Genomic DNA, 70107 nt, shown 5'->3' with positions numbered 1-70107 from the left:
ATGCACTGAAAATGTATTCCAAAATGTGTGAGGCCCTGGGTTCAATCCCCGCCATCTTCAGGATTGATAATGAAGCACAGGAAGTACTTATCTTGTGCAACACTCTGATCTCTCAATTATCCACTTAGCTTGGAGCAATTTATCCTGTGTAGTCATCCTACCAAATTACCAAAGTGAACACTCACTCATCACTGTGCTGGAAGAAATCAAGTTTCGAGAGGTTGCATGTAGCCAGTATGGGGCTTGAACCCACGAACTTGGCGTTAACCGAATATAACTGGCCAGTTACCAGGGTCATGGACAGGCCAACCACTGTCCATGACTTGTTCTTAGAATGTGTTAAACAATGTGTGTGAGTGTTGTTGTGGGTGTGTATCTACTGTAACAGAATGACTGTAGCTGAATAGATAGAACGGTTTCATCCTCCTCCTGGTCTGTAGACCAGTTGGGCACCATTGGCATGAGATCTAAAGGATCTCAAGTTAAATTGTAGACACACAGTTAAACTACAATGGCCGGGAATCAAATCCGGGTCAACTGCTTGGAAAGCAGCTATGCTCACCACTATACCACCATTGCATGCAAAATGATGAGCATCCACTCCGAATGGACGTGAAATGGTACCGTTTGTTTGTGCTGTAAAAATTCTTATTTGTGCTGCTGCGGTTTTATCGGTGTTAGACATTTTAATTTCTGGTGATGAAGTCACACAGCCCCCCATGTTCTCCGAATAGACCCAAAGTGCAGTTGTCACCAAATTTATCAAACAGTAATGTCAGATGTCAGATGTCAGTAATGTAAGATGTTCAATCTTAAATAATTACATGGCCTATCGTAGCTCAACGCTTTTGATCCAGTGAGACATTTATAAGCAGTTAGTTCCATTAGGCCACTGGGACAGATATTTAATATCTCCAAGAAGCGAGAATAGGTTAGGAAGGATACTAAATGTTGTAGTGTATGATCAATGCTCAGAAAACGTTTGACTACATTTTAAATTAGAACCTTTGTGACATCACACCCGAAGCGAGAATCATACCCCTAGACCAACGAGCCATTAACTGCAACAACTTAAAGGTCCTGGATCTGATGGAGCCACAGGGAGCACACAGGCTTTAGTGTTTTAAGTCCTAACTCCTTCATTATGAAACAGTCAAATTCCCATTTTATGTGCCTTTTCAACATTGCATAGTGCATGAATGAGTGCAACATTGAATTGTTTAATTAAATCTAAAACTGATGTTAGACTGAAGATCTAAAGGTCCCTGGTTTGATCCCGGGTTTCAGCATCAGAGGTGGACCTTGTTTTGACCTACATTTCCAATATTCTGCCTCGTCTTTCAACCACACCACAACCACATGAAATATTGTGAGGTTGAATGCTGCACGCTGACTAGTTGTGTGTCCAAATGGCTTCAAAGACATCTTTCTGCCATTCACTCCTCCAAACCTTTGAAAATGACAGGAGGGTTAAAGAGCTGTCACAGAACATCCAGCAGAAATGGAGCCATCCAGCCGAAATAGCTCAGTTGGGAGAGCGTTAGACCCTGGTCCCTGGTTCAATCCTGGGTTTCGGCATCAAAGGTGGTACCTGAGTGAGATTCAAGCTCTGTTTTTTTTTTTTTTACCTACATTTCCAATATTCTCCCTCCTCTTTCAACCACACCATGAAATATTGTGAGGGTGGATGTGTCAGGCTGACTGGTTGTGTGTCCAAAAGGCTGTCAAAGACGCCATTTTCTCGTGGAAGATCGCAGAATTTTTCAGATGTGGTCCTTTTGGCACCATCAGCCTGAGATCTACAGGGTTCATTGGATCGTCCACAAAAATGGCTGCATGAACATTAGAATGCTGAGATGCTTGGTTGCATCTCCCATATGGTCTAGCGGTCAGGATTCCTGGTTTTCACCCAGGTGGCCCGGGTTCGACTCCCGGTATGGGAAATTCCTTTACAACAATGGACGTACCACTCGCAGGCCCCATGTTGGGCAATAACTACTTTCTTGGAAGCCCAACAATGAGTTGGAGAAATCTTCAGTTCACAGTTGAAACATTTATTAAGGTCACAGGTAAAGTAAGGCAGCGCTGGGCTTGAAGTGACAGAGCTCCCCCAGGATCTCTGCCAGAAAGAGCCCCGATATCTGGAAAAGTTTCACATTTATCTTCTTGAGCTGGGTCTGTCCCGAACAGAGGTTGGACTTTCACACAACCAAATATAACTGTCAGTCAGATGTACAAAGATGTCATTTACAAACAGTTTGTACTAACAGTTAATTGAGGAATCAGTTGAATTAGGACAGATGTGACTTAAAGCACAACAAAGATCTTTCCCAGAAGGCCCTCAGACAAAGAAGCTGGGTAACAGCACAGACTGTCAGGAGTGGTATTTCAACCCTCAATTCCAGAGGAGACCGTCACCTGATCACAGCACCCTCTACAGCTACTGTCAAAAGGTTTGTTGGGGAAATCCATTCATGGTTTTAATGTAGGACTATTCATCTACCTGTGTCTACCTGAGCTTCATTAACAGTGTGCACTCGATGGTAATTGAGGGATCAGAGTGTTGGAGAGCAGAACTCTTTCCTGTGCTTCAGATACACTGTTTGGTTCTGAGCTGATCATTAATAATCAATGAATGATCAATAATCTTCACAGCTGTTCTGAATGGTGACAGTGAGGCAGCCTTTGTGTTTACATCTGAATCACATGTGATTTTGGAAATTCTTCAAAGCAGCTTCAAAGGATGAGTTTCATTCTGTGAGTACTGTGACATCATCCACAAAAAAAGAAAGAATTTTTGCGCTGTAAGAAGATACCACCTTTCTTCAAATAGCTCAGCCAGCTGCTCCAGGTGAGGCTTGAACTCACAACCTCAGCATCACTCTGCAGGTTACTGTCATATAAGAACCACACACTGGCTGATTGTGCCACGCACAACACACATCACAGGAGCACATCCAGCAGTAGAAGGTTCAGGTTTGAACCAGCTCGAGGGATCTACTTTCCTGTAGCTTACTTCCTATCCAGCAGGACTGACAGCTTCATGTGGGATTCTCACAGAGATGATTCATACCTGATCATAGTGATCAGTATGGATATACAGTATGTTTGCTGTCAGTGGAGGAAACTCTCAGACAGGACTAATAGTCATGTTTGGGATGTTCCTGGATTTGAGTTGAATGAGTGTAAATTCTCTCTGGTTTTAACACACGTTAACGTCATGGACCAACATGGCTCGTTGGTCAGATTATGAGACTGACACGCTGCCTATGAGGCCTGGAACCCAGAGTAAGTAAAAGAGGGAGATGGAGGAGAGCTGTCAGAGTTTCAGTATAAACATACATCATACAGCCCTGACCACTGTTGTATCCAGGCAGAGCTGACTGACTGACAATGGGACATTACCAAGGCCCAGTGACCACGTGGCCTAATGGACAAGGCGTTTGACTTGACTGAGGGTTCGAGTCCCTTCGTGGTTGGTCAGCTGTGTGAAGGTGAACAGACTAAACTGTGTCCATTTTACAGAAATCAGTGAGGTTTTTATTTCCTCCACAGAAGGTGGATCTGATCTCAGGTCATGGCCAACACTGACCTCTGCTGCTTGATGCTGCCTTCATCCTGATGAATGTTGAAGCAATGAAATATGACAAGAACAGACACTAAACTGACAACAGGACATTAAAATGGGCCACACTCAGACCCCACACGGCCCAAAGGACATGGTGTTTGACTTTAGATCAGAAGACCGAGGTAAAGATTTATGTTCACAGAGATCACAGAGAGTCTCTTGAACGGCTCTTTAATATGAATGATGGGAACCAAGTCACAGCCCCCCCCCCCCCCCCGCCATTTTTCTCTTTGTGCCTCTGTGCCATCAAATAAAATTTTGTGAAGGATAACAAAAGAAAGACACAAAAGGTGAACTGTGATGGCCAGTAATCAAGGTGTGAACACAGTCTGGCAGCTCTTCAGGGAAATACACAGAACAGTCTGTCTTTTCTGGACATGTTTGGTGTTTCTAACACAACACAGCTGCTTGTTAACTTTCTACATAAATGCTTCTCTTTGGGGTTGTCCTGCTCAGAAATTCAGTAAAAAAAATGATGATTTGCTATTTTAAATAGATTTCTTGAGATCAGCTCCAACAACACAACCCTAATCCCTAATCACTGCAGTTAACAGTCCTCTCATCATATGCTAACGGTCCTCATGAATTTAAGAGGATTGTTGTCTGATCATTCTGTTCTTCAAACTGTTACCAAGCCCACAGAAACTTCCTGCTGAAGGAGGACAACACATTTATTCAACAAACTGGAAAAAAGTCCAGAGTCACAATTAATTATCCAACGTGTTTGTTGACTTGATTCACTTGGATTCAGGAAATGCTGCTTGTTGGGGCAGCGTTAACTGACAAAGACAATAAAGAAGTAAAGAATCAATGTCTTCTAACTCAGATCACATCAGTCAGAGACACTGTTGATTCCTTTCTGCATGAGCGTTTCTCTTTGGGGTTGTCCTGTTTGCAATTTGGACAGAATGTTTTATTTATTTATATTTATTTTTTGAAATCAGCCAAAGTCATGAATTTGTCATAAACATTTCCCGAACATGATTCATGATGATTCATGAGTCACGCTGCTGTGTCCTGGTATGAAGCACAGTGGTTCTGTCAATGTGTCCTTTCTTTCTTCTTATCTTATGTTACCTTAACTGTTAAATTCAGTAATAGCTACTTTTTGTTTTTTTACTTTTTTATTTATTTCCACCGTTATCTACAGTCATGCTAATTCTCAACTGTACATATATTCTTACTGGCTTCTTTTGTAAATATATTTTTGTATATATATTTTTTCCTTCATCTTTTATCTTTCTTATTTTATAATTATATTCAGTACCACAGAGTTGTCTAAAGTTTGTTATACGTTGTGTATGATGGCAATAAAAACATTCTAATTCTAATTCTTTGAGGTTGCTCTGGTGGAAATTTGACCCGTTTTTAATGATTTCTTGAGATCAGCTAAATCTATGAATTTGTCATCAACATTTCTGCAACTGAAGAACAGACTTGTGTTTTCAGAGCAGTAAGTGCTATTTGTTGGGGCAGAGTTGGTGATTTCAAAAGTTCATTACGTCCAAGCATTAATCAGGCCAGGGAGTTTATTCAACAATTTGGTAGGAGAAAAGTTTTGGTTGGAATAAAAACAACAACAAAGATGGCCATTTTGAAAAGATTTGTTCAGATCAGCTGCAGCAACATTTATCCCCAGAGTTAGCTGTCCTCTCACCATATGCTAACGGTCCTCATGAATTTAAGAGGATCGTTGTCTGTTCCTGATGGACTAAATGTGTTCTTCATTACAAACCATTACCAAGACCATTGAAACCGCCCAAACAAAGCAGCCAGGCAGCTGTGGGAGTGGTTTCATTCAGGTATAAGATGGGCAAAAGCCTGAAAGGGAGTCCATTGGAACTGCAACACAACTGGGAAGTGGCTGCAAAGACTCTTTGGAGGAGATCATGTGAGGTAAAAATGAGAGGTTAATGTGACTTATATTCTCTTTGCTCCTTTTCCCCTTTCAGTGTTAATTTACAAAAACAGCATTAATTCTTGGAGCCATGTTTTCTTCAGATCTAACTCGGATCACTCCAATCAGAGACACTGATGAAGTCTTTGTGCATAAGTGCTTCTCTTTGGGGTTGTCCTGGTTGGAATTTGACAAAACATTGCTAAATTGATTCATTGTGATCAGTTAAATTCACAACTTTGTCTTTCCCCTTTTTATTTCCCCAACTGAAGCACAGACTTGTGTTCTGAGAGCAGTAAGTGCTATTATTTGGGGTAATGTTGGTGATTTCAGAAGTTTTCCTTCCTTTACCCATTTCCCATTAGACTCTTCTTAGAATCTAACTCAGATCACCTCAATCAGAAACGCTGATGAATTATTTGTGCACAAGTGCTTCTCTTTGGGGTTGTCCTGGTTAGAATTTCAACAAATTGATGAAGATTCCCATTTTGAACAGATTTCTCCTGATCAATTGAAACAACACTATCCTAATCAGTAATCACCAGAGTTAGGTCAGAATTAAAGCTTAATGTGACTTAGCCAATTCAATGAGAGACATTGATGGCTATTTTCTGCATGAATGTTTCTATTCTCGTTGCTCTCTTTTTCTACTTTCATTGTTAAATGGCAAAAACAGCATTAATTCTTGGAGCCATGTTTTCTTCAGATCTTACCCGGATCACTCCAATCGGAGACACTGATGAAGTCTTTGTGCATAAGTGCTTCTCTTTGGGGTTGTCCTGGTTGGAAATTGGACAAAAAAGATGAGGAATGCCATTCCTTCTTTTCTCCCATCACCAGTACAGCAGGTATTATCAGTGATGTGGGGGATGGGGGTTAAGAAAGTCACAAATGTTACCTTAACTTGAGCACTGACTTGACTGTTGAATTCAGTAAGTGCTACTTGTTGGGGCAGTGCTGACTGACAAACACAACAACATCTTCTTAGAATACAATACTGACCATTTCAATTACACAGACGACTTCCTTTTGTGCAAATGCTTTTCTATGTGGTTGTCCTGGATGGTATTAAAACCAGTTTTTATAGATTTCTTCAGATCAGCTGAGTGAGTGAATTTGTCCTCAACATTTCCCCAACTGAAGCACAGACTTGTATTCTGAGAGCAGTGCTTTTTGTTGGGGTAGTGTTGGTGATTTCAGAAGTCAATCACAAGTTTTATCAGTTTTTGGGGCGTGGGGGTTAAGAACATCTGAAGTAGTTTGAAAGTCACAAATGTTACCTTAACTTGAGCACTAACTTGACTTGAATTCAGTAAGTGCTACTTGTTGGGGCAGTGCTGACAAAGACAGCAGCAGGTTTGGTGGGAGCCATGACTCCCAACACAAATGCAGATATCTTTATCTAGAGACTAAGTCTTGGTTGGAATATAAAAAAAACGTTGTCATCAACATTTCCTGAATTGAAACACCTTCTCACCTTTAGAGCTGCAAGATTTTGTAACTAGGGACCACCCTAAGGAAATAAAAAGGGGGAGAACAGAAGAGATACTCCAGAGCGGGTAGAGAGTGTCACTGAGCACATCTCTGTCTGTTCTCCTTGCAAGTAAAATGAGCGCTGTTGTCCTTTGTCTTTCTTCCCTGTGTGTTTAATAATGTTCTAGGTGGTTTAAACCTGACGTATGGACATAAAGCAGTAAATGCTGTTTGTTGGTGCTGTGTCATGCTAATGGTCCTCATGAATTTAAGAGGATCGTTGCTGATGGACTAAATGTGTTTTTCATTACATTCCATTATCAAGACCATTGAAACTGCCTGAACAAAGTAGAAGATGTAAGATGGGTAAAAGCCTGAATGGGAGTCCATTGGAACTGCGACACAACAAGGAAGTAGCTGCAAAGACTCTTTGGAGGAGATCATATGTGCAGTAAAAAATTTTAGCTGAATGTGACTTTCTTTGCTCTCTTTTTCCCCTTTCAGTGTTAATTTACAAAAACAACATCTCAAAGTCACAAATGTTACCTTAACTTGAGCACTGACTTGACTGTTGAATTCAGTAAGTGCTACTTGTTGGGGCAGCGCTGACTGACAAAGACAACAGCAGGTTTGGTGGGAGCCATAACTGCCACCATGAATAGAAATCTTCCAACTGAAGCACACACTTTTGTTCTGAGAGCAGTAAGTGCTATTAGTTGGGGTAGTGTTGGTGATGAAGTTGTTCCTTCAACCTATAATCACGACAGAGTTCATTCAGCAAAGAAAAGTCAACATTTACTTGAGTTTGAATTTGATAGTAGCCTAGTAGTGTTAACAACCAAACACAACAAGTCATGTAACTGATGTCTTCTTCGACGTTAGATGACTTCAATTACAGAATCTATTGATTCACTCCAATCAGAGACACTGATGAATTCTTTATTTCTCTTTGGTCCTGGTTGGAATTTGGACAAAAAAGATGAGGAATGCCAATCCCTGATTAGTGATTGTCTTTACATTTTGTACCTTTACCTCGGACAGACAGCTTCGGACAGACAATGTCTGAGTTCTTCATCATCTGGAAACAGACAGCATTGTTTTCTTCAGCTGGAGCTCTTTGTTCAAATCTACATTGAGATTCAGAGCCAAATGTTTTTCCTTTCCTGGATTTACTTCATCATTTCAGTGACTCTGTGGATTCAGTTGACAAACGTAGAATACAACCAATGATGATGTGTTGAAACAAAAAAAATGATTGATTCAGTCTGGTCAGCAGACGATTGATGACGACTGACACACTTCTGTGTGTGCTCCTGAGAAAGAGGCTCATGTGCTGCCCTGAACAGCTGCCACAGGAAGGACTAACTGTATCACTCCTGCTGGTTTGATAACCTGAGGTGGCAGAAACAGTCCTGATGCTGGGGGTGGAGCAAGCACCTGCCTGGTCACCGGCCCGGGACGTGGGCGCTGAGTAGAAGCTGTCTGCCTCCGCTGTGCCTGGCCTGCTGTTCCTCTTTTGGCTGCCTGGGTTCATCAGGAAATACTCTTGCCTCCTTTGCCTGCTGTTGTACCACTGGACCACTGTTTTGATTTACTTCAAACAGCTGAATGTCTGATGTAAGATTATAATCACAAGATTATATCAGGATCTGACCTTTTCCTGTTCCATCAGTAACCATCAAAGGAGATGCTGATTCTGTGATGTCACAAAGGTTCTAATGACATCACAGAGATCAAAGACTCCTCCCATTTTTTCTCATGACCTCCACAGTAGAGTGCACTCTGTTAATGAAGCTCAAAAGACAATCATGGTCCTGCCAGATACCTTTGAGTTCTGCAGACAGAAGCAACAACAAAACAGGAACTATTTTTCACTGCTATGCAGACGATCCGTGACTCCTGCCATCTATTGACATTATAACAGGTGGATTCTGTAGTTTGCAACTTTGACCCACATCAAACCGGAGACCTCAGGTGAGAACCCTCCCATACTATTCTGAGGGTGCTCATCCTAAATTGTTGTGGAAGACATCTGCGTAGGTTCTCAGTCATTCTGTTCTAATATGTCTGAGGCAACCAGACGTAGTCCTAGATTTTTGAAGACATTTCACCTCTCATCCATGAGGCGTCATCAGACAGATCGGTGTTTTACCTGTCGCAGTATCTTAGAAGTCCTGTGGTCGGCCAAAGCCAACCCATTGAGCATGTGATGTAGTTCAGTGGTAGAGCCCACGCTTAGCATGTATGAGGTCCTGGGTTAATTCCTGGCATCTTCAGCATGTTTAATAAAGAACAGGAAAGAGTTCTGCTCTCCAACACTCTGATCCCTCAGTTACTGCTCCGTGTTGTCCTGCTTAGTCACTCAACCCCTGACTAAACATATATACAAGCAAAGCTCTCAGAATGCATCTTGTTCTGGACACATTGTTCACACTTATTAACACATTTTCTGCCATGCTGATGATCCCCTTCCTGTCATTGACCTTTTTAAAATCTTGAATTCAGAAGTCCATCTCCAAGACTTCCCTCTCCTTTGTACAAGATAAACCTCAAATTTGTGATGGTGACAAGATACTTTGAGATTGTGTTGTGTTGCCTTTGTGCAAAAAAAATTCCCCACCAAGTCATGACTCCTGCCAAATCCTTTCTTCTGTGACCAGCTGTGCATCATGAAATTTTCTTCCCCAAATACAGTACAACCTGCAAAAATTTTGGTCCACCTTTGACCGCCCACGCTTTTAAAAGACCATTCCATTCACATCTGCATGAAAGCACACCAGCAGGGTTCCATGGTGTAATGGTTAGCGCTCTGAATCCAGCGATCCGAGTTCAAATCTCGGTGGAACCTGAATCTTACCAGTGAAACACTAGTGTTTCAAACGATCTTATAAGGCAGTCTTTGCGTGTTGTGTACTCACTTGTGGGATAATTTTTCAGCATCTGTCGTCAGAATGGCCGAGCGGGTTCAGGTTCAGGTGACACATGTTCTCACCCTCTCCAGCTCCTCGTTAGTATAGTGGACAGTATCTCTGCCTGTCACGCGGAAGACCGGGGTTTGATTCCCCGACAGGGAGAACACAGTGCGTCCTTTTTAAAATAGCTCATTAACCAGCGTGATTGAAGTTTACTCTCTCTGGATCTGACCAGTCAGATTTGTCGCGCTCGCAGGCAGGCAGACAGACAACAAGGGGGGAGCCTTGTGTTCATTGCGCATCTTGCAACACTTGCATATTTTTACAGCTGTTTCATATCGCCTGCTGTTCACCCGCTGGTGTGAGAGAGCAGGAGAGCTGAAGTTGAGGACAAATGTTCTCCTTCTGAGTGAAGTGAGTTCCTGCTGGGGACACCTCAGAGCAGCAAGGTGCCTTTATGCATTGTTTGGTGGGAGGTGATAGCCAACTATCGGTCCTGGATGATAGTTGTTGATACCACCTGAATTCAGAGTCCCTTTGTGGGGGTTTTATGTAAATGATCCTTTTCCTGTGGGGGAGTAAGGCTGATGTAGGTTTCTTGAGCCAACCGTAAATTACTCTGGCATCTTTAGTGATAGTTGCAATGAGCTCTCTTTGGTAGCAGAGCATCCCTGTGACCTTACTGTGACCATTTCTGCCAGCCCGAGTCTGCTACATGTGAAAATATCATACCATGCTAAAATATGAAAACATTAATGGAATATATAGAAAATAGGATCAGCAAGTCACAAATATTTTTCAGAAATTTATAGCAAAGTATATCACAGTAAGTAGAAAATATGTTAAAAGATTGACAGCATAGGTCTCATATTGAGCGAAAATAGAAAATACACAAATAGAATTCATTTTCACAAAACTATAATGGTTTACAGTTTAGTTCTGATGATTAATAAAGTGAGTAACTTAAGAAGGATTAATTGCTATTTCAATTCATATCAAATTATGTTCATGTCACACCATATGACGATTTTAGGCACTAATACAACAAACTGTCACATAAATTCTGATTCCGATGACAAATCTAAAAACATGTGTTTCTATAAACTTGAGGTAGTAGAACAAAAGTCAACCTTTTTTATGCCTCTTATTTGGATTTTTTGACAAAACCCATTTTTTCTGGTATATATGCTACAAAAAAAATTAGTAAGGACAAAAAAACAACAAAGCAAAAGTTAAAAAAACTATCAAACATGTTCCAGTTTTTTGGTCAACCAGTAAAGATCCTGCAGTGAGCCTCTTTCGTCTTTTTCTTTACAATCGTCACAACCAAATGGTTTCTCTTCTCTATGGACCTTCATGTGCGGTTTAATGTTTTTCTTTAGTTTAAATCTTTTCCCACAAACATCACAGCTGAAGGGTTTCTCTTCTGCATGGACTTTCATGTGTCTGCTAAGGATTCCCTTTAGTTTACATCTTTTCCCGCAAACATCACAGCTGAAAGGGTTCTCTTCTGTGTGGACTACCATGTGTGATTTAAGGTTGATCTTTTGTTTAAATCTGTTCCCACAAACATCACAGCTGAAGGGTTTCTCTTCTGTGTGGACCTTCATGTGCCTTTTAAGGATTCCCTTTAGTTTAAATCTTTTCCCGCAAACATCACAGCTGAAGGGGTTCTCTTCTGTGTGGACTACCATGTGTGTTTTAAGGTTGTTCTTGACTTTAAATCTTTTCCCACAAACATCACAACCGAAGGGTTTATCTTCTGAATGGACCTTCATGTGTTTACTAAGGATTCCCTTTAGTTTAAAACTTTTCCCGCAAACATCACAGCTGAAGGGTTTCTCTTCTGTGTGGACTACCATATGTGATTCAAGATTATCTTGCTGCTTAAATCTTTTGCCACAAAATGAGCAGCCAAACGGTCTCTCCTCTGAGTGAACTTCCATGTGCTGTTTCTTCAACTTCTTTTTAAATGTTTCCCCACGCTCTGGGCAGCTGCTGGGTTTCTCATTGCTGTCACATTTTCTAATATTTACATCACCTTCATCTATTTTCACATCTGACTGGGCCACTCTGGTTTCATTAGAATCATTCTCACTGATTTCAGTATCAGAGGAGTCTGAGACCTCTTCCTCTGGATCTGGATCTGTTTGAAGAGGACTCTGTGGATCACAGCTCCTGGCCGGTTCATTCATCTCTTCATCCTCACTCTTCACCTGAAACGGCCTCACAGGGTTCCTGGTCTCCTCCAGTCCTGGTACCTGGTCCTCCTCCTGTTCCTGTTTAAGGACTGGACTCTCTGAATCCTCCGGATCCGGACTGGAGGTGAACTCAGTAGGAACCTCTTTTGTCACCATCAGCTGCTGAACATCTGGAGGAAACGATTCAATAATGAATCCTCTTTATTAGCTACAATATGAACACAGTTATTCCTCCAGCTGCTTCATTCTACATCTGCCAAATACAGTCCTCAGCCTTTCTCACTCATAAAAACAACCGACCCGTTTTGTGGATCAGGACTCGGAGCTGCAGCAGCTCCAGCTGGCTCCTCTGCCGGTCGATCGCCTGCCTGAAGCCCGAAGCCTCCTCCTCATATTCGGCTACCATTCTGTCCACGGCCGCTAAGATCTCCCGGCAGGCGGCGGCGAGTCTGTCGGTGATAAAACCCCGCAGGACTTCTGCTGTGGACATTTTAGCTCCTTCACTTTCCAGCTGAGGGACAAAAGACCGCCAGTCCCGTTTCCGGTTCCCCTTTGAAGATCCACGTTAGCTGACTCCGCCCATAGGACCAACCTTCTACGGAAAGCGAAGTGGTCCTAAATGATTGAGGATCTGCGTGAGATTGCAGCGAAAACGACATTTCTCGAATTGTGCCATCTGGTATTGTTTTTAACGAAAGAGTTAATTGAAAATTCGTCATTCCTTAGCTCCGAGTTCAGGCCTGTTGATTAATTTCTAAATTTGAATGAATAAATAAATACCACGCTTTGTTGTTCAATTGTTATTGCGTCTATGCAACAGTTGAACTTGTTGATCTTCACAGTGACAATAATGTCGGCCTACAGCCTATTTTATGGGCATGTGGTGCAACAGATAACAGATAATGGGTAGGCTTTCAGGAAAACATTGCCCAAGTTTTCAGTGAATGGATTATTGATTTCCTTATAAATCATGCACCTACTCGGAATTTAAATATGGCGTAACTTAATTTCCAATCCAGTTTCTTAAGGGCACAAAGTTGATAAATTCGGGTGGCCAGGATGTGTGTTTGTCATGTGAATGTATGTTTATGTCGGATAAAACGGACAAACTAACGTTCAATGAGCTCCTGAATTATAAATAAAAAAATGGACGCTATCCGGTGGGTGTTTCTGAGGAGCAGAAATGTGTCATTCCGAAGTGCTCCGTCCGTTTCCAAATGAACGGTAAGCTATAGTGACATTATACGTCAAAAATAATGTCTTCAGTTCGTCAGTCGAGCATGCTAACCAGTTAGCCAGCAGCCCATTTTGAATGGACTAACTAGTGTCAGTGATCCGGCATTGAGGTTTACTTAACGTGAGCTGCTCTCCCACAGCTAGGCTAGCTGGCATCCATTTACACAAAGATTAACAATGAATGGTCTAACAAATGCGTTCTCCATTTCTTGTTTTAATAATAATAATAAGTAACATATCAGTAACATACACGTTGTATTGTCCCCTTTAGCTTTCCGTACAATCAGCTGTGTCTCTATTTGCGTTTCTTCCTTCAGTACGTACGGTAACATGGAAACTACGTACGGCTCAGCGGCAAATCAGCGTAAAGGGGAACCAGGCAGTCCCAGGAAGGACACCACCAGCTCATCCCATTTTGAAACCGTCCATCAGTCTGTTTTTTTTCCCGGTCAGGTTCGTCATTGTAATTTCACATTTATTTCTTCTTATATATCTGCAGGCAATGAGTCCTCCACACAGCTCTCTGATGCATTTCATCAGTCCCATCGTCATCATCCGTCTTCTCCGTTCAGCTTGATGTGCAGAGTCAGTTCTTTTTCATAACTTGTTTTCTTGTCCGTTATTTCGGTTTTCTCTCTGCCGGTTTTTCTGTTTTTCAGTCCGTTTTCCATGCTCGTTGTAATCACTCTCTCTGTCCTGCTTCCTCTCTGTGTCTCTCTTTGGCGTCTCACCGGCTCTGTACATGCGCAATGCGCGTTCAGGGTGGTTTGGCTGTAAGAGACAAAACATCTTTATACATGATGGCACCCATGAGTTTATTTCAACAAGGCTTTATTTCCATCTGCTTTGGTTCTGTATTACTTTCAAGTGACTTGCTACCTTCTTCAGTATGTTCAGTCACTCATTTGTCTTTCTTTAAACTGTATTTCCTCTTTGTTTTCTCTCACATTGTCAAATTTATACGATAGCAGAAGGTAATTTCAGTTTTTGATGTGATCAGTACTGTGTCCAAAAGTCCAAACATGCTCAAAATAAATGATAAAATGTTGTTTTGGTTTGTCACATTAGAGCAGCACTGTCATCTAAGTGAAAAATCTTAAAGCACACTAAATATTTAAAATTATTTAGACACTCAACAGATCCCCCGGTGAGCAAGCACTTGGTGCCAGTGGCAAGGAAAAACTTCCTTTAAGAGGCAGAAACCTCGGGCAGAACCAGGCTCAGGGGGGGCGGCCATCTGCCTCGACCGGTTGGTTTGAAAGAGGGAGAGAGAGAGCTGACACTGTCCTACCAAAGCTGGCATTAACTTTTCTGTTTCCTCAGCGGAGACTGGCAGCTGGACACACGTGTCAGGATGGCTCAGTGGTCTGAGGTGCCAGACTCAAGATCTTTCCTGCACAAATGGGCCTTGAACATGAAAGACTCATGGTTTCATTATTTCATAGATCAGTGTCACCTGTCACTGCTGTGGAGTCTATAATGTGAACCACTAAAGGGAAGAAGCTGCATCGCCTGAACAGGGACTTGAACCCTGGACCCTCAGATTAAAAGTCTGATGCTCTATGACTGAGCTACTCAGGCTTCTAATGGGTGCATTATTCAGATGAAATTAAATTAATTATTTCAACTTGACTCGTTGAACAAACAGCCCTGTCCCAGCCAGGGGTTGATCCTGCAGGTCATCTCTCTCTCTCTGTGTTTCCTGAAGGCCTCTCTGCCATTTACTAATTAAAATATATTCATAAAAAAACCAACATATTTCTATCATATGATGATGAAATCAAAAGGCTCTCTGATCATCACATTGAGAAGTTCATCTGGTTTGTGATATTTCTTCATATGATAGTGAGGTAAAATGTGTTCAGTGGGATGTGTGTGTATCCAGCAGGACTGACAGCTTCATGTGGGATTCTCACAGAGATGATTCAAACCTGATCACAGTGATCAGTATGGATATACAGTATGTTTGCTGTCAGTGGAGGAAACTCTCAGACAGGACTAATAGTCATGTTTGGGATGTTCCTGGATTTGAGTTGAATGAGTGTAAATTCTCTCTGATTTTAACACACGTTCACACATCCACCTCTATTCAGACATGGAGTTTACATATTGTTTGGAATTCTAATGTGAATGTCACAAGCAGCATTTTTTTATTATTAATGTTAAGACCCAGAAAGCAGCATATTTGATTGATTGTTGCACCAACCTGAAGATGATCAGTGTTTATAGCTCATAACCTGATCACAGATCAATAATCAGCCATTGGAAGGCGCTCTGAAACTTTCTTCTGCAGTCAGAACTCATCCACCTTCAGACTGGACATCTTCTGACTGTAGAACTGGAGCTTTTTATACATCTCACTGCAGCACAATAAAGTCCTCTGTGAGTATTGTGTGTCCCACAGTGTACATGACATCTGAGCAGCAATACTTCCACCTGCTGGAGATTTATTGTTACTACAGCTGTAAAATAAATCTATCAGAACATGAACTCAGTCTGTAGAATCCAGAAGATTAATGACACACTTTGTCCTGCTGTTATGGAATAAAATCCTACTTTAGGTTTTCTATATATTAAACTCATGAGCACTGTTGGGGATCAAACAGAAAAGGACAGAGGTGTGAAACAAGATTTTTCTTTTCTTTTAATTAACAGAAAAAATGTCACAACAAAGAACAATTTATGTCATTCTGAAATATAACTCCAAAAAATGGACAAAAACAGTCCCTGTTTAAGAAACGTTAACTAAGCATAAGGAGACTGAAGCTTAAACATTAATAAACAGAACATACTGACTCATAAATGGCACACTGTAATGTACAACATTTCCTGTAATAGAATATGCACAACTTGGGTCATGGGCTGATCAATCGTGCGCGTTGTATAATGCCCAGCTCTGCTCTGGATCCAGCCTGTGTACAAAATCAGGTGAATGTGATGGCTGATGATGACTGAGCTCTTAGTGTAACACATCATGGATTCTAGGTCTCCCTCATGAATGCCTTTTATAGTGGAACTAAGAATGTTCACGTACATAAAAAAGAATGTTCTTGTATATAAAAAGAAAGAATGTTCAGGTACATAAAAAGGAAAGAATGTTCATGTATGTAAAACAAGAATGTTCATGTCAATAAAAAAAAAGAAAGAATGTTCATGTCCATAAAAAAGAAAGAATGTTCATGTATGTAAAACAAGAATGTTCATGTCAATAAAAAAAAAAGAAAGAATGTTCGCGTACATAAAAAGGAAAGAATGTTGATGTCCATAAAAAAGAAAGAATGTTCACATACATAAAAAGGAAAGAATGTTCACATACATAAAAAGGAAAGAATGTTCATGTCCATAAAAAAGAAAGAATGTTCACATACATAAAAAGGAAAGAATGTTCATGTCCATAAAAAAAGAAAGAATGTTCGGGTACATAAAAAAGAATGTTCTTGTATATAAAAAGAAAGAATGTTCACGTACATAAGAAGGAAAGAATGTTCATGTCCATAAAAAAAGAAAGAATGTTCGGGTATATAAAAGAAGAATGTTGATGTCCATAAAAAAAAAAGAAAGAATGTTCATGTCCATGAGAAAGAAAGAATGTTTGTTTACATAAAAAAAGAAAGAATGTTCGGGTACATAAAAAGGAAAGAATGTTGATGTCCATAAAAAAGGAAGAATGTTCGCATTAATAAAAAAAAATGTTCTTATATATAAAAGGAAAGGGTGTTCTTATATATAAAAGGAAAGAATGTTCTTATATATAAAAGGAAAGAATGTTCATGTCCATGAGAAAGAAAGAAAGAATCACTCTGCAGGTTACTGTCATATAAGAACCGCGCGCTGGCCAATTGTGCCACTGGAGCCTGTGATGTGTTTCTGCTAACACACGTCACAGGAGCACATCCAGCAGTAGAAGGTTCAGGTTTGAACCAGCTCGAGGGATCTACTTTCCTGTAGCTTACTTCCTGTGTTTAGTTCCAATGTTTACTGTGAGATCACTTCCCCCTGAATCCTGCGATTCACAGCTTCCACCAAATGGAGCCAAATAAGACACAAAACTTATTGTGATGTGAGTCTGAAGAGCTGCTGTCTTTGATACGTCGCCTGATGATGTCATCTGATGATGTCATCTGATGATGTCATCTGATGATGTCACAGTACTCACAGAATGAAACTTCTCCTTTGAAGCTGCTTTGAAAAATTTCCAAAATCACATGTGATTCAGATGTAAACACAAAGGCTGCCCCACTGTCACCATTCAGAGCAGCTGAGAAGATTATTGATCATTGATTGATTATTAATGATCAGCTCAGAACCAAGCAGTGTATCTGAACCACAGGAAAGAGTTCTGCTCTCCAACACTCTGATCCCTCAAACACCGCTCCATATTATCCTGCTTAGTCACTCGTCACTCAGTCTTGTCTAACACTCTGATATTTCACGCTGACTGGTTGTGTGTCCAAAAGGCTTCAAAGACATCTTTCTGCCATTCTCTCCTCCAAACCTTTGGTCACAGCATCCAGGTTTCTCATAATGTGACATGGGTGTTATTACCGTGAAGGTGGTAGTTTGGCCAAGCAGTCCAAGGTGCTGCATTCATTCTGCGGTCTCTTCAAAGCGTCGGTTTGAATCCCATCGCTACTAATTACCTCTATTCCTCTGAATGTAACCTGTTTACATTTTGACCAACTTGGTCAATGAAAACAACCAATCATTGTTGGCAGGATTTGAACCTCTTGCCATCTATTCACATTATAACAGGTGGATTCTGTAGTCTGCAATTTTTAACCCACATCAAACCGGAGACCTCAGGTGAGAACCCTCCCATACTATTCTGAGGGTGCTCATCCTAAATTGTTGTGGAAGACGTCTGCGTAGGTTTTCAGTCATCCTGTTCTAATATGTCGAAGGAAGTTGAGGTAGTATCTGAGTGAGGTTCAAGCTCAGGTTTTTTTTACCTACATTTCCAATATTCTCCATCCTCTTTCAACCACACCATGAAATATTGTGAGGTTGAATGAGTCAGAGTGTATTGAAATCATATGGGGGAAGCGGAGAGCCGCGATTTTCACCCTGATAGAATTAAACATCTTCATGCACTCATACAACGAGTTTGAACATGTTTTCACGGGGAGACAATTAGCCGATTAGTTTTCATTGACAAAAAAAAAAAAACTGGCAGCGGTGGGATTCGAACCCGCGCCTCCGAAGAGACTGGAGCCTTAATCCAGCGCCTTGGACCGCTCGGCCACACTGTGGCCTATCAGCTGGTGATATCAAGGCCGGTGATAGGGACACACCTTTAGTTCCACTTCCAGGTCATGGAAGCAATAATGAGAAGTCATTTCTACTGTGCGCTGTGCTGAAATAGCTCGTTTGGGAGAGCGTTAGATTGAAGATTTAAAGATCCCTGTTTCAGTCCCAGGTTTCAGCAGCTGTTGTTGGTCCTTTTAAAGACATTCCCTGAGCTTTGTTTTTTAATTATGGAGTTAAAGTCACTGAGTGTAACACATCACAGATTCTATGTCTTCTACATGAACGCCTTTTATACCAGGCATTGTTTCTTAAGTTAAAGCCGAAATGAGAGATAAAAAGATATTTAGTAAATTTCAAATTGTTTATTCCCTTCACCTGTAATACACCTCTGACCAACCACAAAGTGACTCCAACCCACAGCCTTCTGATCCAAAGGCAGACTACTCATCCTTTAGGCCACGTGGTCTCTGAGTGTGGCTGATTTTAATGTCCTGTTGTCAGTTTATCGTCTGTTCCATCGTCTCTACCAGCACTTGACTGGATCCATCTTGATCACTGAGCTACATCCCCTGCATGGTGTGGCAGCTTTAGCTTCTGAGATCCTGCGACAGGTAAAACTTTTGAGTGCATAAATAACAAAAAAAAGTGTTTTTGTCTTGTATGATAAATGCAATGTGCATTTGTGCTCCTTAGTTTTGGGGTTTGCTTCTCACTCTGGGTGCCATGATTTTTTCTCCCCTCATGGATTGTTGGACTTACAAATGAAATGATCAATCTGCAGTCTTTGCTCTGATCATTGTAACTTTGTGTTATTGTTGTATCTGATAAGTTAAGCAGCACCTCTAATGACCACCAGGGGGCAGTTCCACTGGTTGGAAAAAGACTTCAAATTGCTTTGAAGTATATGGAGAGAACAACATCAAGTTCCAAGATGCTGCTTGTGGCCAGTATGGGGATCGAACCCATGACCTTGGCATTATTAGCACCACGCTCTTACCAGCTGAGCTAACCAGCCTGTGTGAAAGTGTCGTTTTGGCTTATTTTTACAAATCAAACTTAAATAATTACATAGCCTATCGTAGCTCAAAGCTTTTGATCCAGTGAGACATTTATAAGCAGTTAGAGCACATTGAACAGAACCTGTTGAAGTCAGAGAAGCCTTCCTGAATTCATGTTGTCTAACTTACTGACACTTGAATAGTGGAACTGCAGACAGTGGACACATCATATGAGGGACTCCTCTGGGATTTACACACAGAACCTCTTGCACCCAAAGTCAGAATCATACCCCTCGATCAGGGGTCTGCAACCTTTATTTATTTAACCTTTATTGCCATTATTTACTTTGATATTGATTAAGAAAAACCAATAACATCCAACCACCACCCAAAACAGAGGTTCATGATGACCCTGTAGTTGGCACACACCCTCTGGTCCCTCTTCTTGAAGGGCTGTTCATCATTATTTTGTTTGTGTGTAGCTGTTCTGTTCTTAATGTTGGATCTTTCTTGTCAATAAAGAATGCTTGAATAAAGATCAGAATGAAAAGTAAAATTTTTTCAATAATTTAAAAAGCCTTATCAAGGGTTTGTTGGTCTAGGGGTATGATTCTCGCTTTGGGTGCGAGAGGTCCCAGGTTCATATCCCAGACGAGCCCTTCATATGATGTGTCCAATGATCTGCCCCCCTTCTGCTGTGGACATTTTACCTCCTTCACTTTCCAGCAAAACATTTCCAATATTATTTTATTAAACATTGATTCAATGTTGTCCTTAACCTGCAATATGCCCTTTAAGGTAACATTTGTGACTTTCTAACTACTTTCGAAACCCTCCACCCTCCATATCATTGATAAAACTTGCTGACTTTTGGGTTTTGTTTTGTTTTTTTTATATTGTTCAAAATAAACTGAAATAAAATCAAATGGTGATGTGTGTCCATCTAAAATAATGAGAAATAGCGATGTGAAATGTGATGTGAAGAAATTAAATGGATTATCAGAAAAACACAGTATGTGTTTGCTCACAAACAGAGTGTGTGAGCATTTACCAAAAGTGCAAACGCTCACAAACAGAGTATGTGAGCATTTACCAAAAGTGCAAACAGATGATCTGACCCTGACTTGAGTTGAACACGCAACCTTCTGAGCTGGAGTCAGACGCACTACCATTGCACCACAGAGTCTCAACAGCGGGTGCTGCCGTGAGCCCCGTCCCAAAGCCCTCACCTATTCAATCTATTTATGAAACATTTCAGAAGCCAAGCGGTCCAAGGTGCTGCATTCATTCTGCGGTCTCTTCAAAGGGTCGGTTTGAATCCCATCACTACTAATTACCTCTATTCCTCTGAATGTAACCTGTTTACAACATCAGTTGAGTGTGATGACTGAGCTCTTAGTGAAACACATCACGGGTTCTAGGTCTTCCATGTGAATGCCTTTTATAGCAGGCATTGCTTCTTAATGCTGAAATGAGAGATAAAAAGCTATGTCGGAAGTTTCAAGGTGCAAACACAGTTTGTACTAACAGTTAATTGAGGAATCAGCTGAATGAGGACAGATGTGACTTAAAGCACAACAAAGATCTTTCCCAGAAGGCCCTCAGACAAAGAAGCTGGGTAACAGCACAGACTGTCAGGAGTGGTATTTGAACCCTCAATTCCAGAGGAGACTGTCACCTGAACACAGCACCTTCAAAAGTCCACAGCACTATGCTCAGCTTTGTTAGTTTTTTGTGTTTTATTTTGTGTATTTCTACTTTTCTTGCGGCTCATGTAGTTGTTGTGGCCGAGTGGTTAAGGCGATGGACTTTCCCACTTAGAGAGCTACAGAGCACATTGGAGAATGTCTGTAACTGGCACAGCATTAAAATATGGGAGAGCTGGTTAGAGCGTGGTGCTAATAACGCTAAGGTCATGGGTTCAATCCCCATACTGGCCACACGCATCCTTTCAGAACTTGCTGTTGTTCTCTCCATAGACTTCAATGAAGTCTATTTCCAACCAGTAGAACTGCCCCCATGGCAGTTAGAAATGCACTTTAACTTATCAGATACAACAATAACACAAAGTTACAATGATCAGAGCAAAGACTGCAGATTGATCATTTCCTTTGTAACAGTTTAGTGATTAGTTTCCAGCGGGCATTGTGCTGTTACTGTACGTGGGGAATTCATTTGTGTGAAGAGCAGCAGCTCTTCACTCACATCACAATTAGTTTTGTGTCTTATTTGGCTCCATTTGGTGGAAGCTGTGAATCGCAGGATTCAGGGGGAATACATCCATACATACATCTTCACTGAAATAATGACACCTGTGAGAAAGCTCAAAGCTGTGTCCAAAGGTTTGGAGGAGTGAATGGCAGAAAGATGTCTTTGAAGCCATTTGGACACACAACCAGTCAGCGTGCAGCATTCAACCTCACAATATTTCATGTGGTTGTGGTTGAAAGACGAGGCAGAATATTGGAAATGTAACTTTCGGTCTAAAAAAAAACTGCTTATCGCCCAACGTGGTGCTCGAACCCACGACCCTGAGATTAAGAGTCTCATGCTCTACAGACTGAGCTAGCCAGGCTGCTAGAAATGCAAAACATCCTCCAAAAAAAATCGTAAAAAATCATTTCAGAATAAAAGCCGGTTTAGATCATTTTATTTGTATCTTTAGCTCAGATGTCGGCTACATAGCCTAGAGTGGATTCAAAGTCCAGAGTGCTAACCATTACCTGATGGAACAACAGTTCCAGCAAGTTGTGCATATTCTATTACAGGAAATGTTGTAAATTACAGTGTGCCATTTATGAGTCAGTATGTTCTGTTCATTAATGTTTAAGCTTCAGTCTCCTTATGCTTAGTTAACGTTTCTTAAAGAGGGTCTGTTTTTTTCATTTTTTTAATGTTTTATTTCAGAATTATGTAAATTGTTCTTTGTTCTGACATTTTTTCTGTTACTTAAAAAAAAAAGAAAAATCTTGTTTCATACCTCTGTCCTTTTCTGTTTGATCCCCAACAGTGCCCATTAGTTTAATATATAGAAAACCTAAAGTTGGATTTGATTCCATAACTGCAGGACAAAGTGTGTCATCAATCTTCTGGATTCTACAGACTGAGTTCATGTTCTGATAGATTTATTTTACAGCTGTAGTAACAATAAATCTCCAACAGGTGGAAGTATTGCTGCTCAGATGTCATGTACACTGTGGGACATACAATACTCACAGAGGACTTTATTATGCTGCAGTGAGATGTATAAAAAGCTCCAGTTCTACAGTCAGAAGATGTCCAGGCTGAAGGTGGATGAGTTCTGACTGCAGAAGAAAGTTTCAGAGCGTCTTCCAATGGCTGATTATTGATCTGTGATCAGGTTATGAACTATAAACACTGATCATCTTAATTACAAACCAATTCTAAACAATATGTAAACTCCATGTCTGAATAGAGGTGGATGTGTGAACGTGTGTTAAAATCAGACAGAATTTGCACTCATTCAACTCAAATCAGCACTAATCACAGTCATTTACAGTAACAAGCGTCCCTCTGTCTTTTCTTTTCCCCTGTAATTTCTAACCCCCCACTCCCACCCTGCTGCTACAGACCAACACAAGTAAACATATGCAACGTAAAATACAATAAAATATATAGAAACAAACATAAGAAAAACATTTGATTTGGGTTGTTGGTTGTCCTTGCAGGTTAGATTTATGAAAATTGCCACATTTTTGATTTTGATGATGTTCCTTTTGGCAACGGTCTATTCCCCTGAGGTTAGTCTGTGTTGTGCAGGGTGCCCCCGACGTGCCCGGGGTCCTTTGGGCCACTGTGCTCTGTTTGATCCAGGCGTCGTTGGCGCAGTAGGCAGCGCGTCAGTCTCATAATCTCAAGGTCGTGAGTTCGAGCCTCACACGGGGCACAGCTTTAGTTAATAATGAGAGTTTAGTGGTTGGGTTTAAACCTCAAATGTGGAAACAAGTGAAGAGAAGAAGTTTGATCTGAGGAAAAGTCACTTCCTCTTTTCAGGAATCAACTTCTACCATCTGTCCACTAGATGGAGATAACTGAGCATCAACTGAGAACTGAGTTCTTCATCATCTGGAAACAGACAGCATTGTTTTCTTCAGCTCAAACAATCTGCTGGAGCTCTTTGTTCAAAACTAATTAAATTAAACTGTTTTTTAAACTGTAAATTAACTCATTAAATAATTCCAGTGACTGTAGATTCAGCTGACAAATGCAAAATACATGTTGAGCTTCGCAGCCTTGCTTGCGTTGAACTTCAGGAAGAAAACTAGGACGATATATCTTTAGCCCTCCTGGCATATTTATTTCAGACTTAACCTGGTATAACCTTCATGACCGAACATGTGCACGCACAGACAGACTGAACAACAAATCGGGGTGTGTCCCAAAACAAAAACCAATGGCATCCGTGCACAGCGCCACATCGTGGTGAACACGCAACACCACAATTGTACAACAACCATACATTCACACACAACAACTGAGTACATCTAATTGTATCTCTTAACACCCCCACTTGTACTCAGGTTGTGGAATTTCAAAACTTAAAGAAAATCACACAGTAAAATACAGTGCAGATGTGGACCTTTTCCATTCTTTAGATACCAAACATAATACCTGCGAACTTTTTCAGTTTGACTTTAGTGACAGGCTTAGTCATAACATCTGCAACCATCTCCTCAGTACTACAATAAATCAGGTTCATTTTTCTCTCATTCACAATGGACCTTATGAAGTGATATTTAATGTCCACGTGTTTGCATCTTTGCCTGCTTACAGGGTTTTTGGCTACTGCAATTGTTCCCTGGTTATCGTCATACACTACAGTCTTTGTGTATTTGTAATCATCAATGCTTTTTAGCAGTTGCTCCAAATATATACACTCTTGCATAGTGGAAGCCAGAGCCATATATTCTGCCTCACAGGTTGAGAGCGCTAGCGTAGGCTGTTTCTTTGTTTTCCAAGAAACTAGAGAACTGTTCTCACTAAGGCTCACACAGTAACCTGTAGTGCTGCGTCTGTCTGCAGTATCTGACGCCCAGTCAGCATCACTATAGGCCACTAGCCCTAACTCCTTTTTGTCATTTCTTCTGAAACACAACTCTCTGTCTGCAGTACCTCTCAGATACCTTAGTACATGTTTCACAGTTATCCATTGTTCTTCTGTTGGTTCACAAAAATATTGTGATAGCTTGCTTACCACAAAACTTAAGTCTGTACGAGTACAGGTTGTCAAATATATAAGGCTGCCTACAGCCTCCCTATACATCCTAACATCACACATTTTAACAGCGTCTTCTGTGTAATATAGTTTTTGATCACATGGAGTGTCTCTAGGTTTGCAGTCCTGCATGTTAAACCTTTCCAAAATCTTGTGGACATATGTTTCCTGTGACATTTTTACACATCCATCAGACTGAGTAAAGTTGATGCCGAGAAAATGCTTAAGTCTACCTAAGTCTTTCATTTTGAACTTTTCTGCAAGCATCTCTTTTACATCTTTCATCACTTTTTCATTGTTGGTTGCGATTATCAAATCGTCCACCCAGACTACCAAAATCACCTTTTCATCTTTAGTCTCTTTGACATAGACACAATGGTCTGCTGGGTTTTGTGTGAATCCTTTTTCAGTTAAATAGTCATGTAGAGTCTTATTCCAGTTTCGGCCAGACTGTTTTAGGCCGTACAAAGATTTCTCCAGCTTACATACCAGACCTTCTCCTTCCTCGTAACCTTCTGGTTGGTCTGTGTAGATCTCGTAATCTATCGGACCGTGTAAGTAAGCAATTTTTACGTCCATTTGATGAAGCAACAGGTTCTCCTGTGCTGCTTTCTGTAACAGTACTCTTACACTTGTCAAATTTGCTGTTGGGGAGAAAGTTTCACCATAATCAATCCCCATCTTCTGACTGTAACCCTTTGCCACAAATCTTGCTTTGCACTTGTCTTTACCTTCAATGTCAGTCTTTACAGAATAAACCCATTTACCCCCCACTGTTTTCTTGCCCTTTGGCAGAGTAGTCAGAGTAAATGTGTTGTTTTCCTTTAATGACTGGATTTCTTCATCCATTGCTTTAGTCCACTGTTTTGAGTTAACTGACTCCATAGCTTCTTTAAATGTATGTGGGACACCACACATTGCTCTATAACAGTAATCAATAGTAGTATGAATCCCATCCCTATCACTGTTACTAGTTACAAAGTCCTTTAAGTAACCTGGTGTCTTCCTCTCTCTTGTAGGATACCTCCCGCTGGCAGTTTCACTACTTGTCTCACTTGACTCTTCTTGGTTAAACTCACTTGATGTACTACCTTGTGAATTTTTGTCTCTTACCCTTGTTTCCTGAGATTTCTCAGTGTTCTTATAAACTTCTTGTGTTGCTCTATCAGTCCCTGTCTGTCTCACTCTGTCATCTTCATCATTATTTGGTTCTATCTCTACTGTCTGTGTTTGCTTTTCCACATTTTCCTTGTTCACAAATTTCACAAGTCTGTGTTTCTGCACCTTTTCAGTGTCAGGATGATAAACCAAATAAGCTGGACTATTTTTGTCGTAACCGACAAAATATCCCTGATCACATCTGGAATCAAGCTTTCCCTTGTTCTGTTTTTATGTGTAACATACAGATCCAAACTTCTGCATTTTGGACAGATTTGGTGCTTTATCAGTTAACATCTGGTAAGGGGTCTTCCCTGTTCGCTTATTAAAGCATCTGTTGCGTACTATGGCTGCTGTCTGAACAGCATAGTTCCAGAGAAATTTGGGTAGCTGACTTTCAATTAGCATGCACCTGCCCATCTCAAAAAGAGTACGCCAGCCCCTCTCAGCGGTACCGTTCTGATGAGGTGAATATGGAGCTGATGTCTCATGCTTAATGCAATTTTTCCTTAACAGGGTTTGAAAGTCATTACACATGAACTCAGTGCCATTGTCAGACCTTATACATTTAACCTTCCCGTAGGGGGCAGTATCTGCAAGGAACCTTTCAGTTGCCTGCACCGTGTCACTCTTTGATTTTAGAAAGTATACAAACACTGCATTTGAGTAATCATCGGTAAATGACTGCACATATTTGTACCCATCTATAGATCCATTAGCTACTGGACCTGCTAGGTCTGTGTGTACCATTTGCAAGGGAGCCTTTGCTCTTTTATCAGGTTCTCTACTACGGGTTTGTGCAAACTTTCCCTGGATACATACCTCACACTCTTGATCAGGCTTAGTAGCCTTGCCCTTAATCTGCATACCACTGACAACATTTTGCAGTCTAAGTACATCCTCATAGTTACAATGGCCTAATATTTCGTGCCATGTTTGCATGTCATGACAAGTACTACACTTATCACTATCATCAACCTCAGTGTGCAAATAATACAATTTGCCATACACATGAATGTTCCACCTGGTACCATCTTCATGTATCAACACATCCTGTCCTTGTTTAAAAGTGACTGTTGCTCCAGAGGCAGTTGCTGACTTTACCGAGAAAATATCCTGGGGGTAAGACGGTATAAACAACGCGCCTCTCAGCGTTGCTCTGCATCGTCGTCCCGTGCTGTCTACCAGGAACACCTCTGCATTCCCCTTGCGTTGAGCGACGCCTCTGCACAGGGTGCCGTCTGCCAACTCCACACAGTGCGTCTCCGGCTTGAATGTGTTGTTGAAGCTTTTAAACTTGGCTATATCGGTAACGATGTGGGATGTAGCTCCAGTGCCAACCATTAGGCCCTTTTCGTTGATGCTGCGTGCTGGTTGTTGCTGCTGAGCCCCGCTGTCTGCGTCCCTGATCCTGAAGGCGTAATCTGCTGCTGCTGCTGTAGATCCGTTGCCGCTCTCATCTGCGATTTTCCTCGCTCCGTCCTTTATGTTTTTACGTCTACAGGTGACATCGTTGTGAGTGTCACTTTTACAATGACTGCACCATGTCTTTCGCCGACATGCTTTCGCTCGGTGACCTTTCATGCCACACTTAAAACACACAATTCCCGCATCCTCGTTGGTCCTGTCCCATGCACTTGACTTGGCGGGCCTCCACCCGGCTCTCGTAGCCGTTTTCATCACATTGTCATTGGACTCTGCTGAAGTTAGCTTTTCTGTGGCTTCAAAGCTACGTAGTCTTGTTTTGAACTCCGCGAATGTGATATCGTCCTCATTATGTGTTACATGAATTGCAAATGGCTTAAAACTTTCAGGCAATCCCTTTAAGACCATGGTAATCAGTAAGCCGTCTCCTAATGTTTCACCCGCGTTCCGCAGCGCCGTGATGGCGGTCTCTGCCCTGATGATATAGTCGTAACAGTCTCGCTGCTCATTTTCTGCAGCGACGTCAGCGTTGTGTACAAGTTAATAATGCGGGGTCAGTGACATTTTTTTGAGTCAGTGAGGAAACATGTGAAGAGAAGAAGCTGCTGTAGCACAGGCCGGTTAGCTCAGCTGGTTAGAGCGTGGTGCTAATAACGCCAAGGTCATGGGTTCAATCCCCATACTGGCCACAAGCACAGATGTGACACAGGAAATGATCATCACAATGTTTATCTCGAAAAATTGTCTGCTCTGACAAATGTACTTTTCTGTCTTAAAAAGCAATTTTCCGGCAATAATTTAGTGGAAGTGTGACGTAGTCACCAGATTTTACTCTGTTCTGAAGTATTGCTTGCTGAATGTGGTGACGTCATTTGGAGTGTTCATTGATCCGATTCTGAATGTTACATTTGTCCCGTCTTACTTTAGTAACACTGCCATGTTTGAGTCGAAATAAATTCAGTGACTCTTTAAAATGATCGCGGTACGGATGCTGGATTAAAATCACTATACCACCAGGGAAAGATGCTGCCTTCATGGGGCCTCGTATAGTTCTAAACATCATCTCCACGGTGTTGGACATTACTGAAATCACTGCTCCATATTATCCTGCTTAGTCACTCAGTCAACATTTAGTATCCATACACTCCCTGATGGTCTAGTGGCTAGGATTGGGTGCTCTCACCGCTGCGGCCTGGGTTCGATTCCCGGTCAGGGAAAATGCTTTTAACAGATATTGATAAAAAACAACATATCATAAAAAATTTCATATCGGTGCATCAGTAGTTTGAAGCTTTGAAGTCTTCTCTGTGACATGCAGAGATACTGTCCACTACATTAACGAGGAGCAGGAAAGAGAAACATCATGTGGTGTGTGACTTCACTTCCTCTGTGGAAAAACAAACACAGAATGAAGTTCTCTAATGTTTTGGCCTCTTTTTTTAACTCACGTCAAAACTTCACAATGAAGTTACGGTCTAGTACATAATTTGATTAAAATAACAAGTGTCCTGAAAACCACAGTCTTCAGATTTAGCTCCAAGTGGTCCTGGTTAGCTAAAGCTGCCACACCATGCAGGGGATGTAGCTCAGTGGGCGAGCGTACCGCACAGAAAGGCAACAAATGGGCTCGTCCGGGATTTGAACCCCGGACCTCTCGCACCCTAAGCGAGCATCATACCCCTAGACCAACGAGCCATATGGTCTGCAGAGTTCATGACAAAAAAGTGGGAGGAGTCTTTCATCCCTTTGATGTCATTAGAACCTTTGTGACATCACAGAATCAGCATCTCCTTTGATGGTTACTGATGGAACATTTGTGGCGTTTTTTTTTTTTTTTTTTTTTTTCATTATTTACACACAGCACATTCATGTGCACGTGTTATTTGCACGTGCACAGTGTGATTATATATAGTGAAAGTATCTCCAGGAGTAAAATGATTAAATCACTACCACAATCTCAATTGACAATCTCTGTATTATATCAGAGGCCCTTTGTTGTACATATACTTATCTTTATTAGCATTTGTATCTGTGTACACATGCACACAAGCACACACACACCACGTTTTCCAGCCCTCATGGTTCTTGGGGAATCCATACATGTGGAAACCCTTCTCGGACTGATTGGAGCATCCAAACGCTGCACTCCTACATTAAAACAAACCACTTTACCATCAACCTCAGCTGCAGTATACACATTACACTTCCATTACCAGATCCTCTGTATATACATGTACTTCAGAGTGGTGCTGTGGCTTAGCTGGTCAAAGCGCCTGTCTTGTAAACTAGAGATCCTGGGTTCAAATCCCAGCAGTGCCCTGAGTGTAATGTCAAATGATCAATGAATTATCAATAAGCTGCTCTGAATGGTGGCAGACTTTGTGTTTACATCGGAATCACATGTGATTTTGGAAATTCTTTGAAGCAGCTTCAAAGGAAGAGTTTCATTCTGTGAGTACTGTGACATCATCAGGTGATGTATCAAAGGCAGCAGCTCTTCAGACTCACATCACAATAAGTTTTGTGTCTTATTTGGCTCCATTTGGTGGAAGCTGTGAATCGCAGGATTCAGGGGGAATACATCCATACATACATCTTCACTGAAACAATGACACCTGTGAGAAAGCTCAAAGCTGTGTCCAAAGGTTTGGAGGAGTGAATGGCAGAAAGATGTCTTTGAAGCCATTTGGACACACAACCAGTCAGCGGGCAGCATTCAACCTCACAATATTTCATGTGGTTGTGGTTGAAAGACGAGGCAGAATATTGGAACTGTAACTTTGGGTCTTAAAAAAAACTGCTTATCGCCCAACGTGGGGCTCGAACCCACGACCCTGAGATTAAGAGTCTCATGCTCTACCGACTGAGCTAGCCGGGCTGCTAGAAATGCAAAACATCCTCCAAAAAAATCGCCAAAAATCATTTCAAAATAAAAGCCGGTTCAGATTATTTTATTTGTATCTTTAGCTCGGATGTAGCAAAGCCAAACAATGCTGTCAATAAGGATCTTTCCCATTTGGGTTGCTTGAAGTGATGGTGGCCACTAATGCAACACTCCGTTTATAACAGTTTTACATTTAATTAAATACTTCAAGATTGTACTCACTCAGCCACACTACCACAGCTTCACTGCAAAAATGACACACATATGACATTATGGGAAATCTCAAAACTGTTTGGAGGAGAAAATGGAAGAAAGATGTGTTTGACAGCCTTTTGGACACACAACCAGCTGCTTTAACCAGCCTGAGTAGCTCAGTCGGTAGAGCATCAGACTTTTAATCTGAGGGTCCAGGTTTCAAGTCCCTGTTCAGGCGATGCAGCTTCCTCCCTTTAGTGGTTCACATTCACAAAAGTGGGAGGAGTTTAAATGTTGGTTGTATTTTGCATTTGTCAGCTGAATCCACAGTCACTGAAATGATGAAGTAAATCCAGGAAAGGAAATAAATCCAGTTCACGGAAGCGTGCTGGGCCCATAACCCAGAGGTCAATGGATCAAAACCATCCTCTGCTATCCTAACACACTGAATGTCTCATCATCTAGCTGGAAGATGTCAGGAGATTTTAAGCAGTACTGATTAACATGAAAACATGGAGAATGTCATTCATCACTTTCTCCAGTAATGTGTAATAGGAACTGATCAACATGTCTCTGTGGCGCAATCAGTCAGCGCGTTCGGTTGTTAACTGAAAGGATGGTGGTTCAAGCCCACCCATGGACGTACTCTGTTTTAACCCTTTGCGGACAGGATTTTTGTCTGTCATGTGGAAGACTGGGATATCGATTCCCTGAGGGGCTTTGTCGATCTGACAGTAAGCTCCGGGTGTTGGCGTCCAGCAGGGCTGTGCTTTCTGTCCAACTCTGTTAGTGATGCTCATGGACAGGATTTTGGGAAGCCGTGGTGAGGAGGGGTTCCAGGTCAGTATCTGGAGGATTTTGCAGATACTGCAAAATTTCGGCACCATCAGCCTGAGAACGACAGCACTCATTGGTTCGGTTGCCATCCACAGTTCATCACTTCTATTTTAATTCCTTCTTCAAATCTTCATTTTTATCATTCAGTATGTTTTGCTGTGTTTGAGCTCCTTAACGCTTTGATCTACAGAAAGAGGACATGACCTGACTGTGTGTCACATAAATGTATGAATCCAATCTGTTAAAGTGACGCTGAAATGAATCCTTGTAACATTAATTGTTCAGCAGCATGACTTGTCATGATACTGAGGTTGTGTCCTGTTTGGGGGTCACCACAGAGGAGGAGCTAGTGAGGACAGGCAGCATTATCAATGTCCTCATCTCATCCAGAAGGTTTCATCAGACAGATAAGCGATTTAGCTGCTGCAGGAGCTCAGAAGCTGTCTGGTTGGCTAAAGCTACCACACCATGCAGGGGATGTAGCTCAGTGGGCGAGCGTACTGCACAGAAAGGCAACAGATGGGCTCGTCCGGGATTTGAACCCGGGACCTCTCGCACCCGAAGCGAGAATCATACCCCTAGACCAACGAGCCATGTGGACTACAGAGTTCATGACAAAAAAGTGGGAGGAGTCTTTGATCCCTTTGATGTCAGTAGAACCTTTGTGACATCACAGAATCAGCATCTCCTTTGATGGTTACTGATGGAACATTTGTGGCGTTTTTTTTTTATTATTTACACACAGCACATTCATGTGACAGTTAATGTGACAGTTTATTATATGCTAAAGAAAAAGAGTCACGATGGTCAGCCACATATGTTGGGGGAATTTTCAGATCCAAAATACATCCCTGTACATCAGAGTGGTGCTGCTACGGAGTGTTGCATCAGTGGCCACCATCACTTCAAGTAACCCAAATGGGAAAGATCCTTATTGACAGCATTGTTGTGCTTTGCTACATCTGAACTAAAGATACAAATAAAATAATCTAAATTGGCTTTTATTTTGAAATGCTTGTATGGTGCGACTGCTCTTGTTTTTTCTGCACCTCAAAGCGTCAAGGAGTTGAAACGCAGCATAATGATAAAAATCAACAACCCACCATCGATATCTTGTGATGGTGTGAAGAACATGTGAGCAGGAGAGCAGCTGCTTAAGTTTATGATGTGTTCAGGAAACAGTCAAAGCTCCAAACACAACAACAGTCCTGCTTCTGTTTACCAAAAGGCTCCTAAGTCCACTCAGGGATCTGCTGTGTTTAGTTCACTTGTTGCTGTAATCTCCAACAAAGAGCTAGTCCCGTGGAGAATGTGGCCATCGATCCCACTACCTCTTACATGCTAAGCCAGCGCTCTACCATTTGAGCTAAGTGTGATGCACAGTGTGATTATATATATAGTGAAAGTATCTCCAGGAGTAAAATGATTAAATCACTACCTCAATCTCAGTTGACAATCTCTGTATTATATCAGAGGCCCTTTGCCGTACATATACTTATCTTTATTAGCATTTGTATCTGTACACACACACACACAATCACACACACCACGTTTTCCAGCCCTCATGGTTCTTGGGGAATCCATACATGTGGAAACCCTTCTCGGACTGATTGGAGCATCCAAACGCTGCACTCCCACATTAAAACAAACCACTTTACCATCAACCTCAGCTGCAGTATACACATTACACTTCCATTACCAGATCCTCTGTATATACATGTACTTCAGAGTGGTGCTGTGGCTTAGCTGGTCAAAGTGTCTGTCTTGTAAACAGGCGATCCTGGGTTCAAATCCCAGCAGTGCCTTGAGCATAATGTTAAATGTTACAGATATAACAAACACAGCTTTAGTTAATAATGAAAATTTGGTGTTTTAAACCTCAAATCCTTGAACACTGTCTGGTTAACATGTTTCGGTGATATTAGACTTCTATGGACAATTTCACCGCACTGGACCATTTTTGCAGAATCAACATCTAATAACTCCACAACGAGACTGTGTGACGTCACTGGAGATCAAAGGCATTTTCTGCCTTTCATTGATGCCCCACGCGACACAGATGGATACACTCTCACGTTCGCTTCAAATGAATGAGTGCATGCAGTTTCTGTAGTGTAGTGACCATCATGACTCTTAACAAAGTTTGTCTCCTGTTAAAAAAGGGCCATGACCACATTTCAACCTGCTCAACAGCAGGGTACAACTCAGACAGACTAAAGCCAGCTGAACACCGACGAGGACGGGATTCGAACCCATGCGTGCAGAGCACAATGGATTAGCAGTCCATCGCCTTAACCACTCGGCCACCTCGTCACAAACCCAAAGGTACATGTGATGACAAAAAAACAGCCACTGGGAAGAAGCTGCAGCACCTGAACAGGGACTTGAACCCTGGATCCTCAGATTAAAAGTCTGATGCTCTTCAATAAGATCTGACTTCATTTTCCAAGCTGCCCCCTCGTGGTCATTTGATCCACTGCAGGTGGAAATCTCAGTACTTTTTAACCACCACAGCCGCTTTGACAGAAAGTGGATGTGGTGGTTAAAAATTACACAAAACTCCAGAGGACATTGCAACCTGAACATAGTGAGGTCGATGGATTGAAACCATCCTCTGCTGTTTATACACTGGATGTCCCATCATGAGACATGAGTTCTTCAGCAGCACTGATTAACAGGAAAACACAGAGAATGTTGTCTATCATATCTATAATATTGAGAGTTGAGCAGCAGAGTGCTGCAGTGGCACTTCTGTTGTTGGCTACAACACATCCTGCAGTGCTTCACTCTCAGTGCAGTTCCTGCTCATCACTTCCTTTATTACAGCTTTGTTCAGCAGAAGGAAATTTGGTGATTAACTGCTTTTCACGCTCGGAAAACTTTAGTCAGACTAATGACAGCCCGTCAGAAAGTTGTGTCCAAATGTTTGGGTGTCAGGACAAAGCAAAGCCGTTTAATTGATTTGGTTTGTTTGTTTTAAACATATTCTTATTTGAGAGAATCAGCACTCATCACAGTAATTTACAGTGACAAGCCTCCCTCTGTTGTTTCTTTCTCCCTTATTTCCTATATTTCAACCCCCCCACCCCCATGTGAAAACATGCAGTGTTTGGCAGGGAGCACACACAGCCCATCACTGCAGATCAGCAGGTCTGACTGAAAACATGCTGTAAAGTATGAACCACAGCACTGCTGGGGTTTGAATGTGTAGGGTGCGAGAGGTCAACACTTGTGCTCCTCACAGTTGTGTGTCACTTGTGTGTCTGAAGAGCTGCTGCCTTTGATACATCGCCTGATGATGTCACAGTACTCACAGAATGAAACTCCTCCTTTGAAGCTGCTTTGAAGAATTTCCAAAATCACATGTGATTCAGATGTAAACACAAAGACTGCCCCACTGTCACCATTCAGAGCAGCTGAGAAGCTGATTGATACAAATACATGCTAATCCAGCAGCCTACCCATTAAGATAACTTAGTATGTGCTAACTAATTCAGATGTTCTTCACCCCCACACCCTAAAAACTGATAAAACTTGTCATTGCCTTCTGAAATCACCAACACTATCCCAACAAATAGCACTTACTGCTCTCAGAACACAAGTCTGTGCTTCAGTTCGGGAAATGTTGACGAAAAATTCACTCACTCAGCTTATCTGAAGAAATCTATCAAAACTGGTTTTAATACCATCCAGGACAACCGCAAAGAGAAGCGCTTGAACAAAAGGAAGTCGTCTGTGTTTCATAATTGAAATGATCAGTATTGACCGTCATGACACAGACACCTGAAACACCTCCTGTGTGGAGAGTGGAGTGTGTCTTTGGATGAAAGATACACTGTTTGGTTCTGAGCTGATCATTAATAATCAATCAATGAATGTCATGCCATGTTGCAAACATAAATGCCTTAATTTTTGTCTCCTGTGAAATTTCCTTCTGCTAAACACAAAATTACAGTTTCTCTTGTTCACAGACTGCAGGTAAAAGCTGTAGTACAGGAAGTGTCCTGGGTTGAAATCCCAGTCGAGCCCATAATGTCTTGTAGCCAACAGAAGTGCCTCACTCTCATGATTCTTACCAAAGTTTGTCTCCTATGAAAAGGCACTCACCAATTTCCTTCTGCTAAACACAGGACCGTGCAACAACATTAACATTTTCTCTTGTCTACTGCAGCCAGGGCCTCAAAGCCTCGGTCTTCTGATCCAAAGTCAAACACTTTGTCCTTTGGGCCATGTGGGGTCTGAGTGTGGCCCATTTTAATGTCCTGTTGTCAGTTTAGTGTCTGTTCTTGTCATATTTCATTGCTTCAACATTCATCAGGATGAAGGCAGCATCAAGCAGCAGAGGTCAGTGTTGGCCATGACCTGAGATCAGATCCACCTTCTGTGGAGAGATCTGAAAAACCTCACTGATTTCTGTAAAATGGACACAGTTTAGTCTGCTCACCTACACACAACTGCCCAACCACGAAGGGACTCGAGCCCTCAGTCTTCTGATCCGAAGTCAGATGCCTTGTCCATTAGGCCACGTGGTCACTGGGCCATGTTAATGTCCCATTGTCAGTCAGTCAGCTCTGCCTGGATACAACAGTGGTCAGGGCTGTATGATGTATGTTTATAATGAAACTCTGACAGCTCTCCTCCATCTCCCTCTTTTACTTTCTCTGGGTTCCAGGCCTCGTAGGCAGCGTTTCAGTCTCATAATCTGACCAACGATCCATGTTGGTCCATGACCTTAACGTGTGTTAAAATCAGAGAGAATTTATACTCGTTCAACTCAAATCCAGGAACATCCCAAACATGACTATTAGTCCTGTCTGAGAGTTTCCTCCACTGACAGCAAACATACTGTATATCCATACTGATCACTGTGATCAGGTTTGAATCATCTCTGTGAGAATCCCACATGAAGCTTTCAGTCCTGCTGGATAGGAAGTAAGCTACAGGAAAGTAGATCCCTCCAACTGGTTCAAACCTGAACCTTCTACTGCTGCATGTGCTCCTGTGACGTGTGTTAGTAGAAGCGGGGCACAATCAGCCAGTATGCGGTTCTTTTATGACAGTAACCTGCAGAGTGATGCTGAGGTTGTGAGTTCAAGCCTCAGCTGGTTGAGCTATTTGAAGAAAGGTGGTATTTTCTTACAGCGCAAAAATTCTTTCTTTTTTTGTGGATGATGTCACAGTACTCACAGAATGAAAGTCTTCCTTTGAAGCTGCTTTGAAGAATTTCCAACATCACATGTGATTCAGATGTAAACACAAAGGCTGCCTCACTGTCACCATTCAGAGCAGCTGTGAAGATTATTGGTCATTCATTGATTGATTATTAATGATCAGCTCAGAACCAAACAGTGTATCTGAAGCACAGGAAAGAGTTCTGCTCTCCAACACTCTGATCCCTCAATTACCATCGAGTGCACACTGTTAATGAAGCTCAGGTAGACACAGGTAGATGAATAGTCCTACATTAAAACCGTGGATGGATTTCCCCAACAAGCCTTTTGATAGCAGCTTTAGAAGGTGCTGTGATCAGGTGACAGTCTCCTCTGGAATTGAGGGTTCAAATACCACTCCTGACAGTCTGTGCTGTTACCCAGCTTCTTTGTCTGAGGGCCTTCTGGGAAAGATCTTTGTTGTGCTTTAAGTCCCATCTGTCCTCATTCAACTGTTTCCTCAACTAACTGTTAGTAGAAACTAACATCTGACTGACAGTTATATTTGGTTGTGTGAAAGTCCAACCTCTGTTCGGGACAGAAGATAAGAAGATAAATGTGAAACTTTTCCAGATATCAGGGCTCTTTCTGGCAGAGATCCTGGGGGATCTCTGTCACTTAAAGCCCAGCGGTGCCTTACTTTACCGGTGACCTTAATAAATGTTTCAACTGTGAACTGAAGATTTCTCCAACTCATTGTTGGGCTTCCAAGAAAGTGCTTATTACCCAACATGGGGCCTGCTAGTGGTAGGTCCATTGTTGTAAAGGAATTTCCCATACCGGGAGTCGAACGCGGGCCACCTGGGTGAAAACCAGGAATCCTGACCGCTAGACCATATGGGAGATGCAACCATGCTAGCATGCTGTATTTAACACATTGTAGTGTAGTGTAGGTGGATGATAACATCATATGAGGGCGTTTTGACAATGACCTGTATTTTAAATGAAATAAAGCCATTTTCTCTGACTGGGAATTGAACCCGGGCCGAAGTGGTCCAAGCATTCTAATGTTCATGCAGCCATTTTTGTGGACGATCCAATGAACCCTGTAGATCTCAGGCTGATGGTGCCAAAAGGACCACATCATCTGAAAAATCCTGCGATCTTCCACGAGAAAACGGCATCTTTGACAGCCTTTTGGAAACACAACCAGTCAGCGTGACACATCCACCCTCACAATATTTCATGGTGTGGTTGAAAGAGGAGGGAGAATATTGGAAATGTAGGTTAAAAAAAAAACCTGAGTTTGAACCTCACTCAGGTACCACCTGCGATGCCGAAACCCGGGATTGGACCAGGGACCTTTAGATCTTCAGTCTAACGCTCTCCCAACTGAGCTATTTCGGCTGGATGGCTCCATTTCTGCTGGATGTTCAGCGACAGTTCTGCTTGTTTTTGCCCATTAACACTGCTCTTTAACCTTCCTGTCATTTTCACCCCCCGCCCCCCCTTCCAAACCTTGGTTGGAATTTCAATTAAAACGATCACAAGTTTTAAATTGATGTCTTCTTAGACGTTAGATGACTTCAATTACAGAATCTATTGATTCACTCCAATCAGAGACACTGATGAATTCTTTGTGTTTCTCTGTTCTGGTCCTGGTTGGAATTTGGACAAAAAAGACGAGGAATGCCAATCCCTCTTTTCTTTGAATCAGCTTTTACCTGCAGAATCTGGACAAGAGGAACAGTGTTTAAGTGGTTGGTGCTGGTTGGTACAAATATACTAATATAATATATATATATTAGTAAATGGCAGAGAGAGAGATGACCTGCATAAAGAGACTGGAGCCTGAATACAGTTCCTTGGTCACAATATCACATACATCTTCACTGAAATAATGACCCCTGTGTCACCTGTGAGAAAGCTCAAAGCTGTGTCCAAAGGTTTGGAGGAGTGAATGGCAGAAAGATGTCTTTGAAGCCATTTGGACACACAACCAGTCAGCGTGCAGCATTCAACCTCACAATATTTCATGTGGTTGTGGTGTGGTTGAAAGACGAGGCAGAATATTGGAAATGTAGGACAAAACAAGGTCCACCTCTGATGCTGAAACCCGGGATCAAACCAGGGACCTTTAGATCTTCAGTCTAACATCGGTTTTAGATTTAATTAAACAATTCAATGTTGCACTCATTCATGCACTATGCAATGTTGAAAAGGCACATAAAATGGGAATTTGACTGTTTCATAATAAAGGAGTTAGGACTTAAAACACTGAAGCCTGTGTGCTCCCTGTGGCTCCCTCAGATCCAGGACCTTTAAGTCATTGCCACTAATGGCTCGTTGGTCTAGGGGTATGATTCTCGCTTCGGGTGTGAGAGGTCCCGGGTTTAAATCCCGGACGAGCCCTTAGTGTTATATTGCCAATATCTTCCCAAAGTTTGTCTCCTGTGAAAAGCGGTCACCACATTTCCATCTGCTCAACACAGCAACAACCACTTTGTCTTGTCCAGAAACTGCAAGCAAAAGCTGTAATACAGGAAGTGATGAGCAGGAACGCCACTGAGAGCGAAGCACTGCTGAGGTTTGAATGCAGGATGTCCTGTTTACAAGACAAGACTTATTGATACTAATACATACTAAGCCAGCAGCCTGCCCTTTGAGCTAATTCCGCTGTGCTAACATGGGAGAGCGTTAGACTGAAGATGTAAAGGCCCCTGGTTTTTGGCATCAGAGGAAAGAAAAGCAGCTTCTGTCAGAAGTGGGATTTGAACCCACACCTCCTGGGGAGACTGCGACCTGAACGCAGTGCAATGACTGCCTGATTAGATCGCATAGAAGCTGTACAGTGGACAAACAGGAATTTTAGTGTTTCACTGGTAAGATTCAGGTTCCACCGAGACTTGAACTCGGGCATGAGGGACCTCCACCACTTTGGGATCATCTTCCTCCATGTCATCCTAACTCAGATCACACCAGTCAGAGACACTATTGATTCCTTTCTGCATGAGTGTTTCTCTTTGGGGTTGTCCTGTTTGGAATTTTGACAAAATATTTTATTTGTTTCTTGAGATCAGCTAAATTCACAAATTTGCCATCAAAATTTCCTGAATTGAAGCACAGACTTGTGATGTGAGATGTGGTTGGAATTGAAACTTTCTGCTGAGTCTGTCTTGAGTCTGTTACCTCAGACCACTGAGCCATCCTGACACGTGTGTCCAGCTGCCAGTCTCTGGTGAGGAAACAGAAAAGTTAATGCTAGCTTTGATAGGACAGTGTCAGCTCAGAGTGCAAAGCTTGGCAGTGGTGGGATTCGAACCCACGCCTCTAAAGAGACTGGCGTGGGCGATAATGCCACATGTTTCTGACCCCTGAAAGTTGCATCGAAATGTTTGCAGCAGAGAATGGCAGAAAGATGTCCTTGAAACGTCCTGGACACACAAACAATCAGCGTGTAGCATCCAACCTCACAAACTCTCAAGTCCAGCTTCTTTGTATCTTGGTGTATAGTGATGGGATGGCTCTATATTCCCACAGTGAGTTTGTGAGGTTGGATATGACCTTTCACATGCCTGAACACATGCCACAGTTCTGCAGATCAGCTATGGTGGTACTGTGAGGAACATTGTTTAATCAAATAAACACTTGGAAGATTCCTCAGGTTCTGTAAATCAAAGCAAAGATGTGGCATTGTGCATCAATTTGGAGAGCAGCAGCGGTCAGACAACAAAAGTGGTGTGGAGACGCTGACAACTTCCCCACCCTGCAGGCTACTGATTAACTGATTAGCCTTGTTTATCTTTAGATCAGTACCCAGCACACAGAAAGACTCTGTGGCGCAATGGTAGCGTGTCTGACTCCAGATCAGAAAGTTGCATGTTCAAATCACGTCAGGGTCAGATCATCTGTTCTCATTATTGCTTCCAAGATCTGCAAGTGGAACTAAAGGTGTGCCGCTATGCCTGGCTGCCCCACAGGGGCCTCCTGTCAGATACAGTGAGAGTTCACTTCTGTCACTCTGGTTAATGAGACATTCGAGAAAAATGCCTGTGGTTTCCCCATCGTGGAATCAAACCACTGTCTTCTGCGTGACAGGCAGAGATACTGTCCACTATACTAACGAGCTTTAACTGCTTACACTTTATAATACCAATGAATTAAACAAAGATCGTCCCTGGGTGGGCTCGAACCACCAACCTTTCAGAAAACAGCCGAACATGCTGACCGATTGCAACCCCTAGCTGGGACAGGGCCGTTTGTTCGAGTCAAGCTGAAATAATCAATTTAATTTCATCTGAATTATGCACCCGTCAGAAGCCTGAATAGCTCAGTTGGTAGAGCATCAGACTTTTAATCTGAGGGTCCAGGGTTCAAGTCCCTGTTCAGGTGATGCAGCTTCTTCCCTTTAGTGGTTCACATTATAGACTCCACAGCAGTGATAGGTGACACTGATCTTTGAAGTAATGAAACCATGAGTCTTTAATGTTCAAGGCCCATTTGCGCAGGAAAGATCTTGAGTCTGTTACCTCAGACCACTGAGCCATCCTGACACGTGTGTCCAGCTGCCAGTCTCTGGTGAGGAAACAGAAAAGTTAATGCTAGCTTTGGTAGGACAGTGTCAGCTCTCTCTCTCCCTCTCTCAACCCAACCGGTCGAGGCAGATGGCCGCCCCCCCCTGAGCCTGGTTCTGCCTCTTAAAGGAAGTTTTTCCTTGTCACTGGCACCAAGTGCTTGCTCATTGGGGGATCTGTTGAGTGTCTAAATAATTTTAGAGTTTTGTCTCGACCTGCTCTTTATGTAAAGATGATTGATGTAACTTTGTTATGATTTGGTGCTATACAAATAAATTTGATTTGATTGGTGGAGCGGCAGTGGAGCATTGTTACGGCTGTAATGACACTATTTTCAAATATAACCAACCATAGATCGCGAACAGCTAGCTTAGCAGAGGATTGGTTTTATTCATCAACCTCTAGGTTATGGGCCCATAACCACGCTACACCACTCTGCTGCAAACCACCCCAGATGGGACTTGAACCCAATAGTGACTTGTGGGTTTAAGTCCCATCTGGGGTGGTTGCACGCTGCAACAACATGTCTCTTTGGGTTAATCGGTCAGCGTGTTCACTGAAAGGATGGTGGTTCAAGCCCACCCAGGGAAGTGCTTTGTCTTATCCACTGGGACTTTAGTCGACACATGGAAGATTTGATTTGGAGAAGGTGTGTGTCTGGGTTCCCAGGGATGTTCTGTGGGAATATAGAACCATCCCATCATTATACACCAAGAGACAAAGAAGCTGGACTTGAGAGTTTGAGAGGTTGGATGCTGCATGCTGATTGTTTGCGTGTCCAGGACATGGCAGGACATGTGGTAGTGTGGCCGAGCGGTCCAAGGCGCTGGATTTTTGTGATTTTTGAGTCTCTTCAGAGGCGTGGGTTCGAATCCCGCCACTGCCAAGCTTTGCACTCTGCAGTATAATCTTGAAGTGTTTAAATCTAAAGCTCTCATGAATACAGTGTTCCACCAGTGGCTACCATCACTTTGAGTTACTGAAGTGGGGACCGACATCTGAGCTAAAAATACAAATAAAATATTCTGAATCTGCTTTTATTAGCAGAGTATTAGCGGTGCGACTGCTCTTGTTCTTTCTGTAGCTAAAAGCGTTAGGGAGTTGAAACCCAGCAAAACATATCAAATGATAAAAATAAAGATTTGAAGAAGGAATGAAAATCAAAGTGATGAACTGTGGATGGCAGCCTGCTGTTGATCTGACTGAACAGCGATGCAGAAACCTTTACCTTGTTGTTTCTCCGACTAGACATTGCGATAAACCCAATGAAGACATAGTGGAACAGGCAATCAATGCAAGAGTGTTGTGGACTTGGCCAAGTTTTCCCTCAGATGGCACATGAGCACAGTCTCGACGCTCGGGTGACTTACTTTCCAAAACTAATAACCATTTTCCAACTTAACCAACTTAACCAACTTAACCAACCATGGATCAGCTAGCTGTTGCTAATAGGCTGTTAGCACACCATGGCTTGGGAGGGGGGGGGGCAGTGCCTTATCCATTAGGCCACTGGGGCAGATGTGACAATATGTGAAAAGACATGGCAAAATATGTGTTGAAAACATGGTGGAGCAGGTGAAAACACGTAGTGGACTTAGTTGTGTCTATCCTCAGCTGGGACTTGAACATAATCTCAACACTCAAGTGAGTTGATTTTGGAAACTGGTCTGACCAGACTGGAGCTGGTTAACTGACATGTCAACTTTTCAATAGATCAAAGGAGGCAGACTGGGTACTCGGCACTAAAACAACAGTTGAAATCTGCTTTACTTCCACTGCTAAGGAAAACTGCTGGGAGTTAAAACAAGCAAGGTTAATACTGAAGTTTGTTTTCAAGACTGAAGATCTTCCCTCTTCAGCTAGTGCAGCTTCAGTATGGCATTGTTACTATTGTAATGATGTCATCTTCAAATCCAACAAACTTTGGATAGTGAACAGCTAGCTGTTACTAAAAAGCCATTAGCAGAGGATGGTTTCCATCCATCGACCTCTGGGTTATGGGCCCAGCACGCTTCCGCTGCGCCACTCTGCTGTACACCACCCCAGATGGGACTCGAACCCACAATCCCTGGCCATTAGGCCACTGGGACACATATGGGCACATTTTTTTGCCCAAGAAATGGCAAAAAATGCGATGAAATCATGGTGGAATGGGTGCGGTGTGCAGCATCCAAACTCGAATCCCATCACTGCCAATTACCCCAGCAGTGCTTCACTCTCAGTGGAGTTTCTGCTCATCACTAAAGCAAACTGATGAAAACCATCACTTCCTGTATTACAACTTTTACCTGCTGTATCTGGTCAAGAGAAACAGTCATTTAGTGGTCGGTGCTGTTTTCAGCAGATAATTTAATGGCATTCAAAATGTTACACACCACATTTATCATCCAGTGAGACTTTCTCTGAGGGCGACAACTTTTAGTCTCCATCTGATGTTCTTTCCTCAGTTCTCAGTCTTTTCAAAGAAACTTCATTCCTCATAACTTCTTCGAAGAGAATGTCTTCTAACATTTCTCCAAATAGTAAATGACGGCCTCATCCAGCACGGTGATGAGTCTGCCTACAGACAGGAGGTGACCACTGTTGTATCACTGTTCATGTAGAGCAGCTGTGTTTTATATTGCAAGCAGCACTGAGTTTCTAACATTCAGGAATTGAAATCCCAGTCTTCCACAAGACAGGCAGAGATCTTATCCACAAAAAGGGGTTTAAACAAAGAACATCCCTGGGTGGGCTTGAACCACCCAGATAACAGCCGGACACGCTGACCGATTGCACCACAGAGACATGTTGACATCACAGATCGTCTGACATGGCAAAAGCAGTGCAAAAGTTCTTTGCAAAAGATTTTTTTCACTGCAATTGCAGAGCATTTGCAGTGAAAAAAAATATATCACTGCAAATGCACTGCAAACTCAACTGAGAGCGAAGCACTGCTGGGGTTTGAATGCAGGATGTCCTGTTTACAAGACAGACACTTTAAGCAGCGAAGCATCAGTGCTGCCAGTTTCTCTGCAGCTTTTTTTCTAAAACCACGTCTGTGTCAGTCAACGCTTGTGCTCCTCACAATTGTGTGTCTTTCACGTGTTGAACACAAGTTTTTCCGGTTTAGGAAGCCTTTCAATGTCACTCCAGTTGTGCTTCTGAGCAAGCTATTAGCTTTTAAAACAAAATTTATTTTAAAGTCACAAGAGCATCTGAATCTCCAAAGAAATAAGGTTCCAAAATAACTATACTAAATAAATAAGACAAAATCAATTAATTGACCATTAACTGTTATTTTTATTTTTTTCCAAAATAAGCTTTTCCTCTGGAGCCACAGGTTGCCGACCCCGGCCCTAATCTAAGTGATTTCCATGTATTCTTCATTGTGAGACGATGTTAAGGAGGGAATTAAAGTTATGTAAATATAATGATACATTATATCGTCTATATTAATTTACATCATCTGAAATTTTTTGTCAGGCTTCCTCTCTTGCCTTGTTTGCAGAAACACTGTTGCAGTGTTGCTATTCTCGTTCTTGCGTCCATGGCCTGGAAGTGGAACTAAAGGTGTGTCCCTATCACCGACCTTGATAATGAAAACTGAGCACCAGTCAGTGCGCTGATCCTCTAAGATGAGTCCTAACAACATGACTCAGCTGTCCCATATTTTAATGCCATGCATATTACAGATATTCTCTAACCTGCTCTGGAGCTCTCTCACTGGGAAACTTGGTCAAAAATGACTAGCCGTTGTTGGCAGGATTCGAACCTACGCAGGGAAACCCCAACGGATTTCAAGTCCATCGCCTTAACCACTCGGCCACAACAACCATTAGCTGCATAGATTTCTTAAATAAATAAAGTAACAAAAGTAATCATTAACAGCCCTTCAAGAAGGGGGACCAGAGGGTGTGTGCTAACGACAGGCTCATCACACACCGGCATGAAGCTGGCCCCCCAACCCCCCAAAAAATTCAGAGAAATAGTCTGAGGAGGGGTTCCAGGTCAGTATCTGGAGGATTTTGCAGATGATGTGCTCCTTTCAGCACCATCAGCCTGAGAACGACAGCACTCATTGGATCGGTTCACAGCTGAGTGTGAAGCAGCAGTGGAGCAGTGGAAGAGTGCTGGGCCCAAAACCCACCTCTGCTGAGGCAGTGATGCAAATAACAAACTACATTGAGCAATGTTTACTGCCTTTACTGCCACTACATGTTGATGTTACCACAGCTGTGCTGTCCCTTTCCTCTACACCTCCACTGATGTGATTAAATTTTCCATTAACTGTTGGTCGAAATTTACTACATAGCTTTTCATCTCTCATTTCAGCATTGAAGAGTGCAAAGCATGCACTCTACCGCTCAGCTACATCCCCTGCTTGGTGGGCAGCTTTAGCTAACCAGATGGCTGCTGAGCTCCTGTGACAGCATCTGTCTGATGAAACCTTTTGGATGAGATGAGGCCGTTGAAAATGCTGCCTGTCCTGCTGAATTTAGGTCACCTGCACTTTTGGAAACAGTCAGAGCTCCAGACACAATAACTGATTGTAAAACTAAAGAAAAATACTTTAAACATGAGCTCTGTGTCACATTCATGCAGCTTGTGTACAAACAGACACCTGAAACACCTCCTGTGTGGAGAGTGGAGTGTGTCTTTGGATGAAAGATACACTGTTTGGTTCTGAGCTGATCATTAATAATCAATCAATGAATGTCATGCCATGTTGCAATCATAAATGCCTTAATTCTTGTCTCCTGTGAAAAGTGGTCAATCACCAAATTTCCTTCTGCTAAACACAAAATTACTGTTTCTCTTGTTCACAGCCTGCAGGTAAAAGCTGTAGTACAGGAAGTGTCCTGGGTTGAAATCCCAGTCGAGCCCATAATGTCTTGTAGCCAACAGAAGTGCCTCACTCTCATGACTCTTACCAAAGTTTGTCTCCTATGAAAAGGCACTCACCAATTTCCTTCTGCTAAACACAGGACCGTGCAACAACATTAACATTTTCTCTTGTCTACTGCAGCCAGGGCTTCAAAGCCTCGGTCTTCTGATCCAAAGTCAAACACCATGTCCTTTGGGCCATGTGGGGTCTGAGTGTCGCCCATTTTAATGTCCTGTTGTCAGTTTATTGTCTGTTCTTGTCATATTTAATTTCTTGAAAACCCAGAGGTGGATGATGGAAACCATCCTTTGCTAAGGCAGTGATGCAAATAACAAACAATGTGCTACATTGTACCTTTTCACAAAGCATAGCTTGCAGTTGCAGTAAAGTTGGTGATAATCCATGCTAATCCATTGTGCTCTGCACGTGTGGGTTCGAATCCCATCCTCGTCAGTGTTCATTGTTCCTCGTCGGAAAAAAATGAAAGATCTGACAACAGTTTTGAAAGCAGATACAGTCCATCCAACTTTGAATTAACCTTAAAGAGGTTTCAAGGATATTTAGAGAATGTTCAAGAAGGACCAACATGGACAGGCAGGATTCAAACCCACTACACACTGAATGGTCTGCAGCTCAGCTGCCTCATATACAGCTAACAGCAATGGTGAGAGTGTGGTGCTGGTAACGCCAAGGTCATGGGCTCAATCCCCATACTGACCACATGCAGCATCTCAGAACGTGATACCTTTTACTCTGTTTGTATGAAACCCCATAGACTTCAACACACTTTGACTTGATTTTCCAACCAGTGAAGCCGGTAGACTGCAGGTGGAAGTCTCAGCACTTTTTAAAACATGCACAATAAAAATAAAACAAAATAATTAAAAGCAATTTAAAGAAAACTCATACCGAACCTGAACGCTCCATCTGGACTCAGGTTCTGATTGGACCTCAGCTGATGTTAATCAGTGCAATCAGAGCAGAGAGCAGCTCCGGTATAAAACCAGAATCATTGATCCCCCACGCAACACAGATGCATACGTCACACTCTCTCATGTTTGCTTCAAATGGTGAGCTCAGCACCACAAAAGTAGTACAAAGCAGTACCAAGATGTACAGAGGATCTGAAAATATTGCAAAGTAAGTGGCTGACCATCATGACTCCTACCAAAGTTTGTCTCCTGTGAAAAGCAGTCAATCACCAATATCCCTTCTCCTCAGCACAGCATGAGCCACAAAACTACCATTGCTCTTGCCAAGATACTGCAACTAACAACCAGACAGCAAACCTCACACAGCTCCATAGTGTAACAGTTAGCACCCTTATTGACTGAAAGGCAACAGATGGGCTCGTCGGGGATTTGAACCCAGGACCTCTTGCACCCTAAGCGAGAATCATACCCCTAGACCAACGAGCCATGTGGACTGTGGAGTTCATGACAAAAAAGTGGGAGGAGTCTTTCATCCCTTTGATGTCATTAGAACCTTTGTGACATCACAGAATCAGCATCTCCTTTGAAAGAAACTTTGGTAAGAGTCATGATGGTCAGACACGTATGTTGGGGGTATTTTCAGATCCAAAATACATCCCTGTACATCAGAGTGGTGCTGCTACGGAGTGTTGCATCAGTGGCCACCATCACTTCAAATAACCCAAATGGGAAAGATCCTTATTGACAGCATTGTTGCGCTTTGCTACATCTGAACTAAAGATACAAATAAAATAATCTAAATTGGCTTTTATTTTGAAATGTTTGTATGGTGCAACTGCTCTTGTTCTTTCTGCAGCTCAAAGCATCAAGGAGTTGAAACGCAGCATAATGATAAAAATAAACAGTCTGTATTTTTTGGAAATTTTTAGGGTCATTTTTTGCAGCTTCAGCAGCCCGGCTAGCTCAGTCGGTAGAGCATGAGACTCTTAATCTCAGGGTCGTGGGTTTGAGCCCCACGTTGGGCGATACGTAGTTTCTTTTTTTAGACCCAAACTTACCCAGCAGAACACTGCCTGGTTATGAGCAGGTTAAAAAGTACTGAGACTTCCACCTGCAGTCTATCCAATGACCAGCAGGCTCCACTGGTTGACAAAAACAGTCAGGATGGCCGAGCGGTCCAAGGCACTGTGTTCAGGTCGCAGTCTCCTCTGGAGGCGTGGGTTTGAAAGGGTCATCTCTGCAGTTGTTCTCTGAAACCGTCTGTATCTGTATCGTAGAAGAAGTAAAAACAAATGGGAAAATAACACTCAGTAACATTTACGTTTGTATGTACTGTATGTTGTTGTTGCAACATGGAAAGACTAACGCAACCACCGACAAGGATGGGATTCCAACCCACGCATGCACAGCACAACGGATTAGCCGTCCATCGCCTTAATCACTCGGCCTCCTCGTCAGGTTTGATACTTGTCCTGGAGTCTCCAGGGGAGACTGCGACCTGAACGCAGCACCTTAGAACGCTCAGCCATTCTGACGACAGAAGCTGAAAAATTTGCCCATCAAAGTGAGTCCAGTCATTCCAATACACAATGACCACGATCTGATAAGATCACATGGAGGCTCAGTTTGCTCTTGCTCACACGTGTGGAGTGGAAAAAACAGGTTGTCTACAGGTTAAGGTTTCACATTGGAACCTTCACTGTGTGAAAGGACAGATTTTCTTTCACCTCTACTGCTTTTGGGACAAAGGTATTTTGTCTACACGCTCCCTGGTGGTCTAGTGGCTAGGATTCGGCGCTCTCACCGCCGCGGCCTGGGTTCGATTCCCAGTCAGGTAAAGTGTTTTTACTGAAAAATACAGATGATTGAAAAAGCTTTGAAACCTGTTTATGTTGTTAAAGCGGCCTTTTCTCAAAGCTTAGCTTGCATGCTAGCATGGCAGGGGAATTAGCTCAAGTGGTAGATAGCTCGCTTAGCATGTGAGAGGTAGTGGGATCGATGCCCTCATTCTCCACAAGACTTTAGCTCTTTGTTGGAGATACAGCAACAAGTGAACACAGCAAGTCTTTGGTTTTTTTGTATGGATTCATGGCAGAGGTTACAAAATTAAGGAGGTCAAGGAGGTCAGTGGATCAGCAACAACCACAAAATTACTGTTTCTCTTGTCCAGAGATTGCAATGATAATTTTGTGGTTCATGGTGTTGATGCAGAGACAGAACTTCACAACTCTGACAGAGAAGCTGGATGCTGCTGTTGTGCATTTAAACTGGAAAATAGTGAGATGACACCTGTTGTGTCATTCTTTATACTTGTCTATGCAGAGCGGTGAAATGGTCCATAGACGTCTAATATATCATCGAAGCATGTTAAAGGAACTGAGGTTCTAGTCACAACCACTAAATTCTCACTATTAACTAAAGCTGTGCCCCGTATAAGGCTCGAACTCATGACCTTCAGATTATGAGACTGACGCGCTGCTTACTGCACCAAATGTTTCAAGTAACCCAAGTAGGAAAGTTCCTTATTGACAGCATTGTTGCGCTTTGCTACATCTGAGCTAAAGATACAAATAAACTAATATAAATTGGCTTTTATTTTGAAATGCTTGTGTGGTGCGACTGCTCTTATTCTTTCTGTAGCTTAAAGCGTTAAGGAGTTGAAACGCAGCAAAACATATTAAATGATAAAAGTAAAAATACAAATACAGTAAAAAATTGGACGGTCCATGGTGTAATTGTTAGCACTCTAAATTTGTCATTCATAACAGTTTTAGATTTAATTAAACAATTCAAGATTGTTGTGTGTGTGTTGTGGATGAAAAATCTGCATAAAAATGGAATATGATTGCTTGACAATCAAGGGTTAGGACTGAAAACTCTAAAGCCTGTGGCTCCCTGTGGTAGAAATGGACAGCAGTTGTTGGACTAAAGATAACTCAGCTGTTACTGAATCATCTGTACAGGCTGACTGAGTACAGCTGAGTTAGATGTAACAAACTTAAGTTTCCAAGGAGGACTCTGCTAATCATGTCGACTAAATGTTGTTTAAGAACAGTTGAGTAGAGTGCTGTGGATGTGAGATGTTGTAGTGTATGATCAATCTGATCCTCTGCATATACATGTACAGTATATCAGAGTGTTGCTGTGGCTTAGCTGGTCAAAGCACCTGTCTTGTAAACACGAGATCCTGGGTTCAAATCCCAGCAGTGCCTCGTTCATAATGTAAGATGTTGTAGATAGGAAACACTGATACATTGGAAGTGCATGTTCTACCACTGAGCTACATCCCCTGCATGGTCTGGCAGCATTAGCTAACCAGCTAGCTTCTGAGCTCCTGCAACACCGATCTGTCTGATGAAGCCTTTTGGATGAGATGAGGACATTGATGATGCTGCTGAATTTAGGTCACCTGCACTTATGTCAACAGTCAGAGCTCCATACACAATAAGAGTACTGAAGAAAAAAACTTTAAACATGAGCTCTGTGTCACATTCATGCAGCTTGTGTAGAAACAGTTCATTCCATCAGAATGAACCTTCACCTGTTAAGGTAACAGTTTGGTAACAGTCAAAGCTCCGTACACAACAACAGTCCTGCTTCTGTTTACCAAAAGCCTCCAAAGCCCACCCAGAGACCTGCTGTGTTTAGTTCACTTGTTGCTGTATCTCCAAAGAGCTGAAGTCTTGTGGAGAATGTGGGCATCGATCACAACAAGAAGGTGCCCTGTCCTTTGAGGAGGAAACTATCCAGGCTGGAAAATGTTGAGTCACGGGAGCTTTCCTACCTGTGGTTGTTGTGGCCGAGTGGTTAAGGCGATGGACTAGAAATCCATTGGGGTTTCCCCGCGCAGGTTTGAATTCTGCCAACAACGTTTACTTCCTCTTATGGACCAAGTTTCCCATTTGGGGAGAGACACAGCTGAGTGCTGTTGTTAGGACTCATCTAAGAGGAGGAGAGCACTCACTGGTGCTCAGTTATCATTATCAAGGCCGGTGATAGGGACACACCTTTAGTTCCACATCCAGGTCATGGAAGCAATAATGAGAAGTCATTTCTACTGTGTGCTGTGCTGAAATAGCTCATTTGGGGGATAGCTCATTTGAAGGACCCACAACAGCTGCTGAAACCCAGGATTGAAACAGGGACCTTTAAATCTTTAATGTAACGCTCTCCCAAACAGGCAGGATCTCTGTGAGACACAAAAGGAGCAACATTTAGGATAATTATAGCTTATTATAGAGCCCACACTTTAAGAACGGCGGCCCTATAAGCATCCAACAGCATCACTGAGTCAGGAGCAGCACAGTGACAACTGTACACATTACTGGAGAAAGTGATAAATGACATTCTGCATCTATTTGAGTCAGTGAGGAAACATGTGAAGAGAAGAAGCTGCTCGTTCTCCTTCAACAGTTTGATCTGAGGAAAAGTCACTTCCTCTTTTCAGGAATCAACTTCTACCATCTGTCCACTAGATGGAGATAACTGAGCATCAATGTAAAAATCAGTTCCTGTTACAGCCTAAAACCATAAACTGAACATGAATCCAGCACTCAGCGTTACAGCAGCACACCTCTGTTACTGTGGAGCTGTGTCTCTTTTCTACTTTATTATAGATGACAGAAAAAAACTCCAGATAAGAAGCAGCTGTACATGCAGTGACTAGTTCTCCTGCTCAGGTATCGTCTCTCAGGGCATCATGTGTTGTCTTTGTGTGTTTTTGTGTCCGATGCTTCACAGCTCACAGGCCAAAGTACGTGCTGGCTTTCATGGCTCACATGTACAGATGAGTTACCTCAATGTAAGTATCATAGGTACAGCACACAGCTGAAACATTTACTGTTCAGGGTGGAATACGGCACCTCGCTCAGTGCTTGTCCAGGCAAGAAAAGGTTCAGGTGCCAGCTTGTTATATCAACAATGTGTCACATTCTAAAGCAATGCACTGCTGGGACTTGAACCAAGGACCTCTTGTATACTAGACAGACACTTTGACCAGCTAAGCCACAGAACCACTCTGACATACATGTATATACAGAGGATCTGGTGATGGAAGTGTAATGTGTATACTGCAGTTGAGGTTGTTGTTGTGGTTTGTTTTAATGTAGGACTCTGCATCTACCTGAACCTGTTTGACTGCAGATGTGTATTTTCATTTGGACCCCAGGAAGAGTAGCTGCTGCCTCAGTGACAGCTAACGGGGATCCTAACAAGTGATAAACAATAATCCGACATTTCCAAACGTCATCAGAACAGATAAAAAACTTTATGACACGGACCACTTAAGTTGATGACAGATAGAACATCATGTTACTTGATGTTACTTCATTACATTTGAAAATTGTAAGGTTGGTGTATTTCATTGGCATTTTTTGGGGGGCAGGTGGGACTTGAAAATTAATCCTTGTCAGAAATGATTGAGCAATAAAGAACAACGATAAACGAGGGGAGAGGGGTGAACAACATTAATGGGCTGGAAAACTGTATCTGTCATAGAAGAAGACATTCATAAAGAGTTAAAGCAAATTCATTCAAAATGTCATACGAGGGGCTTGTCCAGGATTTGAAACTGGGAACTCTTGCACCCTGAGCGAGAATCATATCTGTACACCAACAAGCCCTGGAAGGAGGAAATGTTGATAGTGTCCATGGTTTTGCACATCACAATTGTCATCCAACAACATAATATTCCTTTATTTTGTTGTTTATGCCTTTATTGCTCACTGCTACAGTTAGTAAAATATAAAACACATATGAATTCTACTTTAATCTGTTCATTTTAAATTCCTGATCTGGTGGCAGCTGCAGCTTTTTTCTAATGTTAAAATGAATGAAGTCAGATTTTGTTGATGTCTGGTCCTCTGCTCCAGGTGGAGAGTCCTTCAGTTTGTGGAGGATTTCAGTGAAAATAAAGGATGAGGTCGTGTTGTGTGTATAGTGGCAGCATAAAGACTGGGTCCCGCTGTCTTACTCAGGCTGAACTACAGCGTCTATTCGTCTCCTCCTTAGACGACCTGGTGATCCCGGGCTCCCCCCGGAGCACCATATCGATACCGAACTTAGTGCGGACACCCGATCGACATAGTCCGCTGCAGCCCAGAGCTCCTGAGCTCAAACGCTCCTCCAGCCTCAGCCTCCCGGGAACTTGGATTACAGGCGCGCGCCACCGCACCCGGCGAGGGACACACTTCCTGATCGGACTTTTAGCCTTTGTGGTAGTGACGTCACAAAAGGCAGCAGCGCTTCAGATTCACACATCACTTCAAACCGTTGAGGAAATGACACACAACTGTGAGGAGCACAAGAGTTCACCGACACAGATGTGGTTTCAGAGACAGACCACAGAGAAACTGGCAGCACTGATGCTGAGCTGCTTGTAAACAGGACATCCTGCATTCAAACCCAGCAGGGCTTCACTCTGCTCATCATGTCTCTGTGACACAATCGCTCAGTGCATTCTTCTGTTAACAGAAAGTATGGTGGTTTCTGCTGCAGGTGGGGAATGAGTCCTTGTCCCAAGTGAAGGAGTTCACGTATCTCAGGTCTTGTTCATGAGTGATGGAACTCTGTTGCTTAACCACGAAGGCCAGCAGGTGCTTTGGCCTGTCTCTGTGTTGGATGTGAGCTGCTGAAATCTCTGAACACCATGACACAGATAATATCAGTCTGATGTGTCATCTGTAATCCAGATGTTGTCAGCAACAAACAGATGTTCCTGACAGAAGCTGTGCTGATTCACTTCAAGCAGCACGAGCCTCTTTCTCAGGAGCACACACAGAAAAATACGATTTTCTATTCCAACAATATCCGTGATGTCCTTGTGTATGAATGAATGTTTCACTGATGAGTCACTAGAGCTCAAAGGCATTTCCTGTCTTTCATTGATCTCCCACGCTACACAGATGCATGAACACTCTCACGTTCGCTTCAAATGGATGAGCGCATGCGCACAAAGATAGAAACGTCCCTGGACTAGCGTGACCAATTCAGAATGGGTAAAATTCGGGACATGTCAGAAAAACAGCGGAACAGTGACCGCTCACTCACAAACTGTGCACATAATTTAATACAAACTTTCTGACTGTACTAACAAATAGGCCCACGTCATCAAAAAGAAAAAAAAACAAAAAACAGCAACCAAACGTATTGAACTTGCTTCATTATATATGCTAAATTATAAACTATGATCTGAACTAGTTCATTTTAAAACTTGTAAACTGAACTATTAGCTAGTTAATGTAGAAAGGGAACTTTTCCAACACTGTCTGACTGCACTGCAACGTCTCATCACTCCTTCTCGCGGCTGCGACTTCCGCTCTTTTCATCATCGGAGGGAGCTGGCTGCAGGAGGACTCAACCATCAGATCAGTTTGTAATGTTTTATCAGGAAATAACTCCAGACTCTACTCTAGTGTGATTTTCGGGATGATTGTGGCAAGATTCTGGATTTAGGACAACTGCTTTAATTTCGAGACTGTCCCGATTTTTTTTTTGGGACGTCTGGTAACTTTAGCTGTTACATGTTTAAAAATGAAGGAGGGAAATTGAAATATGTCACAGTTACACTAACAACACAGGATGTAAGCACACAACAGAGAGAACACACACACACACACCCACACCCACACAGGGCTATATGCCTCCTGTAACCGCAGCAGCTGAAAGGAGAAGTGTTCAGAGTTCAGCCTCCATTTCGAAGCTGTCGGAGCAGAAGCAGGGAAACTGAAGGCTGAGGCCGGTGAGTGTTAACATTATTATTATTTCACTGTCAGTTTGTCCCTGTGGACTGTGGAGGGACGAAGACTCACAGTGGACTTCTGTAACACTGAGACACTGAGACATGGAGGTCAGAGTTCACTTTGACCTTTGGAGAAAAACTCCAGCTGAGCTGAGAACAGACCGTAATGTCTGATAGTATCAAAGGATGAAGGATCTACCTGATACAGAAAGTTAAGAGCTGCTCTGGAATCAGATTTTACTGTAAGTCATATTCAGTGTTACACAGAGAGCTCAGACTGTGTTTGGATCAACTTTGGAAGTTTTTCTTTTATTTTTTTCTTGGTGTACTGGAGGTGTGTTTTTATTCAGGACTAGTAATTTTTCCACAGCAGATGTGTATTTCATTGTCTTGTTATTTCCCTCATAATATTCATCTCAGATTCTTCTTATTTACTGTCAGTATGAAAAGCACCCCTGGATGATGTTGCGCTGTGACTATTATATTTAAATAAACAAAGAGCTATGTTTTTCATTATTTAATGGCAACAACTCAAAGATTCCCTCACTTGGCAACTCTTTCTTCATGGCACCATTCTTGAAAAGTCAGAAATTCACAAAAGTGATGGCTGTTAGTAACACACAGTTAAACAGGCTGAGCTCCAAAGTTTCAAAGCTCCACCTGTCAACTCAAACCAATCAGGTGACTCAGTCTGACTGAAGCAGTGACGTGTTCAGATATAATCAGTGACGTCAGCTGAGTTTGTGTTCTGTCCACTGTGGAGGAAGAAGAGTCTGAATGAAGCTCTGTCCACAAAAAAGAAACTGAGACATAATGAGGACACACAGTGAAATGAGGTACTTCCTGTTATCCCCGTCAACAGTTTGACTCCATGTAATGATGAGCTGGATAATACACATGAAACCTATAATGAAACCAACAAACCTGACCGAGACTTTATTTTTCTGTGTGTGTTCGTGTGTGACAGAGATTCTGGTCTTCTGTCAGTTTCCCTCTCAGACTGATTCTGTCCTGAAGATGATGGACTGTGTGTGTTTGGATTTGCTTGGTATTTTGGGGTGTGTATCTTTGGAACAAACCGTTTGTCCTGTTTCTTCTTTGTCTTCTGTCAGTCAGAAAGTGTTTCCCTCTCAGACCAACTCCGTCCTGAAGATGATGGACCGTGATGAGGAAGAGGAGGCCAGACCAGAGTCTCCAGGATCAATCTGTCTGTCTCTGAAGTCTGACTGGTCCAAAGAACTTAATCCTCCAGACTTCAGTAATGGACCTGGACCCTCAGAAACAAAGTAAGAGACTGTGAAGATGAGAATAAAAACCTGTTCATAGATTAATATTCATCATCCTGAATCATTCTTGCAAATACAGGAAGACACTGAGATGGATCTTCTGGGTTTTATCTAAACTACTGATGTCTTTTTCTGCCCAAATATTTTATGACATCAGTCAGTTATAAAGAAATGTTTTCACAGAGACAGGAAGGGGAAAAGACATGTCTCTGAAGAGGAGCATCTGTCCCACTGTGCTCTGTGTCAGGACGTCCTGAAGGATCCAGTCTCTACCAGCTGTGGACACTGGGTCTGCAGACAGTGCTGCACCTCACACTGGGACCAGTCTGCTTCTTCAGGAGACTCCTCCTGTCCCCAGTGTGGACAAAGATCCAGAACCAGACCAGGTCTGCAGACCAGCCCTGAACAGAGTGAGACTGAACTTCTGACTGACGTCTTTAGTTTTCCATCAGATCCTCAGACTCTCTGTCTTCAGTCTGACGTTGTCTCTTCTCTGTCAGCAGATCGTGTTCTACAGGAGGCTTTAGATCAACATAAGATCAGTCTGAGGACCAGATGTCAACATGTGACTGAAGGAACAGGAACAGGAAATGGAACCCTCCTCAACAGGATCTACACTGAGCTCTACATCACAGAGGGACAGAGTGAAGAGGTTAATACCCAACATGAGGTGAGGCAGCTGGAGACAACTTCTAAGAAGAAGAGCCTCCATGATGCTCCAATCAAATGTCACCACATCTTTAAAGTCTCACCTGACCAGCAGAGTCCCATCAGACTGGTTCTGACCAACGGCGTTGCTGGAGTTGGAAAAACTTTCTCTGTGCAGAAGTTCAGTCTGGACTGGGCAGAGGGCTTGGAGAACCAGGATGTCAGTCTGCTGGTTCTGCTTTCGTTCAGGGAGCTGAACCTGATCAGAGATCAGCAGTACAGTCTTCTCAGGCTGCTTCATGTTTTCCATCCAACATTACAGAAGGTCACAGCAGAGCAGCTGGCTGCCTGTAAAGTTCTGTACATCCTGGACGGCCTGGATGAAAGCAGACTTTCACTGGACTTCACCAACAGGGAGGTTGTGTCTGACGTCACACAGGAGTCATCGGTCCACCTGCTGCTGACAAACCTCATCCAGGGGAATCTGCTTCCCTCGGCTCTGGTCTGGATCACTTCCAGACCTGCAGCAGCCAGTCAGATCCCTCCTTCATGTGTTGACAGGCTAACAGAAGTCCGAGGCTTCACTGACGCCCAGCAGGAGGAGTACTTCAGGAGGAGGTCCAGGGATGAAGAGCTGTCCAACAGAATCATCTCACACGTCAGGAAGTCCAAAAGCCTTCACATCATGTGTCAAGTCCCAGTTTTCTGCTGGATCATCGCTACAGTTCTGGAGCACATGTTGACTACAGACCAGCAAGGAGAGCTGCCCCAGACCATGACTGACCTGTACTCACACTTCCTGCTGGTCCAGACCAGGAGGAAGAGGATCAAGTACCATGAGGGACATGAGACAAGTCCACAGGAGCTGATGGAGGCTGACAGGGAAGTTCTTCTGAAGCTGGGGAGGCTGGCATTTGAACATCTGGAGAAAGGGAACATCCTGTTCTACCAAGAAGACCTGGAGCAGTGTGGTCTTGATGTCACAGAGGCCTCGGTGTACTCAGGACTCTGTACTGAGATCTTCAAAGCAGAGAGTGTGATCTTCCAGAAAACAGTCTACTGCTTTGTTCATCTGAGTGTTCAGGAGTTTCTGGCTGCAGTCTACATGTTCCACTGTCACACCAACAGGAACAAGGAGGTCCCAGACAACTTCCTGGGAAAAGAACAGCAAGATTCAGCCCTGGAGGACTTTCTGATGGCAGTCCTGGAGAAATCCTTTGAAAGTAAAAATGGTCACCTGGACCTGTTTGTCCGCTTCCTTCATGGTCTCTCTCTGCAGCCCAACCAGAGACTCTTAGGAGGTCTGCTGGGTCAGACAGAAACCAAACCAGAGACCATCCAGAGAGCCATCAACAACCTGAAGAAGATGAGCTGGATGAAAATCTCTCCTGACAGAAGCATCAACATCTTCCACTGTCTGATGGAGATGAACGATCACTTAGTTCATCAGGAGATCCAGGAGTTCCTGAAGTCAGAGACCAGATCAGATAAGAAACTCTCCCTGATCCAGTGCTCAGCTCTGGCCTACATGCTACAGATGTCAGAGGATGTTCTGGATGAGTTTGACCTGAAGAAGTACAACACGTCAGAGGAGGGACAACGGAGACTGATCCCAGCTGTGAGGAACTGCAGGAAGGCTCGGTGAGTCCACTCTCATTCTCATCAATCCTTCTGATGTGTTTAAATCCAATCTGATTCAGATGGTGTTTCACTATCAGCTGTTTTTTTTTAGCTGATTCAAATGCTGCCAGAGAAAAATATTCACTTAGTTGTGTTTCTAATGGAAATCCTAAAGACTGATGACATCAGCAGGTATCAGTGACTGATCATCTTCACCAGCTTCACTGTTCACTGAGCTCAAGTCAGTGAAAATCAAATCAGTCGATACTCAAATGTTTTCAGGTCCACATGGCCTCATGGTCCCCATGGAGGATAGAAACCTGGATCAGGTCCCTGACAGACTGAGGACCTGATGGAAAATCAACTGACCACATTTTGTCTCTTCACAAAAGGATTGAAACTCTGACAGTGTGAGACAGAAATGGAAGTCTTGGCGTCTTCAGTCCTCAAACCCTCTAGATGAATATGTAGTGTCCTGTGTCAGTGACATATTGTGTAATATGTGTCATCACAGACTTGTTGGTTGTGGACTCTCAGAGACTGAGTGTGATGTCGTGGCCTCAGCTCTAAAGTCCAACCCCTCCCATCTGAGAGACCTGGACCTGAGTCAAAACCACATAGAGGATTCAGGACTGAAGCTGGTGTGTGCTGGACTGGAGAGTCCAAACTGTGGACTGGAGACTCTGAGGTCAGTTCACTGACTGGACCTGCTGTAGTTTGAGTGTTGTTGTTGTTTGGATGATGTGTGCAGAGACATGATGACGACCCACAATAACATAAAGATCATTGAGGACATTTCTGATTGATTATTAATGATTTGATCTTCATCTTTTATTCTTTACTCAGGTTGGAGGGCTGCAGTCTGTCAGAGATCAGCTGTTCTTCTCTGGTCTCAGCTCTGAAGTCCAACCCCTCCCATCTCAGAGAACTGGACCTGAGTCACAACAACCTGCAGGATTCAGACCTGAAGGATCTGTGTGGTTTTCTGGAGAGTCTTCACTGTAGACTGGAGACTCTGAGGTCAGACTCATGTTTTATTTCTGCTCTCAGATTAATATGATGTTACAGTTGTGGTGACTCTGACCTGCAGACAGGTTTATATTTATGAGGGAAAATCCTCTTCAGGTTTTAACATTTAAACTGTTAAATGGTTTGAAAGTAACTTTGGAAAACAGATTTCTCTTAATTTGAAAAGTTACATTTTAATTGCAAGCATCAATCTTGTATTTTTGAAAGGGGACATCATATATTAATGAATATTTGTATGTTAACATGTAGATTTTAGTCTGTGGTTTTATTTATTTATTTATGTATTGACTGAGCTAAAACACTGACAGCTGGGTTAAATGTCATGTGTTGGTCCAACGTCAGGCCAAGATATTTAAACTGATCAGTGTAGGACAGCATTACTGTCCCAAGATTAACAACATTCAACTCGGCCTAAAATGCTCCACTTGTGTTTTCTCTTGGTTCTCCATTAGTCTCCACTTCCAGCACCATTTTGGAACAATGTTCAGCATAATGTGAAAATTTTTTCTTTCTTCTGCAATAGAATAGAATCATCCACATGTAACATGGCTCTATTGGTTCAGTTTAGGAAATTTCAGCCATAATACCAATTTAGTTTGAATATCAAACAGATTTTCAGATCCAGCAGGATGATGCTCTGCCAGACCATGTAAATGTGCCAGTGGTGGGATTTCATGGGGAACTTGTATTTTGATGCAAATGAGTCCAGCAAATCCCCCCCCCCCCCAAATTTGTCCCGGGGCTGAACCTTCTGCACACACACACAGAGAGAGAACTGCAGTATACACAGCACAATGAGGAATAATTTGGATAGACAGCAAATTGACCCCAGAGGAATATCAATGTATGTTCAGCACATTGAAAAATGTCTTCATGATAATTTTATGCTTAATCAATTGTACCCATCAAATTTGGAAAAGTCATGAAATACGAAGCAAAAAAAAAAAAAGTCAGCTATGAATGATAAACATTGAATGTGGTCAAATTGACCCCAAGGATAATAGGAGGGTATGTATGATTTCCACATTCGACTGTTCATGTTTCTTCAAATATATCATTCATGATGAGTTTGGTTTTTTGTCTAGAACTTCTGCAGCTTGTTTGCAGACTGACTGGTTTTAGAGTGGACTTACCTGCCAGAGCTCAGATTGTTATACAGGAGTTCATATGTGGCAGAATCAGAGATAGAAATAAAGTTTGGCTGACTCTGCTGTTTGGTTATTTTTGATGTGTTAAAATCACAATGTTGACAGTTTGAGTCAGTTCAGGTTCTTTACAGTGTTGTTTCGTTTTCTCATTAAATCTTGTCACTGTTTGTATTTGACTGTTGTGAAGCTGCTTCCTGTCGGTTCAGCTGTTTGACTTTCATTTTCTAAACTTCTACTTTCTAAACCTTCAGGTCTGAACAGATGATGAAACATTGAACACTTTCAAGCAGGAACTTTGTCTCCTAAAGAATAACTCCTAAAGTTATTCTTTACTCAGGTTGTGGGGCTGCACTTTGTCAGAGATCAGCTGTTCTTCTCTGGTCTCAGCTCTGAAGTCCAACCCCTCCCATCTCAGAGAACTGGACCTGAGTCACAACAATGACCTGCAGGATTCAGGACTGAAGGATCTGTGTGGTTTTCTGAAGAGTCCAGATTGTAGACTGGACACTCTGAGGTCTGTTGAGTTGTTGTTGTAGATTTGTTTAATCCAGAATTTATATTCACATTTAACTTGAATGTATTCACTTTTATTAAAAATGGCCGTTGTTTCATGTTTCCAGTTGTTTCTAATAATAATAATAATAATAAAAGTTGTCAGTCTTTTCCAAAACTTGAATTTACTTGTTCAATATATTAATCAGGAAAAGTCTTCCAGGAACCAAAGAGTTGGTTTCACATGTTTGATCTCCAGACAGAAACCAAGACCAAGGGAGACCTTAGTCTTGGATCAGGACTGGATCTTTAAAGTCTTGCTCTTGGTCTCTGTGTTTGTATTGGAACAAAGTCTGATGTGGACCAGCAACATTTGAGATGTTAAAGTGGGTGATGAGTTTGAGAAGATGGAGAAGTTCTGGATCAGGACATTTCTGACTGATTATCAGTCATTTGATCTCCATGATTTTTTTCTTTTTCAGGTTGAGATGCTGTTGGTTGTCAAAGATCAGCTGTTCTTCTCTGGCCTCAGCTCTGAAGTCCAACCCCTCCCATCTCAGAGAACTGGACCTGAGAGGAAACCTCCTGCAGGATCCAGATGTGAAGGAGCTGCGTGATATTGTGGAGAGTCCAGACTGTAGACTGGAGACTCTGAGGTCAGTCCACTGTGGTAGATCTTTTCATCCACCGCTGAATCTAATGTCCTAATAAATGTCTTCAGACTTGGAGGGTGTGGAGCTGAGGACCAGAGTCAGTTGTGTTGTTGAGACTCCAGCCCTCATGGGGCTTTCAGACACGTGGCCGTGGCCCCCCTGTGCTCTGAAAGCTGTTATTTCCAAAGGATTGGAGCTCCACCACAGGTTTCCCTGCACTGAGCACAGTGATAGTTGTGTTTCTTTGTGGTGTGGTCCTTCTCAGTCAGTGTGTTACTGCAGTAGATGGAGTTCAGAGCAGCGGTACAGAAGCTGAGTGATGAGCTGCTGTGGACGGAGTCAACATCAAAAAGCTCTTCTACACACTTTGAAAACAAACAGTCCCACACATGTTGAAATGTTCTTCATTTAAAGATTTTAGAGCTTCATCTTCACGTCAAAGCAGAAATTTCCTTTGCTGCCACATATTTATGAAGCAGCCAACTGCTGTATTCCTACACACAAGTATGTCCTGTATTCCACTGCAGCCGCAGGTCAGCTGAGGGAATCACTTTGTTTTAGAGTGAGGAGCTGCTGAACTTCACCCTCCAGTGGCTGAAATGACAATTACACGAAAGAAACACTTCAAATATCCAGACAGAATGTGGAGGCACTTTACTTTAAAGTCTTCTGAACATTTCTGACTGATTATCAATGATTTTATCTGCATCTTTTATTCCTTATTCAGATTTGACAACTCCAGTTTGTCAGAGATCAGCTGTTCTTCTCTGGTCTCAGCTCTGAAGTCCAACCCCTCCCATCTCAGAGAACTGGACCTGAGTCAGAATGACCTGCAGGATTCAGGACTGAAGGATCTGTGTGGTTTTCTGAAGAGTCCTCACTGCAGACTGGAGACTCTGAGGTCAGACTCATGTTTTATTTCTGCTCTCAGATTAATATGATGTTACAGTTGTGGTGACTCTGACCTGCAGACAGGTTTATATTTATGAGGGAAAATCCTCTTCAGGGTTTAACATTTAAACTGTTAAATGGTTTGAAAGAACAGATTTCTATTAAATTGAAAATTACATTTTAATTGCACACAGTTTATCAATCAATCTTGTATTTTTGAAAGGGGACATCATATATCAATGAATATTTGTATGTTAATATGCAGATTGTAGTTTGTGTTTTTTTTGTTTTGTTTTTTTCTTATTTATTTATTTATTTGCGTGTCGAATTGAAAGCAAATGCACTTTGTTTGTCTAAGAAAATGTTTGGCCTCTTATCTCAGGGGCTTCATCAGTTCAACCCATCGGTCTGACTAGTCCTCACTAGTCTGACAGACAGTGGAGTTGGACCCAGGTATTTAACCTCTGTAGGAGTGTTCACATAGCTCCTTGTGACAACAGCCCATTAGAGGAGTTCCACTGATCATTGTTAGTCCACTACTGTAGACACATTTGTGTGTCATTTCTGTTGTGGAAATTCTCTGTTGCTGGTGAAAAATGAAATAGAGACTTTTTCCGGCCGACAAGTTTTTATTTTCTTTGCAAAGAAAAAGTCAATCATCACACGAGCAGGACAAATGAAGAAAGAATTCATAAATCACTCGTATATAATATTAATTTCAGCTCACTGGCCCAGGGATGGTGATGCAAAGTGTCAGAATGAAATATCTTTTTCATATTTCTATGATCGGGCAGCTTCACAGATCTGTTCCAGAGCTGGAGCATTTGTCTCTGATGTCTGATACTCGAGGGCTCCCAACCCAAATCACCATGAAGAGCCAACACTGAGGTCCATTTGTGTACTGCTGTAAGATAAGCAATAGCTCTATGATGCTGAGTATTACAAAGAGAATATTCATAGAATCCCCAGACAGCAGAAACATCGTCTGACACACACACACACACACACACACACACACACACACACACACACATTACAGAACAGAGTGAAAGTATGAACTCCCAGATGAGCACAGTGTTCAGACTTGTTCAGGGCTCTACCTGCAGACTGAGCTAAAACACTGACAGCTGGGTTAAATGTCATGTGTTGGTCCAACATCAGGCCAAGACATTTATACTGATCAGTGTAGGACAGCATTACTGTCCCAAGATTAACAACGTTCAACTTGGCCTAAAATGCTCCACTTGTGTTTTGTCTTGGTTCTCCATTAGTCTCCACTTCCAGCACCGTTTTGGAACAATGTTCAGCATAATGTGAATATTTTTTCTTTCTTAGCCAACAGAATGACATCATCCACATGTAACATGGCTCTATTGGTTCAGTTTGGGAAATTTCAGCCATAATACCAATTTAGTTTGAATATCAAACAGATGGTCAGATCCAGCAGGATGATGCTGTACCAGACCATGTAAATGTGCCAGTGGTGGGATTTCATGGGGAACTTGTATTTTGAGCCAAATGAGTCTAACAAATCCCCCCCATCTATATGTTAAAGGTACCAGAAATGTAAGGCCTCTCAGCTTCAGTTATGGTTTTGGTGTCTTTGTCCGGGGCTGAATCTTCTGCACAGTGTCCTAGAGCCCATTTTCAAGGAAAAGAGACAGAGAGAGAGAGAGAGCGTGCAGACTGCAGTATACACAGCACAATGAGGAATGATTTGGATAGACAGCAAGCTTTTATATATTTGCTCCTCCCTTATTTTGAATGAACTACCAATGTCTTTGACGGGGAGAACCCGCCCTCCACAGCACGGGAAATATCTGTTCTACTTCGGAAGGTGTTAGTAATATGTCAGATACACACACACATTCATACCCCCCAAGTCATGTATCAACTTAAAAGTATCAATTCTGCACCTATAGGTGTGGGAATGTTAGGTCACACATGGGTCACACACAGACAGACCAGTTTTACACAGCTGAAACAGCTTGGGGTCAAATTGACCCCAGAGGAATACCAATGTGTGCAATATGTGTTCAACACATTGAAAAATGTCTTCATGGTAATTTTATGCTTAATCAATTTTAACCATCAAATTTGGAAAAGTCATGAAATACGAAGCAAAAAAAAAAAACAAACAGTCAACTCATATTTTTTGAATGTGGTCAAATTGACCTGAAGGATAATAGGAGGTTTAAGTATGATTTCCACATTCAACTGTTCATGTTTCTTCAAATATATAATTCATGATAAGTTTGGTTTTCTGTGTAGAACTTTTGAAGCTTGTTTGCAGACTGTTTCAACTGGTTTTAGAGTGGACTTACCTGCCGGAGCTCAGTTCTATGTGTTTCAGCCGTTGGACTTTCATTTTCTAAACTTCTACTTTCTAAACCTTCAGCTCTGAACAGATGATGAAACATTGAACCCTTTCAAGCAGGAACTTTGTCTCCTAAAGTCACATCTTTTATTATTTACTCAGGTTGGAGAACTGCAGTTTGTCAGAGATCAGCTGTTCTTCTCTGGGCTCAGCTCTGAAGTCCAACCCCTCCCATCTCAGAGAACTGGACCTGAGTCAGAACTACTTGGAGGATTCAGGACTGAAGGATCTGTGTGGTTTTCTGAAGAGTCCTCACTGTAGACTGGAGACTCTGAGGTCAGACTCATGTTTTATTTCTGCTCTCAGATTAATATGATGATACAGTTGTGGTGACTCTGACCTGCAGACAGGTTTATATTTATGAGGAAAAATCCTCTTCAGGTTTTTAACATTTAAACTGTTTAATTGTTTGAAAGTAACTTTGGAAAACAGATTTCTATTAATTTGAAAATTACATTTTAATTGCACACAGTTTATCAATCAATCTTGTATTTTTGAAAGGGGACATCATATATCAATGAATATTTGTATGTTAATATACAGATTGTAGTTTGTGTTTTTGTTTTTTTTTTTTCATTTATTTATTTATTTGCGTGTCGAATTGAAAGCAACTGCACTTTGTTTGTCTAAGAAGATGTTTGGCCTCTTATCTCAGGTGCTTCATCAGTTCAACCCATCGGTCTGACTAGTCCTCACTAGTCTGACAGACAGTGGAGTTGGACCCAGGTATTTAACCTGTGTAGGAGTGTTCACAAAGCTCCTTGTGACAACAGCCCATTAGAGGAGTTCCACTGACCATTGTTAGTCCACTACTGTAGACACATTTGTGTGTCATTTCTGTTGTGGAAATTCTCTGCTGCTGGTGAAGAATGAAATAGAGACTTTTTCCGGCCGACAAGTTTTTATTTTCTTTGCAAAGAAAAAGTCAATCATCACACGAGCAGGACAAATGAAGAAAGAATTCATAAATCACTCGAATAGAATATTAATTTCAGCTCACTGGCCCAGTGATGGTGATGCAAAGTGTCAGAATGAAATATCTTTTTAGTAATTCTATGATCGGGCAGCTTCACAGATCTGTTCCACAGCTGGAGCATTTGTCTCTTTTGTCTGATGCTTGAGGGCTCCCAACCAATAGCTCTATGATGCTGAGTATTACAAAGAGAATATTCACAGAATCCCCAGACAGCAGAAGCATCGTCTGACACACACACACACACACACACACACACTATAGAACAGAGTGAAAGTATGAACTCCCAGATGAGCACAGTGTTCAGACTTGTTCTAAGAACACTAAAACACTGACAGCTGGGTTAAATGTCATGTGTTGGTCCAACGTCAGGCAGAGACATTTCATCTTCCAAATATGTTAATGATGAGTTTGGTTTTCTGTGTAGAACTTCTGCAGCTTGTTTTGTAGACTGTTTGACTGGTTTTAGAGTGGACTTACCTGCCAGAGCTCAGATTGTTATACAGGAGTTCATATGTGGCAGAATCAGAGATAGAAATAAAGTTTGGCTGACTCTGCTGTTTGGTTATTTCTGATGTGTTCAAATCACAATGTTGACAGTTTGAGTCAGTTCAGGTTCTTTACAGTGTTGTTTCATTTTCTCATTAAATCTTGTCACTGTTTGTATTTGACTGTTGTGAAGCTGCTTCCTGTCGGTTCAGCTGTTTGACTTTCATTTTCTAAACTTCTACTTTCTAAACCTTCAGGTCTGAACAGATGATGAAACATTGAACACTTTCAAGCAGGAACTTTGTCTCCTAAAGTCACATCTTTTATTCTTTACTCAGGTTGATTTGCTCCAGTTTGTCAGAGATCAACTGTTCTTCTCTGGTCTCAGCTCTGAAGTCCAACCCCTCCCATCTCAGAGAACTGGACCTGAGTTGGAACAATGACCTGAAGGATTCAGGACTGAAGGATCTGTGTGGTTTTCTGAAGAGTCCTCACTGTAGACTGGAGACTCTGAGGTCAGACTCATGTTTTATTTCTGCTCTGAGATTAATATGCTTTCATTTTCCAAGGAACCTTCTCACCTGGTCCATTATTAGAATAATAATGTTTACATTAACCACTGACCCCAAAGCAGTTACATGAATGTACATGACCAACACACTGCAGCAGTGGAAATAAGGTGGCTCCAAACATACCTAATGTAAACATCACCACCTCAGGAAAACATCCATTTTGCTGTAATTGTGTAGCAAAGCTTTAGTCCAATCAGCTGCAGTGGTTTGGTTCCACACTAAGACAAGGATTGGCTCTAAGGGCTGGTCTGCTGGGGGAGCAGTTGCCCCGTTGCCCTCCTCTCTCTGCTGCAGGAAACATGTTTGCTCCGTCAGTCAGTTCAAGTTCTTTCATGTGTTGTTTCATTTTCTCATTAATCTTCTCACTGTTTGTGTTTGACTGTTGTGAAGCTGCTTCCTGTTGGTTCAGCTGTTTGACTTTTATTTTCTCAGCTTCTACTTTCTAAACCTTCAGCTCTGAAGAGATGATGAAACATTGAACACTCTCAAGCAGGAACTTTTTTTCCTAAAATCACATCTTTTATTCTTTACTCAGTTTGTGGGAATGCAGTTTGTCAGAGATCAGCTGTTCTTCTCTGGTCTCAGCTCTGAAGTCCAACCCCTCCCATCTCAGAGAACTGGACCTGAGTCACAACAAGCTGAAGGATTCAGGACTGAAGGATCTGTGTAGTTTTCTGAAGAGTCCTCACTGCAGACTGGAGACTCTGAGGTCAGACTCATGTTTTATTTCTGCTCTGAGATTAATATGATGTTACAGTTGTGGTGACTCAGACCTGCAGACATCAGGCTGATATTATACTGATCCTCACTGAGGATCTTCATGCTGACGTCTGTTTTCTTCTTCTCTGGTTTAGTCCAGTCAGTGTGGCAGAGAAATGTTGAACTTCAGATTTAAAACTTAAAAAAATAGTAAAAATCCTTCAGTGTTTCAATGACAGAAAATATTTTTCCTCACTGACATGGACAAATATATATTCAGCTGGGTCAGAATCATTCACTCTTGAACAATTCGATTCGATTTGGATTTTTGGGGCTTTGATTTGATTCAAAATTGATTCTTTATTCAAAATGATTTTCAATTCAAAACAATTTGATTCATAGTCATTTCTGCTTCAATGTATAGGTGTGCAAAGGATCCTCATGATCTACTCCAATCTGCTTTGCAAGACAAAATGACGAATGGAGACATTAAAGTGTCTTTTTCACATTTATTAAGTTTTAAACATTTATTCATGCTCAGATGGAATTGTTGCAAATGTTGTTTAATACAATATCACATATTGCTTGAATAGCAAAAATAAGTGTCTCTTTAAAAAAAATGAGCAGTTAAACATGCTGCCTTTTAAATTTTAAGGAAAGTGCCTTTTCAAATGTGTGTGGACCACAACTGCTACTCTGAGCAGCAAGCTATAAAATAAGTCATGTCAAGCTCGGTAAAAACCAAAATGAGTCAGAATCTTTGCCTGCAACGAGGACGGGGCCTGTTGAATCTCTCTTTCCTCCATTATTGTAGTTTCCTCCTTGTTTTGGTGCATGTGTATGTTCCAGAACCAGCTCCGTGGTGACGTCAGACAGCGTCTTTGTCAGCATTGTTTTATTTTTTGAATCGATTCTGAATCATAGTAAATTGTGATTCTTATATCAATCATTTTTTTGTTTTTTTTTCTTTGGGTACAGCACTAATATTCAGTGTTTTCCTGTTCCAACACGACTATAGAGTCATGTGACTCAAGCAGACTGAAAGATTCAGACCAAACTCAGCATGTTAAACGTGGTCCGCTGAATTAAGTGAAAATGTTCCAGATGTTGTGAATCATGTGTTGATTTGATGAAACATTGAACACTTTCCAGCAGGAACTTTGTCTCCTAAAGTCACATTTTTTATTCTTTACTCAGGTTGAAGGGCTGCAGGTTGTCAGAGATCAGCTGTTCTTCTCTGGTCTCAGCTCTGAAGTCCAACCCCTCCCATCTCAGAGAACTGGACCTGAATCAGAATGACCTGAAGGATTCAGGACTGAAGGATCTGTGTGGTTTTCTGAAGAGTCCTCACTGTAGACTGGAGACTCTGAGGTCAGACTCATGTTTTATTTCTGCTCTCAGATTAATATGATGCTTTGCAAGACAAAATGATGAATGGAGACATTAAAGTGTCTTTTTCACTTTGTTAAGTTTTAAACATTTATTCATGCTCAGATCAGATTGTTGCAACTGTTGTTTAATACAATATCACATATTGCTTGAATAGCAAATTTTAAGGAAAGTGCCTTTTCAAATGTGTGTGGACCACAACTGCCACTCTGAGCAGCAAGCTATAAAATAATTTGTGTCAGCTCCATGGTGACGTCAGACAGCGTCTTTGTCGGCATTGTTTTAATTTTTAAATCGATTTTGGGACATTTTTAATAAATTCTGAATCATAGTCAATGAGAAGTGTGATTCTTATATCAATAGTTTGTTTTTTTCTTTTTCTTTGAGTACAGCACTAATATTCAGTGTTTTCCTGTTCCAACACGACTATAAAGTCATGTGACTCAAGCAGACTGAAAGATTCAGACCAAACTCAGCATGTTAAACGTGGTCACCGCTGAATTTAATGAAAATGTTCCAGATGTTGTGAATCATGTGTTGATTTGATGAAACATTGAACACTCTCAAGCAGGAATTTTGTCTCCTAAAGTCACATCTTTTATTCTTGACTCAGGTTGGAGAACTGCAGTTTGCAGTTTTAACTTTGGAAAACAGATTTTTATTTAATGGAAAAAGACGTTTTAATTGCATGCAGTTTATCAATCAATCTTGTATTTTTGAAAGGGGACATCATATATTCATATATATTTGTATGTTAGTATGCAGATTTTAGTCTGTGGTTCATTTCATTTATTAATTTGTGTGTCATTCATAAAAATGTCCAACCCACATGGGTTTATAAGACGTATTTAATCATCCAGTGGCTGTTGTAACAACCTAAACTCTCATATCTGCATATAAACATACACAAATACATTCTTTTCCTTTTCTCAGGTCATAATGATACATTTTAAACAACACAATCAACCAAAGAAAAATATTTTGCCTTCTTTCCCAAACCACAGAAATAAAATCAGCTACCAAAAGTCCCTTCACTAAAACATAATTCGCTCTGAACAGATGATGAAACACTTTGAAGCAGGAACTTTGTCTCCTAAAGTCACATCTTTTCTTCTTCACTCAGGTTGAAGAACTGCAGGTTGTCAAAGATCAGCTGTTCTTCTCTGGTCTCAGCTCTGAAGTCCAACCCCTCCCATCTCAGAGAACTGGACCTGTGTGAGAACTACCTAAATGATTCAGGACTGAAGGATCTG

The 70107-nt window shown here is 42.0% G+C and overlaps 1 protein-coding gene and 25 non-coding genes across 26 annotated transcripts; 15 read left to right on the top strand and 11 right to left on the bottom strand.

The window, feature by feature from the left end:
* Positions 1–1871: 1871 nt before the first annotated feature.
* On the top strand, positions 1872–1943 carry trnae-uuc (transfer RNA glutamic acid (anticodon UUC)). Its single transcript has one exon. It is a non-coding gene; the product is annotated as a tRNA-Glu (tRNA).
* Positions 1944–14856: 12913 nt separating this feature from the next.
* trnak-uuu (transfer RNA lysine (anticodon UUU)) lies at positions 14857–14928 on the bottom strand. Its single transcript has one exon. It is a non-coding gene; the product is annotated as a tRNA-Lys (tRNA).
* A 4607-nt stretch (positions 14929–19535) lies between these two features.
* trnai-aau (transfer RNA isoleucine (anticodon AAU)) lies at positions 19536–19609 on the bottom strand. Its single transcript has one exon. It is a non-coding gene; the product is annotated as a tRNA-Ile (tRNA).
* A 2485-nt stretch (positions 19610–22094) lies between these two features.
* Positions 22095–22167, bottom strand: trnak-cuu (transfer RNA lysine (anticodon CUU)). The gene has a single exon. It is a non-coding gene; the product is annotated as a tRNA-Lys (tRNA).
* Positions 22168–28026: 5859 nt separating this feature from the next.
* trnai-aau (transfer RNA isoleucine (anticodon AAU)) lies at positions 28027–28100 on the top strand. Its single transcript has one exon. It is a non-coding gene; the product is annotated as a tRNA-Ile (tRNA).
* A 456-nt stretch (positions 28101–28556) lies between these two features.
* trnae-cuc (transfer RNA glutamic acid (anticodon CUC)) lies at positions 28557–28628 on the top strand. Its single transcript has one exon. It is a non-coding gene; the product is annotated as a tRNA-Glu (tRNA).
* A 406-nt stretch (positions 28629–29034) lies between these two features.
* On the bottom strand, positions 29035–29106 carry trnap-agg (transfer RNA proline (anticodon AGG)). Its single transcript has one exon. It is a non-coding gene; the product is annotated as a tRNA-Pro (tRNA).
* A 550-nt stretch (positions 29107–29656) lies between these two features.
* On the top strand, positions 29657–29730 carry trnat-ugu (transfer RNA threonine (anticodon UGU)). Its single transcript has one exon. It is a non-coding gene; the product is annotated as a tRNA-Thr (tRNA).
* Positions 29731–30216: 486 nt separating this feature from the next.
* On the bottom strand, positions 30217–30289 carry trnak-cuu (transfer RNA lysine (anticodon CUU)). Its single transcript has one exon. It is a non-coding gene; the product is annotated as a tRNA-Lys (tRNA).
* A 366-nt stretch (positions 30290–30655) lies between these two features.
* On the top strand, positions 30656–30728 carry trnak-uuu (transfer RNA lysine (anticodon UUU)). Its single transcript has one exon. It is a non-coding gene; the product is annotated as a tRNA-Lys (tRNA).
* Positions 30729–31848: 1120 nt separating this feature from the next.
* On the bottom strand, positions 31849–31920 carry trnap-cgg (transfer RNA proline (anticodon CGG)). Its single transcript has one exon. It is a non-coding gene; the product is annotated as a tRNA-Pro (tRNA).
* Positions 31921–33058: 1138 nt separating this feature from the next.
* trnat-ugu (transfer RNA threonine (anticodon UGU)) lies at positions 33059–33132 on the top strand. The gene has a single exon. It is a non-coding gene; the product is annotated as a tRNA-Thr (tRNA).
* A 426-nt stretch (positions 33133–33558) lies between these two features.
* Positions 33559–33640, bottom strand: trnas-gcu (transfer RNA serine (anticodon GCU)). Its single transcript has one exon. It is a non-coding gene; the product is annotated as a tRNA-Ser (tRNA).
* A 3668-nt stretch (positions 33641–37308) lies between these two features.
* Positions 37309–37380, bottom strand: trnae-uuc (transfer RNA glutamic acid (anticodon UUC)). Its single transcript has one exon. It is a non-coding gene; the product is annotated as a tRNA-Glu (tRNA).
* A 431-nt stretch (positions 37381–37811) lies between these two features.
* trnaf-gaa (transfer RNA phenylalanine (anticodon GAA)) lies at positions 37812–37884 on the bottom strand. Its single transcript has one exon. It is a non-coding gene; the product is annotated as a tRNA-Phe (tRNA).
* Positions 37885–38817: 933 nt separating this feature from the next.
* Positions 38818–38889, top strand: trnap-cgg (transfer RNA proline (anticodon CGG)). The gene has a single exon. It is a non-coding gene; the product is annotated as a tRNA-Pro (tRNA).
* Positions 38890–40307: 1418 nt separating this feature from the next.
* Positions 40308–40379, top strand: trnaw-cca (transfer RNA tryptophan (anticodon CCA)). The gene has a single exon. It is a non-coding gene; the product is annotated as a tRNA-Trp (tRNA).
* A 417-nt stretch (positions 40380–40796) lies between these two features.
* Positions 40797–40869, top strand: trnak-uuu (transfer RNA lysine (anticodon UUU)). Its single transcript has one exon. It is a non-coding gene; the product is annotated as a tRNA-Lys (tRNA).
* Positions 40870–41850: 981 nt separating this feature from the next.
* On the top strand, positions 41851–41937 carry trnak-uuu (transfer RNA lysine (anticodon UUU)). The gene is given in 2 exon segments: positions 41851–41888; positions 41903–41937. It is a non-coding gene; the product is annotated as a tRNA-Lys (tRNA).
* Positions 41938–44784: 2847 nt separating this feature from the next.
* trnas-uga (transfer RNA serine (anticodon UGA)) lies at positions 44785–44866 on the bottom strand. The gene has a single exon. It is a non-coding gene; the product is annotated as a tRNA-Ser (tRNA).
* A 2398-nt stretch (positions 44867–47264) lies between these two features.
* Positions 47265–47336, bottom strand: trnap-agg (transfer RNA proline (anticodon AGG)). The gene has a single exon. It is a non-coding gene; the product is annotated as a tRNA-Pro (tRNA).
* Positions 47337–47802: 466 nt separating this feature from the next.
* trnak-cuu (transfer RNA lysine (anticodon CUU)) lies at positions 47803–47875 on the top strand. The gene has a single exon. It is a non-coding gene; the product is annotated as a tRNA-Lys (tRNA).
* A 741-nt stretch (positions 47876–48616) lies between these two features.
* Positions 48617–48688, top strand: trnae-cuc (transfer RNA glutamic acid (anticodon CUC)). The gene has a single exon. It is a non-coding gene; the product is annotated as a tRNA-Glu (tRNA).
* A 1300-nt stretch (positions 48689–49988) lies between these two features.
* Positions 49989–50062, top strand: trnat-ugu (transfer RNA threonine (anticodon UGU)). The gene has a single exon. It is a non-coding gene; the product is annotated as a tRNA-Thr (tRNA).
* A 577-nt stretch (positions 50063–50639) lies between these two features.
* On the top strand, positions 50640–50721 carry trnas-aga (transfer RNA serine (anticodon AGA)). Its single transcript has one exon. It is a non-coding gene; the product is annotated as a tRNA-Ser (tRNA).
* Positions 50722–56880: 6159 nt separating this feature from the next.
* LOC115038387 (protein NLRC3-like) lies at positions 56881–66701 on the top strand (the record flags this gene model as incomplete). Its single annotated transcript, XM_029497224.1, has 4 exons — positions 56881–58155; positions 62229–62365; positions 64835–65008; positions 66533–66701. Coding segments are annotated over 4 exons (1755 nt in total), but the record flags the coding sequence as incomplete, so codon positions are not given.
* Positions 66702–70107: the final 3406 nt, after the last annotated feature.

The sequence above is a fragment of the Echeneis naucrates genome, unplaced genomic scaffold, assembly GCF_900963305.1.
Source record: "Echeneis naucrates unplaced genomic scaffold, fEcheNa1.1, whole genome shotgun sequence".
Taxonomy (NCBI): Eukaryota; Metazoa; Chordata; class Actinopteri; order Carangiformes; family Echeneidae; genus Echeneis; species Echeneis naucrates.
The sequence above is the reverse complement of the archived record's forward strand: the minus strand, read 5'-3'. Positions and strand labels throughout refer to the sequence as shown.